This window comes from Ornithodoros turicata, unplaced genomic scaffold (genome assembly GCF_037126465.1).
Source record: "Ornithodoros turicata isolate Travis unplaced genomic scaffold, ASM3712646v1 Chromosome135, whole genome shotgun sequence".
NCBI lineage: Eukaryota > Metazoa > Arthropoda > Arachnida > Ixodida > Argasidae > Ornithodoros > Ornithodoros turicata.
The window spans coordinates 289921-361091 of NW_026999312.1; the positions used below are offsets into that span (position 1 = coordinate 289921).

Below are 71171 nucleotides of genomic sequence, written 5' to 3' on the forward strand. Positions count from 1 at the left end.
CACGGGAGATATTTGCACTGATCCTCGTCAAATAAGATTAAGCGCAAGAAATCGAAATTTATAGAAGGTACTTCTCTGTGTCTTTTCATTCGCGTTCATAACGTGGCGAGACACCGAAGGTGCATCATGCAGCAGGCAAGTGCAAATGCATTCTCAGAACGAGTGTATACATCAATACATATGTGGTTTATGCGTATAGAATAGATTACATTACTTATCTGAATCATTCTGATATTCACACAGCAGCGAAAGCAAAAATAAGAAGAAAGTATTGGTAAAATGCGTAGTTATTCGTTGTCGCTTCAAATACCAAAATAAATTAAATAAAGGAACAGTAAAAATAAGAAGTGAAAATAAGAAGAACGTGCATGGATATGGGTCCGCACTAGGGGTTTATAAATAAAAGTGTTCCAGGAGCACTCAGCAGGCGGTCATCGTACAACGGTGCTCATCTGTTTTTGGCGGTCTCACTATACATATCAACAGCAAAGGATGCCATGTGATTGTGGTCCTGTGTATCTGTGTGTAAAGATGTTTTGAGAGATGACACCAACTTTAGGGAATCTCCGTATTTGACTCCCAATAAACCGTTTGATTTTGATACACTTCCAGACTGTTTCTTTGTCCTTGCCTGCACAGTTACTCTTAGTGCACTGCACTCTGCTACACTTTCGCGCGAGCAAATAGCACATGTTCAGCAACGACATTGCATCTCTTTGTGTGACTATGAACAACGCGAAAAAGTCGTCAAACGCTTGATTTCACGAACGCGTGCTTCCGTAAAATACACGCGCGGATATCACGGTAAAAAAAAAGCTTTTTGTTTGTTTACCTGTAGGCAGTTTTGGTTATTGTTGTTATATACAGTGTCGATTTATTGTGCTTGCATTCTCTGCCTTGCCATAAATCATGTTACCTGTACATAAGCAAAAACCCACAATCACTGACACTTCGTTCTTGCCCACTTATTGTCGAGCGGTCAGAGAGCTCACGAATATTACTATACAAACAAGGCGAAAAAGTCGCCACAACACGTAAAGTAAATTAAATTACACGCGTCGATATCGCGGTTTAAAAAAAGAGAGAGAAATCACAACGACCAGCAGTCTTCACTTCATCAAACCGTACCTCCGTGAATTACAGGAACGGATATCACAGTCAAAGGGGAAAAGTCATCACAAGTCACAGCAATTTTCACACCAGCAGTCATCGCAACGACATCGCATCTCTTTGTGTAACTATGAACAACGCGAAAAAGTCGTCAAACGCTTGATTTCATGAACGCGTGCGAGGGACGGCAGCCGGGGACATATCGTCCGGGGACATTTTGTCCGGATCCCACCGCATTTATGTTCTTTGTTCAATTGTTTTACTATGCGTTAGCATGAATGTTAATTTAAAAGATCCCGTCTCCCAATTTAAAACAAATAATGTGATAGCGCTTGATCGGCTATGATCCGTTTCCTCAGCTGTTCACAACGATACGGAGAAATCGTCCCCGGTGGGAAACTAGTTTAGAACCGGGTCCTAGGTTAGTTTTCAGAATTTAGGTTAGTTTAGGCTTGTTTTTGACAGTCCACCGTCCACAGTCCATCGCATCGTCCTCATCGCATTATAACTGGATATTCCGAAATCCTAAGCTGTTATTTGAAGAAAAGTAATTGATAACAGTACAAACATGAGTAAGAAACATCATAAATAGCATAACAGCACTTGATCTAACGCCGCTTGGTCGAAAGCCGTTTGATCGCAAACCGACGCCGTTTGTTCGAGAGATGTTTCTTCGAAGGGAGTTGGAAGCTCGCAGCGTGTCCTTAGCACCTCTTTTTCTGTAACTTTTGACTCGAACATACGGAGCAGGCAATCAGTGTCCTCTCCTTTTTTGTTTGTTTGTTTTTGCTTCTTTTTTTTCAGCTAAAGAGGGGAGACCACTGGTTATTTTCAGGCCTTTGTTATTCACGAACAGCACAGGCTTTTTACTCTCTCCCATCCGAAAGGAAAATACAATTGAATACAACAATGCGAAATTGTAACGGAACTTGAATCCCCGCTTCACCTCCAGCACCCGGCGATGAAACTCTCCACCCATCATCCTGAAATAAAGTTGTATCCCGCAGAAAATGTCTTCAAGTTGGGAGTACATTGCTGGCGAATGCTAAGCTCTGAATGCTACGAAGGAAATTTCGCCATAGTATAATGTCACGGATGAAAACAGACGAGCGAGACGGCGAATAATCGGCAAACTCTTTATTCTAGCTGCTTAGCTCGCTAGCACAAGAGCGGTAGTTCTTAGACAGAACTAAGATAAACGAATGCTCCGACTGGGAGCTCACAAGCTTTTATACAAAGCGGTGAACATTGTAGCAAACACGCGTCGGTGGAGAGAAGGAAATACAGAAGCCTCTCATGCACGCCTTGGTATTTTTGAAATTTCTCAAACATTTTCATATTTTTTATATTCAACGTGTTGGATAACTAGTGTGCAACACCAGATATCGTGTAGAAATCTGAGCCAGTATGGGGTCATGAACACACCGGTGCAACATGAGCAACAATAAGGCAGATGACATGTCAACAGGTTGCAAACTACTGCTCCATCTTGCACATTCGTCATGCACATCTAGGTATTTTTGAAAATTTTTAAACATTTCCACATCTCTTATATTCAATGTGCTGAACATCTTAGTGTGCGTCCTGCAGACTGTTTGTATCAATATTAGGTAATTTCATCAGAGACGCTGCATGCACAGAGGCAAACCAAATACCTATTTTTTTTTTGTGTGTGAGGGGTGTGTGGAAGAACTTGTTTCGGATAGCATGCACTATGTTAACATTTATTCATCCTATTCATATTCCAAATTTCAAAAATACCTAGATGAGCATGACAAATGTGCAAGATGGAACAGCGGTTTGCAACCTGTTGACATGTCATCTGCCTTATTGTTGCTCATGTTACACCGGTGTGTCCATGACCCATACTGGCTCAGAGTTAAACTTCATATCTGGTGTTGCACACTAGTTGTCCAGCACGTCGAATATAAAAAATATGGAAATGTTTGAGAAATTTCAAAAATACCAAAGTGTGCATGATGTACTGACATGACTGTTGCAACTGCAATAATGGTCATGCTTTCCTTGCAAATGTGTGTGATTGCACATTTTATTTTATTTATTTATTTATTAATACTGTAAGCCAATATGTGGCCCAAACAGGAGTGGCATACATGTTTGACACATACTCAACAATGGACAACAAAACAGAGCTCAGTAAATTGACCCATCAAAACACGATCATACACCATATCTATTAAATCAACACCACAAGGCATTCTATTGAAAACAAAAATAAAATTGCTCCACGTTACTTATAAAATTACCTGACTCGAAAACACTTCCGAGCAATGAATTCCAATCTTCTATCGTTCGAGGAAAGAAACTATATTTAAATGCATTAGTTCTTGCAAAAATTTGTGCTAGCATTTGTTCCCGCTGACTGTGTCGTGTTCTTCTCAACAAGGACGGTTTCAGAGAATTTGGTAAATTTAATGCGACATTTCCCATCAGACCCTTACGAAGAAATAATATCCGACTAATTTTTCGGCGCAGTTCAAGTGTCTGAATGTTGTTTACCTGCATCAGCTTACTAGGTGAGTCAGTTCTTCTGTATTTCCCAAAAATGAATCTTATGGCTCTTCTCTGTACCCTCTCCAGTAGTGTAATATCACTTTTCTGATACGGGTCCCAAACTACTGCTGCATATTCAAGTTTTGATCTAACAAATGTGTTATATGCGAGTAGCTTTGTTTGTGCCGGTGCATATTTAAGTTTCCTTTGTATAAATCCTAATTTCTTCAGGGCTAATGCACAGCTGTCAGAAATGTGATCAGACCACGTTAGTCTACTATTGATTGTCACCCCCAAATATTTATACTTCTGTACTTGGGATATTTCTTGACTCCCAAGCAAATATGGGAACACACTCGGTAACTTTTTTCTTGTAAGTCGCATCAGTACTGTCTTATCCAAATTAATCTTCATTCCCCATTGGCTACACCATTCTAAAACTGCTACCATAGAATTCTGTAATAATAAATGATCAGCATGGCTCGTGACCTCCTTAAAAATCACACAATCATCTGCAAATAGCCTTATTGAAACACCATCTGGAATCACAGTAACAATATCATTGATATAAATGAAGAACAACAAAGGTCCCAATACGCTTCCCTGAAGGACACCGGAACTAACAGCACACATGCCTGAAGGACGATTACTAATTTCTACAAACTGTTGCCTGTCATTGAGGTATGTTTGGATCCATCTCACAACAAATGCAGGGAGCCCTAAGCTTTCCAGACAATATAACAACTTTCCATGTGGGACTTTGTCGAAGGCTTTGCAAAAATCCAAGAACAACACATCTAATTGACCACATTTGTCTAATACACTGGAAAATTGATGTACAACATCCACAAGCTGAGTGACTGACAGTTGACATATTTTTTCTAAAGCCATGCTGATATTTGGACAAAACATTGTGGTCACTTAAGAACTTCTGTATGTAGACAACAAGAACGTGTTCAAGTATTTTGCAACTAGTACTAGTAATTGACACCGGCCGGTAATTGCTGACAAGTAACTGATCACCTTTTTTGTGAATAGGGACTACACGTGCCTTAAGCCAATCACCAGGTAAAACACCTAGTAGATAACAAGTTAAAAATGTGTGTTAAAAAACCAGATATCTGTTCCGCGTAGCGCCTCAGGAATACATTTGGGACCCCATCAGGCCCTGTTGATTTTTTGGGGTTCACATTGAGGAGCATCTCAAGGACACCCTCTCTACTTAGAAAAAGGTCACAACCAGAATTAGAAAGTTGATTCCGTAATTGGTAGCAATCCCTTTCCAAGTAGACACTTTGAAAATAGTTGTTAAATTCGTCAGCAATTAAACCCGCTTCAGTTATAGGTACATCATCTACACTTATTTTTGTCACCTCTTTTTGTGGTTGTTTCAGATAGCGCCAAAATCTCTGCGGATCGTTCTTGATAAATTCTTCAACCCTATGCTTAAAAAAGTTTGTTCTAGCTTCTTTAACTTTCGACACCAAGGAATGTTTTAAGGATATGTATTCTGGCAAGTAAGTTCTAAATTTTTTACGTAGCCGCTTAATTTTACGTTTCATGTGATGCGATGTGATGTGATGTGATGTGAATAATTTCACGGCTAATCCAAGGGTTTACTCTGCGCTTTGGGACTCTTCTTATGGGAACAAAATTTGCAATACAATACCCGACAGTGACACGAAACTGTCTCCACAGGGTCTCAATGTCAGTTGAAAGAGTGTCAAGGTTAAATTCAAGGTAGTTAATTTCCCAATATCATCTGCTTTACTAAAATCCTTCGTCGTGGGAACATCAGAAGCACTCAAAGAATGCTCTTCGTGAAATGTATAGTTATAATTTATTAAGTCATGATCTGAAATACCCTCTTCCACCTTAAGGCGGAATCAACCCAATGTATTCTCTATGGGCATTGCTTTGGAAAGTTCATCTCGAAAACTACTGCAGTAATGGAGCAGTACGCCGAGCTGCTAATACATGGGCAAATTCTGCACGTCCTGACATATTTTTTATCTGAATACAGCAAATAGGCGAATTTAGACGATTTTTTGTTTCTGTGAATGCGAATACATGGAGTCCTATGGGAGCAGCAGAAATTACTTCCTCAGACCTTTCAGCGACGAAATAAACGCCTGAAAAATATGTCAGGATGTGCATCTGTGTCCCCTGATGACAGTACAAGCTAAGTTGCAACGTTAACATTCGTATTATTCAAGATGAACGGGACAAATGTGTGGACATTTGTCGTCTGCTAGCATAGGCTGCATTGTGCTGCCCCCAGTGGGCTTCCGCTCCGGGAGAGGGGATACATCGAGATGGGAGGTGCGAGAGTGAGAGGGAAGGCAAACGGCTACGTGGCTACGTGCACTGCGTGAGGTTGGTGTTTCAGCCTGCCTTGGCGACGGGCCAGAACGGCGCGTGTCTTATCATGGTGAATGACTTTGCCTGCTCTATCCGGCGTCAGCGTCGTGCATCGATGTTCCTCACGCATGGCCTGTTACTGCGACCTCGGCTGCAATCAGTAGGACATAAATTGGCGTAATCGTGGCGTAATGCACGATACAAATAGGTGTTGAAGAGAAGGTACGACTTGTACTTTCTGTATGTCAGTTGCGTGATGTTTTCGGGAGTGCGCTTGTTTTATTACAGTGGTTCACGACCCAGTGTATGCTTCAGCCCAAATATGGAGCCATATATTTTTCAGTATTCATACCTGAATCTGGCATGGTCAAGATGTGCTGACATGTCATGCAACCAACACAAGTCGATGTGTGGGTGATGAGGTGTCGAGGATGTAACTAAGCGGCCGCTACGGGAAGGATCGCCGTGAAATGTGGCTTGAGAACGAGAAGACGTGCCTTGATTTTGAACAAGTGTGTCGGAAAGACGCGTGAATTGTGTACCATTATTATTGTGTAGCATTCCACTCATGAGGACTTTTCGAACGCCGTGTGCGGCTGTGTTATATACAACAGCAGCTTCTGTTCGTCATAAATCAGACCATCTGTTTATGGAATTTTATCGTGCATGTGCTTCTCTTCGTTCCTAAGTCCATTTCTATGTACTCTAGGTCATTCCTAAGTGTCGGTGCGATCTGTACTAGTTGTCAGAGGACAAAATTAAAGCCAATCAAATGGACTGTTCATCTGCATAGACAAGTGTTATTCATTTCTGCTTAGTTGCACCACGTACACACAGGGGAGCGCAAATAACATGCATGCGGGTGACCGTAGGTACAAGAGATACAAAAAAATCCAGCTAAAGTTGTTGACACTGGGCATATAAGACTACGGTTGATCTTGCTTGCGCCTTGCTCGTTATGGATGTCCGTTGGGTTTTTCCGGGTCTAGCTACAGGATTTGTGTGAGACCAACCACACGGCTTCATCCACAGTTATTTGCGTGCTTGCACCGATGGTGCAGCACATCATATTTTCGGCCGTGAACTTATGTTGAATTGTGCGATTATGATACGTGAAATAACAGACGCAGGCAAGTCATGGGGATATTCCTGCCGTCACCCTATCTCCATGGTGTGATTTGCACAACATTTCGATTGGGGGGATGGGTGAGGGCGGATATATTTATTGCAAAAAGAATGAAAGGGAAGCGCCAGCCACGCACAGTCCGATTGCTCCCGCAATGCGCTCACCAACAGGAGCGTATAAAGTTATGCATGCATTAGATTGCATTGCATGCAGACTGAGTCAGACGTGTACAAGGTACTCGAAAATGTATTTAAGTAAATACAATAAATACTAACGTTAGATTGTAATTAAGATAGAGTATAAGTACACGAAAATCGAAGAAATTAAGATAGAGTAAAATACTTCAAATGGTATTTGAAATACAATTAAGATACTATTTATCCTTGAACGCAAAAAGTCACTGGTCAATGCGGCAAGTCGCTGCTATGTGACATGAATCACCTAAACCCCGCGCAATACGCTAGCCGCCGCTGTGTGATAAAACTCGTTTAAAGACAAGTCCCAAAAAGATGACAAAGAGGTACCACATAACTCCACTAAGTATATGTGACCAAAACAAAGCAAACTTCTAGCAGGTCCCTGCCCGGCGAGGTCAGAATTCGGCGTCAGGGCACACATAATTGAACCCTCACCCGCCAAGGATTAGTACACACAGGGCAAGATCTCTAAATGGAGGCTTCTAGGAAGGGCCAATGTCCGGGTCGAGCCCTAGGGACTCAGGAAATTTCCACTGAACAAGCAAGATAATGAAAGACGAGACACAGGAAGTTTGAGAGGGAGATCCAAAATATGTAATTAGGTTATTGAGTACAAAATACCATGAAATCCATTTTAAATAGCGTACAAATACACAAAACAAAATGTATCAAGTAGAGTGCCAAAATACCGCTAATTGTATTTAAAACACAGTATTTTAAGTACAGTACACCAAATACGTATAGGTCTAGACTGACTGTATACACATACGATATCTACACTCGCTGCACGCGAATAACATTATTATGCAGCTTGCCAGGATGATGAAGTTGCCACAGAATTTAAAAAGTTCGTCCAGTTCGCTTATGTCCACTGCTTTATCCCGTAGTTCCATGTGTCTCGTGACTCGTGGATCAACTAGCTCAGGAATCATATATCCTACATAAAAGTTCTTAATGTTAGGCAATATTTTTTGCCAGAACGCAAGGTTCCTCTCGATGGTTACAACTTGCAGGTTCGTCGGCGACCACACTGCGAGTTTGCAGTAGCTCCTCTTCGCAATGTTTAGCTGAGCTTGTATTTGATAGAAGTACTTGTGTGATTCTGGAAGATATAAGCTGCCGTCTTTCGATATTTTTACGCCGATGGAATGGTTGCGAGCGGTTTCTGCGATGGTCATGTAATTCTGTGCTGTTGCAGGGCATTTTATTTCGAGGATTCCGTCGTTGTCGATAAGGCGGTCAGGAGTGGTGCATACGTAAGGTATATCAGGGTCGACGAAAAGGCCACATTTTTTCACTTCAACGTTCGGGTATCTGGCTTGGAATGCTGATGCTGCGTCTTCCTCGTGGTCGATGCCGTACTGACAATCTTTGCTGCGGAACGACTTGGGATACATTATGGCCTTCACTAAAGAGTGCTTGAAGGTTTTTCTATGTGGGCGACATATACTATGTACTGAGGTTGATGGTATCCTCATCTTTCTTTGTGAGTGCCATAGATCAGACTTGTTCTGTTCTAGTGTAGACTTCTGCAGACTGTCAGCTTCCTGGCTGGTCATCTGTATGCCACGCACAAAGTCTTTGGCTTTCTCAATAAAAATTGTCCTGTCCAGATCTGGCTTTTGAGATTGTCCTCCATAGTCCTTGTCCCCAACGGTGCTTGCGAATTTGAGTGTTCTCGATATTGGATCCCTGTCGAACCGCAACGCTCTTTTGCATTTTTGTTCGTTGTGCTTTTGTCTTGATGTTATTAGTTTCTTCAGAGCGGATGATGGACCTTTCGCGACGAACTTGCGCAGATAGAAGTCGTGCCATCTCGCACCTCTCATGTTGTATGCAAGAGCTAGGACGCGACATCTGTTACCGTAACTTTTACCCTTTGCATAGTCAACGCGTTTGCCACCGACTGTACGCGCCACCATGCTCATGTAGGTCTCAGCGGCATTACTTGTTGCGTCGAGGAGCAGCATATCGGATCTGTCTGCGAATACGTCTACTGCTTTCTGGATTTCAGTCATCATGTTGGATCTCAGAAGAAGCCGGATACCAACATAGACAGGAGACATGGCCACGACTATGTCCCTTCCTACCTTTATCGCTGCTCACCAACTGGGACTGCAGCAGACAGGTAGAGAATCCTGGGCTTTCTCTGTAATACGCCACGCAAAGCTACTTGATCGATTTGTACCGCCTAATCCGCATGCTGTAAATGTACACAATGTTATCACCCAAATTGCGAAGAACGAAAAATCAGACACAAGTTGGTCGCTCGGTTTTGCTCAGTTCCGCCATCCCAATTAGCGTCCCTCATTCTGTAAGCAAGTCCAAATGGATTATCACTTCAAGCCATTCGCGAAACTGTCAGCAAATCTACGAAGCGATGACAAACCAGCCGAGACGATCGAAGCAGCTGAGCCACACGCCACATCTCAAACACGCGCCGCCGCTAAACACAATAAAGCATGGACAAATATAGCAGCAAACCATACGTGATTCATAGCTCAAGGTCTGGCCGAAGCCCACGTGCTCTCGACGGCTCCGCCCTTACGAGGAGGAAACCGTCACTTACGTAAAGGAGAGCAAGGAGGGTAAAAAAAAGCAAAGCATAAAAATTTCTCCCGCGCGCCATCTAGTGAAAGAAGAAGACGTCACCAAGCCGGAGCGTTCCCCCTTAACTGTACCCTGAACAAATCCTTCACTGACAAAGAGAAGATCCAAAATTGAATTACCTCGTGTGGGTTCTCTTACCAAGTGAGATAAATTCATCGAAAACATTATATCCAAGATCATATCAATAGCTGATGCTTTACCGTAAGTGCAGTTATTCCAGTTAACAGAAGGTAAATTAAAGTCTCCTGTTACAATGACATTTTTATCACGTAGTTTTAGCAAGTAATCATAAAGTTTACAGAGAAATGTATCATCAGCATCTGGTGGTCGATAAACCGCACAAACGAAAAATATCCTACCCCATATAGACACTTTCAGTAACAAACTTTCATGGTCACTGATCTGTTCCATAACAATAACATCAACTGTACTTTTTGTAATAACCGCTACTCCACCACCACGTGAACCCCTATCACGTCTGTACAAATGATAACCTGGAGGGACAATCTCATCGTCGCTAATATTTACATGCAACCATGTTTCTCTGATAACACAAATATGTGGGTCGTGTAACAACAAAAGTCCCAAGCAGCACAATGTACTGAAAGTCGAGTGCAATGGGGGTGGCCGGGTAGGTGGAAAGCCTTGAACAGACCCGTGAGACTAAAGACCATTGATAAGACACATACCGTCCACCCCCATTGCACTCGACTTTCCCCAAGCAGCACAATGTACTGAAAGTCGAGGGCAATAGGGGTGGACGGGTAGGTGGAAGACCTTGAACAGACTCGTGAAACTAAGGAACATTGATAAGACACATACCGTCCACCCCTATTGCACTCGACTTTCAGTACATTGTGCTGCTTGGGTCAGTACATTGTGCTGCTTGTGTGCTTCAAAAGCTTATCTAATTTGTTGACAATGCTTCTCGCATTTAGCGAGAGTAACCGGAGTTGGTGCGACTTTGACCGCTAGCTTTGAGTATTTGCCAATATCCCTCTTCCTGTTATTCGCTGATTTGACACATCGTCCCATACATACAGCTTATCATCTATGCGAAGTTTGTCGTGCACCAGTGTAACCTTTTTTCCATGCTCGCTATCCCCCTTCGCACTTTCCCAAAGTAACTTACGCTTACGCAGGGTATCTGCACAGTAATCATTCTGAATATATATTCTAGTTCCCTTCAACTTATATCTGCACTTATATCATATCTGCATAACTTATATCATATCTGTATTTGTGTAGTTAAATTATGTTACCAGAGGCAACCCCAAGACCAGTTTTTTTGTTCGATTTTTTTCTGAGTGTGTGTACATCAGTGTTAGGGATTTGAATCTGAGGATTTGATTTAAATCCGGATTTATGCCTGCAGGAAAGAAGGTGGATTTGATTTGGGATTTGATTTGCGGCAATGCTTAGAGCTTGGATATGATTTGAGATTTGACGACAGATTTCTACGGGATTTGGATTCGGATTGAATCACATTCAACCGAAAGGATTGGAATCCCGATTGAATCACGTTTTTCTAAACGGATTCGTGCCCACAGTAAAGGTGGATCCCACCATTTCAAGAAAAGCAAGCTGCACATGCATGAAATCCCCTCCAGGTAGGGAATGCTCTGGAGGTTGAGTGACTGCGGCGACTGTTGGAGGGCTTGTAAATCGGTGTCCGAGGCTGGTACGTTCGCCAAAGCAGTATTGTCGGGCGCGGGAGGGAACGATTTCATGATTCATAACGACGATTTATGATCTCATAACCACCCCGCCTCCGGAAAATCCATAGGATCAACTCAAGTCAGCCTTGCTGAAACACACATCGTCTTCCGACCGCGACCGACTACACCAGCTTCTCTCCGCCGAAGAAATTGGCGAGCGGCGCCCCACGCAGCTACTTCGGCGCATGAAACAGCTCCTCGGAAGCGATGCGCCCGGCAGCAGTGGCGACTTATCTTCCACCGGCGATAGATTTCTCTGGCAGCTATTTCTCCAGCGCCTTCCCCGCCACGTACAGATGGTGTTAGCTACTGCGGCAAACCTCAGCTTGGACGAGTTGGCTGCGCTTGCCGATGCGGTCATGGAGGTAGCGTCTGCCTCTCCACAAGTTGACGTCATTGAGCGACCAGCACTGCTGCCTTCCCCGTCCGACATTCCTCGGCAATCACTGGCTCCGCGAATTGACGAGCATGGTATTACACTGCAGCTCAACCACCTTACCCAACTCGTCGCGGCCCTTGCCACCCGTTCCCGCTCCCCAAGCCCTCGCCGCCAACGTCACCGTTGCCCCAGACCTCGTTCTGGGTTCCGCTCCCCTTGCCACTCGCGATCACCCAGCAACAATACCGACGGGGTTTGCTGGTACCATCGCCGCTTCGGCACAGACGCCTTCCACTGTCTTCAGCCATGTGCCTGGACCACATCCTCGGAAAACTCAGCACACGAACGGCAGTTCGTTTGTGCACTTCCTCGTCCGTGTCCCTGGCTGCGTTCCGTGTATCATCATGCTCGGAAAACTCCCCGGCCCACCACTAGTGGCGGCTGGTGGACACGGCCTCGAAGACATCCGCCTCTTTTACATTGTTGACCGCGTATCTGGGATGCGGTTCCTGATCGACACAGGTGCCGAGGTCAGCGTCATCCCCGCTCCCCGTTCTTACCGCGGATCTCGAGAGCACTGTTTCACCCTCAAAGCCGCCAACGCGTCAATAATCCCAGTCTACAACCAACAGTCACTTACTCTAAACATCGGCCTCCGGCGAGATTTCCGCTGGGTTTTCCTCGAGGCCGACGTTAACCAGGCCATCCTCGGCGCTGACTTTTTGAAGCACTACAAAATCCTTGTTGATGTGTCCCGGAAGCGTCTCATAGACAGCACCACGTCTCTCACTGTCCACGCTCTTCAGCTACCTGCTCCTCCATCGCACCTGTTGTCATTCACTGCCCCCGACTCTTCTCCAGCGTCCATCCTTCAGGGGTACCCTGCTCTTTCTCGCCCAGCTGACTGGACGAAACCGGCGCAGCATGAAGTCGTGCACCATGTGATCACCCAGGGCCCACCTGTTCATTTCCGCCCACGCCGACTCGCACCCGAGAAGTACAAGGTAGTCAAAGCGGAGTTTGATCACATGCTTCAACTCGGCATCATCCGCCCTTCCTCGAGTACATGGGCGTCGCCGCTCCACATGGTGCCGAAGAAGACAGGCGACTGGCGACCATGTGGAGACTATCGTGCTCTCAACCGTGCCACAGTCCCCGATAGATATCCCATTCCTCACATCTTGGATTTTGCAGCGAACACGGAAGGCGCCACCACCTTTTCTAAGATCGATTTGGTACGGGCCTATCATCAGATCCCGATGGCGGAAGAGGACATCGCTCAAAACAGCCATCACAACACCATTCGGTTTGTTCGAGTTCCTGAGAATGCCATTCGGCCTACGTAATTCGGCACAGACCTTCCAAAGATTCATCGATAACATCATTCGAGGCCTTCCCTTCGTCTACGCCTACATCGATGATCTCCTAGTGGCAAGCTCTTCACTCGAGGAGAACGAACAACACCTTCACGCCCTCTTCACCCGTCTTCAAGAGAACGGCATTGTGATTAACGCTGCCAAGAGCGAATTCGGCGTCCAAGAACTAGACTTCCTCGGCCATCGGATCAACAGCCACGGCATACTACCCTTACCTTCTAAAGTTACCGCCATACGAGAGTTTCCACAGCCCTCTTCTCTCACCAAACTCCGACAATTCCTCGGGCTGGTAAATTTCTACCGCCGTTTCGTCCCATCGTGCGCAGCTCTGCTTCACCCTTTGGAGGCCCTGCTCTCCACCTCTAAACGCTGCATCATGGTGGATGCTCCAACGTTGCAGTCGGCGCCATACTCCAACAGCAAGTTTCAGAGTCCTGGCACCCACTTGCATTCTTCTCCCGAAAACTCAAACCTCACGAAACGCGCTACAGCACATTCTGCCGAGAGTTAGTTGTCATCTACCTCGCAATCAAACATTTTCGACATTTTCTTGAAGGCCGCCCATTTACAGTCTTTACGGATCATAAGCCCCTGACGTACGCCTTGTCGTCTTCTGGTTCTGGGTACACCCCCCGTGAAGTCCGGCATCTCTCCTTCATATCAGCAGCGCCGCAAACACTGTTGCTGACGCCCTCAGTCGCCTGAGCTCGCTCACGCAAGCCGAGCGCACTTCCACCCATGAACCACTTTCGCCCGACACCCTGGCTCAGGCACAGCTTGTCGACCCTGAACTGCCGCCTTTTGCGCTTCAACCTCAACATCCTTGAAGATCGAGGACGTCCACCTCGCTGGTACCACGACGGCGGTCGCCTGCGACACGTCCCAGGGCCGCCCCCGTCCTTTTGTCCCCGTTCCCTTCGGCGTGCCGCCTTTGCCATCCAGGCATCCTTGCTACTAAGCGGCTCATTACCCAGCGTTAGGTCTGGCCCCACACGAAGAGGGACATCAAACGCTGGGTCCAGACCTGCCTATACTGCCAGCGGAACAAGGTCCATCGTCACACCCGCCTGGCTCCTTCTGCTTTCCCACTCCCGTCGAGACGCTTCGACCACATACATATAGACCTTGTTGGCCCCGTACCATTGGCCGACGGTTTCCGGTGCATTCTCACCATCGTCGATCGATACACGCGCTGGCCGGAAGCCGTCCCCATCACCGATCCTACCACCCCCACCATCGCCCCAAAGGCTCATCAGTGCGTGGATATCACGCTTCGGGGTACCTTCTGTCATCACCACCGACAGAGGTCCTCAGTTCGAGTAAGCCCTCTTTACCAACCTCATGCGGACTCTTGGTACGAAGCGTTCCCGCACAACTGCCTATCATCCCGCATCCAACGGCCTCGTTGAGCGACTCCATCGGCAGCTGAAGGTTGCCCTCCACGCCGCCCAGCACACCCCCTGGCCAGAAGCTCTGCCCCTCGTTCTGCTGGGCATCCGAACATCCTTCAAGCCCGACCTCGGCTGCACCACTGGAGATCTTGTTTATGGTGCCCCCTGCGCCTTCCCGCTGACCTCCTTGAGGCTTCGCCTACCCTGCCGCTCCTGGCTCCCGCCGACTACTTGTCTCGGCTCCGGCACACCATGGACGCTCTCCGCCCAACCCCGCCCCCCCGTTCCAATCGCGTCTCCAACGCCTTCCAACACCCCGACCTTGACCGGTGCTCGCACGTCTTCGTCCGCTGCGACGGTGTAAAAAAACGGTTGTAGCCACCTTACTCCGGGCCCTGTCCCGTCATACGGAGAACCCCAGCCTACTTCACGCTTCTCGTCAACGGCAGGGAAGACACCGTTTCCCTCCACCGCCTAAAACCTGCCTTCATCGACGCCTCCACCTTGCCGGCCGCCGCATCGCTTGGTCCCTCCGCCCCGCTTCCCACCAATCAGCCTGGAGACCCGTCGCCAGCCCATTCGAGCCCTTCCCGTCCGCATGTAACATGGTCGAAGCGCCTAGTCACCAGTCGTCGCTTTACGGCGACTCCCTAGGAGGGGGGCAGCTGTAGCCGCACCACTACCGCCATCGACAGCGCACCCGGAATCGCGGCGCGCGATATTAAACTGCAGCTCAGCCAGTTCGGCCGGTCTGGCTACCATCCAGAACGGTTGTGTCCGTGATTATTCGAGTTGAGCCGACACCTGTACCTTTCATTGAAGTTTTCTGGCTAAACCATACGCTCCGATTTGGTTATGGATTTGACAAATCCGGATTTAAAAGCGGATTTGATTTGGCATCCGAAATATAAATCCGGATTCAGAATGATTTGATTTGCTAGTAACATTTGAAATCAGGACTTGATTTTGATTTGATTTAGTATTATCAGTAAAGCTAGGACTTGATTTAAATCCGATTTGTTTCCACAAATTAAAAAATCAAAAATTAAAAAATTAAAGAAGAACATAAGAAGGTGCCATGTGCAACCATGAGTCAAGCTCTGACATCTAAACACTGCAAAGAGAGAGGAACTGTTACAGGACCAGAGCAATTGACATGTAATTATACTCACAGTTTTATTTTTCAAAAGAAGAACATAAGAAGGTGCCATGTGCAACCATCAGTCAAGCTCTGACATCAAAACACTGCAAAGAGAGAGGAACTGTTACAGGACCAGAGCAATTGACATGTAATTATACTGACAGTTTTATTTTTCAAAAGAAGAACATAAGAAGGTGCCATGTGCAACCATCAGTCAAGCTCTGACATCAAAACACTGCAAAGAGAGAGGAACTGTTACAGGACCAGGGCAATTGCCCTATTGAAAAATACTTCAGAAAATCTTATAGAAACATAGCATTCCTTCAGAATTTCTTACAGAAGCGTCTTCGTCTCTCAGAATTTCCCACAAAGGATGCAGATTCGAATACCTATCATCACAGGCACACCAATGTGAAAATATCCTGTGGGATAATTCAGGGTCTGGCCTTGTGATCTCTATGAGAAAACAGCGTGATTCAGAAACAGCGTTTATTCCAACTGCCAGCAAGTTCGTTAGTCTGCTTTGAAACGTTGAAGCGCATGGACGCAGCTACGCATCTCATGCAAATATCGCCAGGAATTCAGGATTTTCGTCGCTTTTGAGGTATATAGCACGTGTGTGTGTGTGGTATATAATCGTCCGTACTACGCATTCTCATTCTTTATGCGTCTTTACCCCTGTTCGCACGTATTCTGAGGAATGGAAGGTAGAATGCAGTGAGATGGTTATAGCAACTGTGCTTTGGGCAAACGGTATGTTACATCTTTCTATGCCTATCTCTCACGCACACACATGTTGTTTTAACCGTGCTTTTTAAAATGCTGTTTCTTCTAGGTTAAACTCGGAAGAAGCGGCAGCGAGCGGAAATTAATTGGATTCGTACGTGGTCGTAACCCATTCTCGTCTCGAGAAAGTTGGATGATGCTTTTACGGAAGAAAGCCTACGCGTTCCCAATGTGCGAAACAAAAAGTTGTCATAATCACATGAAGAAATTTCTTGGTCGTCGCATTGGACATTTCAAGTACGTGTACAATGCGTTGGGTCATGCCTTTCTGAACTTATTGGCTGGGCCACAAATGTTCTGCAACATTCCTTACAGTGGCGGCATGCGACTTACTCTCAATACTTCTCAGCAAGTAAGTATGGGATCCTTCAATTATCATACGTGGCAGTGCAACTTTCTTAGGATGTTTCTTGCAGGGTGGCCCATTACACTTTCTCACAGGCTTTCTTGCGGGTCTCGAGGCCTGTAAGAAATCCTGTGAGAAAGCCTCACAGGCCACCCTGTAAGAAGCCCTGTAAGAAAGCTGCATTGCCCCTGCCTGTAAGAAATCCTCCCTGGAATCCTACAGGATCCCTGTAAGAAACTCTGAGAGAAATTTTGTAAGATTTAGTCTCATAACCTCATAGAAATTCCTTCAGCAGTCTGAGAGATTTCTTTTGTAAGATTTTCTGAAGTATTTTTCAATAGGGAATTGACATGTAATTATACTCACAGTTTTATTTTTCAAAAGAAGAACATAAGAAGGTGCCATGTGCAACCATCAGTCAAGCTCTGACATCAAAACACTGCAAAGAGAGAGGAACTGTTACAGGACCAGGGCAATTGCCCTATTGAAAAATACTTCAGAAAATCTCATAGAAACATAGCATTCCTTCAGAATTTCTTACAGAAGCGTCTTCGTCTCTCAGAATTTCCCACAAAGGATGCAGATTCGAATACCTATCATCACAGGCACACCAATGTGAAAATATCCTGTGGGATAATTCAGGGTCTGGCCTTGTGATCTCTATGAGAAAACAGCGTGATTCAGAAACAGCGTTTATTCCAACTGCCAGCAAGTTCGTTAGTCTGCTTTGAAACGTTGAAGCGCATGGACGCAGCTACGCATCTCATGCAAATATCGCCAGGAATTCAGGATTTTCGTCGCTTTTGAGGTATATAGCACGTGTGTGTGTGTGGTATATAATCGTCCGTACTACGCATTCTCATTCTTTATGCGTCTTTACCCCTGTTCGCACGTATTCTGAGGAATGGAAGGTAGAATTCAGTGAGATGGTTATAGCAACTGTGCTTTGGGCAAACGGTATGTTACATCTTTCTATGCCTATCTCTCACGCACACACATGTTGTTTTAACCGTGCTTTTTAAAATGCTGTTTCTTCTAGGTTAAACTCGGAAGAAGCGGCAGCGAGCGGAAATTAATTGGATTCGTACGTGGTCGTAACCCATTCTCGTCTCGAGAAAGTTGGATGATGCTTTTACGGAAGAAAGCCTACGCGTTCCCAATGTGCGAAACAAAAAGTTGTCATAATCACATGAAGAAATTTCTTGGTCGTCGCATTGGACATTTCAAGTACGTGTACAATGCGTTGGGTCATGCCTTTCTGAACTTATTGGCTGGGCCACAAATGTTCTGCAACATTCCTTACAGTGGCGGCATGCGACTTACTCTCAATACTTCTCAGCAAGTAAGTATGGGATCCTTCAATTATCATACGTGGCAGTGCAACTTTCTTAGGATGTTTCTTGCAGGGTGGCCCATTACACTTTCTCACAGGCTTTCTTGCGGGTCTCGAGGCCTGTAAGAAATCCTGTGAGAAAGCCTCACAGGCCACCCTGTAAGAAGCCCTGTAAGAAAGCTGCATTGCCCCTGCCTGTAAGAAATCCTCCCTGGAATCCTACAGGATCCCTGTAAGAAACTCTGAGAGAAATTTTGTAAGATTTAGTCTCATAACCTCATAGAAATTCCTTCAGCAGTCTGAGAGATTTCTTTTGTAAGATTTTCTGAAGTATTTTTCAATAGGGAATTGACATGTAATTATACTCACAGTTTTATTTTTCAAAAGAAGAACATAAGAAGGTGCCATGTGCAACCATCAGTCAAGCTCTGACATCAAAACACTGCAAAGAGAGAGGAACTGTTACAGGACCAGGGCAATTGCCCTATTGAAAAATACTTCAGAAAATCTCATAGAAACATAGCATTCCTTCAGAATTTCTTACAGAAGCGTCTTCGTCTCTCAGAATTTCCCACAAAGGATGCAGATTCGAATACCTATCATCACAGGCACACCAATGTGAAAATATCCTGTGGGATAATTCAGGGTCTGGCCTTGTGATCTCTATGAGAAAACAGCGTGATTCAGAAACAGCGTTTATTCCAACTGCCAGCAAGTTCGTTAGTCTGCTTTGAAACGTTGAAGCGCATGGACGCAGCTACGCATCTCATGCAAATATCGCCAGGAATTCAGGATTTTCGTCGCTTTTGAGGTATATAGCACGTGTGTGTGTGTGGTATATAATCGTCCGTACTACGCATTCTCATTCTTTATGCGTCTTTACCCCTGTTCGCACGTATTCTGAGGAATGGAAGGTAGAATTCAGTGAGATGGTTATAGCAACTGTGCTTTGGGCAAACGGTATGTTACATCTTTCTATGCCTATCTCTCACGCACACACATGTTGTTTTAACCGTGCTTTTTAAAATGCTGTTTCTTCTAGGTTAAACTCGGAAGAAGCGGCAGCGAGCGGAAATTAATTGGATTCGTACGTGGTCGTAACCCATTCTCGTCTCGAGAAAGTTGGATGATGCTTTTACGGAAGAAAGCCTACGCGTTCCCAATGTGCGAAACAAAAAGTTGTCATAATCACATGAAGAAATTTCTTGGTCGTCGCATTGGACATTTCAAGTACGTGTACAATGCGTTGGGTCATGCCTTTCTGAACTTATTGGCTGGGCCACAAATGTTCTGCAACATTCCTTACAGTGGCGGCATGCGACTTACTCTCAATACTTCTCAGCAAGTAAGTATGGGATCCTTCAATTATCATACGTGGCAGTGCAACTTTCTTAGGATGTTTCTTGCAGGGTGGCCCATTACACTTTCTCACAGGCTTTCTTGCGGGTCTCGAGGCCTGTAAGAAATCCTGTGAGAAAGCCTCACAGGCCACCCTGTAAGAAGCCCTGTAAGAAAGCTGCATTGCCCCTGCCTGTAAGAAATCCTCCCTGGAATCCTACAGGATCCCTGTAAGAAACTCTGAGAGAAATTTTGTAAGATTTAGTCTCATAACCTCATAGAAATTCCTTCAGCAGTCTGAGAGATTTCTTTTGTAAGATTTTCTGAAGTATTTTTCAATAGGGAATTGACATGTAATTATACTCACAGTTTTATTTTTCAAAAGAAGAACATAAGAAGGTGCCATGTGCAACCATCAGTCAAGCTCTGACATCTAAACACTGCAAAGAGAGAGGAACTGTTACAGGACCAGAGCAATTTACATGTAATTATACTCACAGTTTTATTTTTCAAAAGAAGAACATAAGAAGGTGCCATGTGCAACCATCAGTCAAGCTCTGACATCAAAACACTGCAAAGAGAGAGGAACTGTTACAGGACCAGGGCAATTGACATGTAATTATACTCACAGTTTTATTTTTCAAAAGAAGAACATAAGAAGGTGCCATGTGCAACCATCAGTCAAGCTCTGACATCTAAACACTGCAAAGAGAGAGGAACTGTTACAGGACCAGAGCAATTGACATGTAATTATACTCACAGTTTTATTTTTCAAAAGAAGAACATAAGAAGGTGCCATGTGCAACCATCAGTCAAGCTCTGACATCAAAACACTGCAAAGAGAGAGGAACTGTTACAGGACCAGGGCAATTGACATGTAATTATACTCACAGTTTTATTTTTCAAAAGAAGAACATAAGAAGGTGCCATGTGCAACCATCAGTCAAGCTCTGACATCTAAACACTGCAAAGAGAGAGGAACTGTTACAGGACCAGAGCAATTGACATGTAATTATACTCACGGTTTTATTTTTAAAAAGAAGAACATAAGAAGGTGCCATGTGCAACCATCAGTCAAGCTCTGACATCAAAACACTGCAAAGAGAGAGGAACTGTTACAGGACCAGAGCAATTGACATGTAATTATACTCACGGTTTTATTTTTCAAAAGAAGAACATAAGAAGGTGCCATGTGCAACCATCAGTCAAGCTCTGACATCAAAACACTGCAAAGAGAGAGGAACTGTTACAGGACCAGGGCAATTGACATGTAATTATACTCACAGTTTTATTTTTCAAAAGAAGAACATAAGAAGGTGCCATGTGCAACCATCAGTCAAGCTCTGACATCTAAACACTGCAAAGAGAGAGGAACTGTTACAGGACCAGAGCAATTGACATGTAATTATACTCACAGTTTTATTTTTCAAAAGAAGAACATAAGAAGGTGCCATGTGCAACCATCAGTCAAGCTCTGACATCAAAACACTGCAAAGAGAGAGGAACTGTTACAGGACCAGAGCAATTGACATGTAATTATACTCACAGTTTTATTTTTCAAAAGAAGAACATAAGAAGGTGCCATGTGCAACCATCAGTCAAGCTCTGACATCTAAACACTGCAAAGAGAGAGGAACTGTTACAGGACCAGAGCAATTGACATGTCATTATACTCATAGTTTTAGTTTTCAAAAGAAGAACATAAGAAGGTGCCATGTGCAACCATCAGTCAAGCTCTGACATCTAAACACTGCAAAGAGAGAGGAACTGTTACAGGACCAGGGCAATTGACATGTAATTATACTCATAGTTTTATTTTTCAAAAGAAGAACATAAGAAGGTGCCATGTGCAACCATCAGTCAAGCTCTGACATCAAAACACTGCAAAGAGAGAGGAACTGTTACAGGACCAGAGCAATTGACATGTAATTATACTCACAGTTTTATTTTTCAAAAGAAGAACATAAGAAGGTGCCATGTGCAACCATCAGTCAAGCTCTGACATCTAAACACTGCAAAGAGAGAGGAACTGTTACAGGACCAGAGCAATTGACATGTCATTACACTCATAGTTTTAGTTTTCAAAAGAAGAACATAAGAAGGTGCCATGTGCAACCATCAGTCAAGCTCTGACATCTAAACACTGCAAAGAGAGAGGAACTGTTACAGGACCAGAGCAATTGACATGTAATTATACTCACAGTTTTATTTTTCAAAAGAAGAACATAAGAAGGTGCCATGTGCAACCATCAGTCAAGCTCTGACATCAAAACACTGCAAAGAGAGAGGAACTGTTACAGGACCAGAGCAATTGACATGTAATTATACTCACAGTTTTATTTTTCAAAAGAAGAACATAAGAAGGTGCCATGTGCAACCATCAGTCAAGCTCTGACATCAAAACACTGCAAAGAGAGAGGAACTGTTACAGGACCAGAGCAATTGACATGTCATTATACTCATAGTTTTAGTTTTCAAAAGAAGAACATAAGAAGGTGCCATGTGCAACCATCAGTCAAGCTCTGACATCAAAACACTGCAAAGAGAGAGGAACTGTTACAGGACCAGGGCAATTGCCCTATTGAAAAATACTTCAGAAAATCTCATAGAAACATAGCATTCCTTCAGAATTTCTTACAGAAGCGTCTTCGTCTCTCAGAATTTCCCACAAAGGATGCAGATTCGAATACCTATCATCACAGGCACACCAATGTGAAAATATCCTGTGGGATAATTCAGGGTCTGGCCTTGTGATCTCTATGAGAAAACAGCGTGATTCAGAAACAGCGTTTATTCCAACTGCCAGCAAGTTCGTTAGTCTGCTTTGAAACGTTGAAGCGCATGGACGCAGCTACGCATCTCATGCAAATATCGCCAGGAATTCAGGATTTTCGTCGCTTTTGAGGTATATAGCACGTGTGTGTGTGTGGTATATAATCGTCCGTACTACGCATTCTCATTCTTTATGCGTCTTTACCCCTGTTCGCACGTATTCTGAGGAATGGAAGGTAGAATTCAGTGAGATGGTTATAGCAACTGTGCTTTGGGCAAACGGTATGTTACATCTTTCTATGCCTATCTCTCACGCACACACATGTTGTTTTAACCGTGCTTTTTAAAATGCTGTTTCTTCTAGGTTAAACTCGGAAGAAGCGGCAGCGAGCGGAAATTAATTGGATTCGTACGTGGTCGTAACCCATTCTCGTCTCGAGAAAGTTGGATGATGCTTTTACGGAAGAAAGCCTACGCGTTCCCAATGTGCGAAACAAAAAGTTGTCATAATCACATGAAGAAATTTCTTGGTCGTCGCATTGGACATTTCAAGTACGTGTACAATGCGTTGGGTCATGCCTTTCTGAACTTATTGGCTGGGCCACAAATGTTCTGCAACATTCCTTACAGTGGCGGCATGCGACTTACTCTCAATACTTCTCAGCAAGTAAGTATGGGATCCTTCAATTATCATACGTGGCAGTGCAACTTTCTTAGGATGTTTCTTGCAGGGTGGCCCATTACACTTTCTCACAGGCTTTCTTGCGGGTCTCGAGGCCTGTAAGAAATCCTGTGAGAAAGCCTCACAGGCCACCCTGTAAGAAGCCCTGTAAGAAAGCTGCATTGCCCCTGCCTGTAAGAAATCCTCCCTGGAATCCTACAGGATCCCTGTAAGAAACTCTGAGAGAAATTTTGTAAGATTTAGTCTCATAACCTCATAGAAATTCCTTCAGCAGTCTGAGAGATTTCTTTTGTAAGATTTTCTGAAGTATTTTTCAATAGGGAATTGACATGTAATTATACTCACAGTTTTATTTTTCAAAAGAAGAACATAAGAAGGTGCCATGTGCAACCATCAGTCAAGCTCTGACATCTAAACACTGCAAAGAGAGAGGAACTGTTACAGGACCAGAGCAATTGACATGTAATTATACTCACAGTTTTATTTTTCAAAAGAAGAACATAAGAAGGTGCCATGTGCAACCATCAGTCAAGCTCTGACATCAAAACACTGCAAAGAGAGAGGAACTGTTACACGACCAGGGCAATTGACATGTAATTATACTCACAGTTTTATTTTTCAAAAGAAGAACATAAGAAGGTGCCATGTGCAACCATCAGTCAAGCTCTGACATCAAAACACTGCAAAGAGAGAGGAACTGTTACAGGACCAGAGCAATTGACATGTAATTATACTGACAGTTTTATTTTTCAAAAGAAGAACATAAGAAGGTGCCATGTGCAACCATCAGTCAAGCTCTGACATCAAAACACTGCAAAGAGAGAGGAACTGTTACAGGACCAGGGCAATTGCCCTATTGAAAAATACTTCAGAAAATCTCATAGAAACATAGCATTCCTTCAGAATTTCTTACAGAAGCGTCTTCGTCTCTCAGAATTTCCCACAAAGGATGCAGATTCGAATACCTATCATCACAGGCACACCAATGTGAAAATATCCTGTGGGATAATTCAGGGTCTGGCCTTGTGATCTCTATGAGAAAACAGCGTGATTCAGAAACAGCGTTTATTCCAACTGCCAGCAAGTTCGTTAGTCTGCTTTGAAACGTTGAAGCGCATGGACGCAGCTACGCATCTCATGCAAATATCGCCAGGAATTCAGGATTTTCGTCGCTTTTGAGGTATATAGCACGTGTGTGTGTGTGGTATATAATCGTCCATACTACGCATTCTCATTCTTTATGCGTCTTTACCCCTGTTCGCACGTATTCTGAGGAATGGAAGGTAGAATGCAGTGAGATGGTTATAGCAACTGTGCTTTGGGCAAACGGTATGTTACATCTTTCTATGCCTATCTCTCACGCACACACATGTTGTTTTAACCGTGCTTTTTAAAATGCTGTTTCTTCTAGGTTAAACTCGGAAGAAGCGGCAGCGAGCGGAAATTAATTGGATTCGTACGTGGTCGTAACCCATTCTCGTCTCGAGAAAGTTGGATGATGCTTTTACGGAAGAAAGCCTACGCGTTCCCAATGTGCGAAACAAAAAGTTGTCATAATCACATGAAGAAATTTCTTGGTCGTCGCATTGGACATTTCAAGTACGTGTACAATGCGTTGGGTCATGCCTTTCTGAACTTATTGGCTGGGCCACAAATGTTCTGCAACATTCCTTACAGTGGCGGCATGCGACTTACTCTCAATACTTCTCAGCAAGTAAGTATGGGATCCTTCAATTATCATACGTGGCAGTGCAACTTTCTTAGGATGTTTCTTGCAGGGTGGCCCATTACACTTTCTCACAGGCTTTCTTGCGGGTCTCGAGGCCTGTAAGAAATCCTGTGAGAAAGCCTCACAGGCCACCCTGTAAGAAGCCCTGTAAGAAAGCTGCATTGCCCCTGCCTGTAAGAAATCCTCCCTGGAATCCTACAGGATCCCTGTAAGAAACTCTGAGAGAAATTTTGTAAGATTTAGTCTCATAACCTCATAGAAATTCCTTCAGCAGTCTGAGAGATTTCTTTTGTAAGATTTTCTGAAGTATTTTTCAATAGGGAATTGACATGTAATTATACTCACAGTTTTATTTTTCAAAAGAAGAACATAAGAAGGTGCCATGTGCAACCATCAGTCAAGCTCTGACATCTAAACACTGCAAAGAGAGAGGAACTGTTACAGGACCAGAGCAATTTACATGTAATTATACTCACAGTTTTATTTTTCAAAAGAAGAACATAAGAAGGTGCCATGTGCAACCATCAGTCAAGCTCTGACATCAAAACACTGCAAAGAGAGAGGAACTGTTACAGGACCAGGGCAATTGAGATGTAATTATACTCACAGTTTTATTTTTCAAAAGAAGAACATAAGAAGGTGCCATGTGCAACCATCAGTCAAGCTCTGACATCTAAACACTGCAAAGAGAGAGGAACTGTTACAGGACCAGAGCAATTGACATGTAATTATACTCACAGTTTTATTTTTCAAAAGAAGAACATAAGAAGGTGCCATGTGCAACCATCAGTCAAGCTCTGACATCAAAACACTGCAAAGAGAGAGGAACTGTTACAGGACCAGGGCAATTGACATGTAATTATACTCACAGTTTTATTTTTCAAAAGAAGAACATAAGAAGGTGCCATGTGCAACCATCAGTCAAGCTCTGACATCTAAACACTGCAAAGAGAGAGGAACTGTTACAGGACCAGAGCAATTGACATGTAATTATACTCACAGTTTTATTTTTAAAAAGAAGAACATAAGAAGGTGCCATGTGCAACCATCAGTCAAGCTCTGACATCAAAACACTGCAAAGAGAGAGGAACTGTTACAGGACCAGAGCAATTGACATGTAATTATACTCACGGTTTTATTTTTCAAAAGAAGAACATAAGAAGGTGCCATGTGCAACCATCAGTCAAGCTCTGACATCAAAACACTGCAAAGAGAGAGGAACTGTTACAGGACCAGGGCAATTGACATGTAATTATACTCACAGTTTTATTTTTCAAAAGAAGAACATAAGAAGGTGCCATGTGCAACCATCAGTCAAGCTCTGACATCTAAACACTGCAAAGAGAGAGGAACTGCTACAGGACCAGAGCAATTGACATGTAATTATACTCATAGTTTTATTTTTCAAAAGAAGAACATAAGAAGGTGCCATGTGCAACCATCAGTCAAGCTCTGACATCAAAACACTGCAAAGAGAGAGGAACTGTTACAGGACCAGAGCAATTGACATGTAATTATACTCACAGTTTTATTTTTCAAAAGAAGAACATAAGAAGGTGCCATGTGCAACCATCAGTCAAGCTCTGACATCAAAACACTGCAAAGAGAGAGGAACTGTTACAGGACCAGAGCAATTGACATGTCATTATACTCATAGTTTTAGTTTTCAAAAGAAGAACATAAGAAGGTGCCATGTGCAACCATCAGTCAAGCTCTGACATCTAAACACTGCAAAGAGAGAGGAACTGTTACAGGACCAGAGCAATTGACATGTAATTATACTCACAGTTTTATTTTTCAAAAGAAGAACATAAGAAGGTGCCATGTGCAACCATCAGTCAAGCTCTGACATCAAAACACTGCAAAGAGAGAGGAACTGTTACATGACCAGGGCAATTGACATGTAATTATACTCACAGTTTTATTTTTCAAAAGAAGAACATAAGAAGGTGCCATGTGCAACCACCAGTCAAGCTCTGACATCTAAACACTGCAAAGAGAGAGGAACTGTTACAGGACCAGAGCAATTGACATGTAATTATACTCACAGTTTTATTTTTCAAAAGAAGAACATAAGAAGGTGCCATGTGCAACCATCAGTCAAGCTCTGACATCAAAACACTGCAAAGAGAGAGGAACTGTTACAGGACCAGAGCAATTGACATGTCATTATACTCATAGTTTTAGTTTTCAAAAGTAGAACATAAGAAGGTGCCATGTGCAACCATCAGTCAAGCTCTGACATCTAAACACTGCAAAGAGAGAGGAACTGTTACAGGACCAGAGCAATTGACATGTAATTATACTCACAGTTTTATTTTTAAAAAGAAGAACATAAGAAGGTGCCATGTGCAACCATCAGTCAAGCTCTGACATCAAAACACTGCAAAGAGAGAGGAACTGTTACAGGACCAGAGCAATTGACATGTAATTATACTCACAGTTTTATTTTTCAAAAGAAGAACATAAGAAGGTGCCATGTGCAACCATCAGTCAAGCTCTGACATCAAAACACTGCAAAGAGAGAGGAACTGTTACAGGACCAGGGCAATTGACATGTAATTATACTCACAGTTTTATTTTTCAAAAGAAGAACATAAGAAGGTGCCATGTGCAACCATCAGTCAAGCTCTGACATCTAAACACTGCAAAGAGAGAGGAACTGTTACAGGACCAGAGCAATTGACATGTAATTATACTCACAGTTTTATTTTTCAAAAGAAGAACATAAGAAGGTGCCATGTGCAACCATCAGTCAAGCTCTGACATCAAAACACTGCAAAGAGAGAGGAACTGTTACAGGACCAGAGCAATTGACATGTAATTATACTCACAGTTTTATTTTTCAAAAGAAGAACATAAGAAGGTGCCATGTGCAACCATCAGTCAAGCTCTGACATCTAAACACTGCAAAGAGAGAGGAACTGTTACAGGATCAGAGCAATTGACATGTAATTATACTCACAGTTTTATTTTTCAAAAGAAGAACATAAGAAGGTGCCATGTGCAACCATCAGTCAAGCTCTGACATCAAAACACTGCAAAGAGAGAGGAACTGTTACAGGACCAGGGCAATTGACATGTAATTATACTCACAGTTTTATTTTTCAAAAGAAGAACATAAGAAGGTGCCATGTGCAACCATCAGTCAAGCTCTGACATCTAAACACTGCAAAGAGAGAGGAACTGTTACAGGACCAGAGCAATTGACATGTAATTATACTCACAGTTTTATTTTTAAAAAGAAGAACATAAGAAGGTGCCATGTGCAACCATCAGTCAAGCTCTGACATCAAAACACTTCAAAGAGAGAGGAACTGTTACAGGACCAGAGCAATTGACATGTAATTATACTCACAGTTTTATTTTTCAAAAGAAGGACATAAGAAGGTGCCATGTGCAACCATCAGTCAAGCTCTGACATCAAAACACTGCAAAGAGAGAGGAACTGTTACAGGACCAGGGCAATTGACATGTAATTATACTCACAGTTTTATTTTTCAAAAGAAGAACATAAGAAGGTGCCATGTGCAACCATCAGTCAAGCTCTGACATCTAAACACTGCAAAGAGAGAGGAACTGTTACAGGACCAGAGCAATTGACATGTAATTATACTCACAGTTTTATTTTTCAAAAGAAGAACATAAGAAGGTGCCATGTGCAACCATCAGTCAAGCTCTGACATCAAAACACTGCAAAGAGAGAGGAACTGTTACAGGACCAGAGCAATTGACATGTAATTATACTCACAGTTTTATTTTTCAAAAGAAGAACATAAGAAGGTGCCATGTGCAACCATCAGTCAAGCTCTGACATCTAAACACTGCAAAGAGAGAGGAACTGTTACAGGACCAGAGCAATTGACATGTCATTACACTCATAGTTTTAGTTTTCAAAAGAAGAACATAAGAAGGTGCCATGTGCAACCATCAGTCAAGCTCTGACATCTAAACACTGCAAAGAGAGAGGAACTGTTACAGGACCAGAGCAATTGACATGTAATTATACTCACAGTTTTATTTTTCAAAAGAAGAACATAAGAAGGTGCCATGTGCAACCATCAGTCAAGCTCTGACATCAAAACACTGCAAAGAGAGAGGAACTGTTACAGGACCAGAGCAATTGACATGTAATTATACTCACAGTTTTATTTTTCAAAAGAAGAACATAAGAAGGTGCCATGTGCAACCATCAGTCAAGCTCTGACATCAAAACACTGCAAAGAGAGAGGAACTGTTACAGGACCAGAGCAATTGACATGTCATTATACTCATAGTTTTAGTTTTCAAAAGAAGAACATAAGAAGGTGCCATGTGCAACCATCAGTCAAGCTCTGACATCAAAACACTGCAAAGAGAGAGGAACTGTTACAGGACCAGGGCAATTGCCCTATTGAAAAATACTTCAGAAAATCTCATAGAAACATAGCATTCCTTCAGAATTTCTTACAGAAGCGTCTTCGTCTCTCAGAATTTCCCACAAAGGATGCAGATTCGAATACCTATCATCACAGGCACACCAATGTGAAAATATCCTGTGGGATAATTCAGGGTCTGGCCTTGTGATCTCTATGAGAAAACAGCGTGATTCAGAAACAGCGTTTATTCCAACTGCCAGCAAGTTCGTTAGTCTGCTTTGAAACGTTGAAGCGCATGGACGCAGCTACGCATCTCATGCAAATATCGCCAGGAATTCAGGATTTTCGTCGCTTTTGAGGTATATAGCACGTGTGTGTGTGTGGTATATAATCGTCCGTACTACGCATTCTCATTCTTTATGCGTCTTTACCCCTGTTCGCACGTATTCTGAGGAATGGAAGGTAGAATTCAGTGAGATGGTTATAGCAACTGTGCTTTGGGCAAACGGTATGTTACATCTTTCTATGCCTATCTCTCACGCACACACATGTTGTTTTAACCGTGCTTTTTAAAATGCTGTTTCTTCTAGGTTAAACTCGGAAGAAGCGGCAGCGAGCGGAAATTAATTGGATTCGTACGTGGTCGTAACCCATTCTCGTCTCGAGAAAGTTGGATGATGCTTTTACGGAAGAAAGCCTACGCGTTCCCAATGTGCGAAACAAAAAGTTGTCATAATCACATGAAGAAATTTCTTGGTCGTCGCATTGGACATTTCAAGTACGTGTACAATGCGTTGGGTCATGCCTTTCTGAACTTATTGGCTGGGCCACAAATGTTCTGCAACATTCCTTACAGTGGCGGCATGCGACTTACTCTCAATACTTCTCAGCAAGTAAGTATGGGATCCTTCAATTATCATACGTGGCAGTGCAACTTTCTTAGGATGTTTCTTGCAGGGTGGCCCATTACACTTTCTCACAGGCTTTCTTGCGGGTCTCGAGGCCTGTAAGAAATCCTGTGAGAAAGCCTCACAGGCCACCCTGTAAGAAGCCCTGTAAGAAAGCTGCATTGCCCCTGCCTGTAAGAAATCCTCCCTGGAATCCTACAGGATCCCTGTAAGAAACTCTGAGAGAAATTTTGTAAGATTTAGTCTCATAACCTCATAGAAATTCCTTCAGCAGTCTGAGAGATTTCTTTTGTAAGATTTTCTGAAGTATTTTTCAATAGGGAATTGACATGTAATTATACTCACAGTTTTATTTTTCAAAAGAAGAACATAAGAAGGTGCCATGTGCAACCATCAGTCAAGCTCTGACATCTAAACACTGCAAAGAGAGAGGAACTGTTACAGGACCAGAGCAATTGACATGTAATTATACTCACAGTTTTATTTTTCAAAAGAAGAACATAAGAAGGTGCCATGTGCAACCATCAGTCAAGCTCTGACATCAAAACACTGCAAAGAGAGAGGAACTGTTACAGGACCAGGGCAATTGACATGTAATTATACTCACAGTTTTATTTTTCAAAAGAAGAACATAAGAAGGTGCCATGTGCAACCATCAGTCAAGCTCTGACATCAAAACACTGCAAAGAGAGAGGAACTGTTACAGGACCAGAGCAATTGACATGTAATTATACTGACAGTTTTATTTTTCAAAAGAAGAACATAAGAAGGTGCCATGTGCAACCATCAGTCAAGCTCTGACATCAAAACACTGCAAAGAGAGAGGAACTGTTACAGGACCAGGGCAATTGCCCTATTGAAAAATACTTCAGAAAATCTCATAGAAACATAGCATTCCTTCAGAATTTCTTACAGAAGCGTCTTCGTCTCTCAGAATTTCCCACAAAGGATGCAGATTCGAATACCTATCATCACAGGCACACCAATGTGAAAATATCCTGTGGGATAATTCAGGGTCTGGCCTTGTGATCTCTATGAGAAAACAGCGTGATTCAGAAACAGCGTTTATTCCAACTGCCAGCAAGTTCGTTAGTCTGCTTTGAAACGTTGAAGCGCATGGACGCAGCTACGCATCTCATGCAAATATCGCCAGGAATTCAGGATTTTCGTCGCTTTTGAGGTATATAGCACGTGTGTGTGTGTGGTATATAATCGTCCATACTACGCATTCTCATTCTTTATGCGTCTTTACCCCTGTTCGCACGTATTCTGAGGAATGGAAGGTAGAATGCAGTGAGATGGTTATAGCAACTGTGCTTTGGGCAAACGGTATGTTACATCTTTCTATGCCTATCTCTCACGCACACACATGTTGTTTTAACCGTGCTTTTTAAAATGCTGTTTCTTCTAGGTTAAACTCGGAAGAAGCGGCAGCGAGCGGAAATTAATTGGATTCGTACGTGGTCGTAACCCATTCTCGTCTCGAGAAAGTTGGATGATGCTTTTACGGAAGAAAGCCTACGCGTTCCCAATGTGCGAAACAAAAAGTTGTCATAATCACATGAAGAAATTTCTTGGTCGTCGCATTGGACATTTCAAGTACGTGTACAATGCGTTGGGTCATGCCTTTCTGAACTTATTGGCTGGGCCACAAATGTTCTGCAACATTCCTTACAGTGGCGGCATGCGACTTACTCTCAATACTTCTCAGCAAGTAAGTATGGGATCCTTCAATTATCATACGTGGCAGTGCAACTTTCTTAGGATGTTTCTTGCAGGGTGGCCCATTACACTTTCTCACAGGCTTTCTTGCGGGTCTCGAGGCCTGTAAGAAATCCTGTGAGAAAGCCTCACAGGCCACCCTGTAAGAAGCCCTGTAAGAAAGCTGCATTGCCCCTGCCTGTAAGAAATCCTCCCTGGAATCCTACAGGATCCCTGTAAGAAACTCTGAGAGAAATTTTGTAAGATTTAGTCTCATAACCTCATAGAAATTCCTTCAGCAGTCTGAGAGATTTCTTTTGTAAGATTTTCTGAAGTATTTTTCAATAGGGAATTGACATGTAATTATACTCACAGTTTTATTTTTCAAAAGAAGAACATAAGAAGGTGCCATGTGCAACCATCAGTCAAGCTCTGACATCTAAACACTGCAAAGAGAGAGGAACTGTTACAGGACCAGAGCAATTTACATGTAATTATACTCACAGTTTTATTTTTCAAAAGAAGAACATAAGAAGGTGCCATGTGCAACCATCAGTCAAGCTCTGACATCAAAACACTGCAAAGAGAGAGGAACTGTTACAGGACCAGGGCAATTGAGATGTAATTATACTCACAGTTTTATTTTTCAAAAGAAGAACATAAGAAGGTGCCATGTGCAACCATCAGTCAAGCTCTGACATCTAAACACTGCAAAGAGAGAGGAACTGTTACAGGACCAGAGCAATTGACATGTAATTATACTCACAGTTTTATTTTTCAAAAGAAGAACATAAGAAGGTGCCATGTGCAACCATCAGTCAAGCTCTGACATCAAAACACTGCAAAGAGAGAGGAACTGTTACAGGACCAGGGCAATTGACATGTAATTATACTCACAGTTTTATTTTTCAAAAGAAGAACATAAGAAGGTGCCATGTGCAACCATCAGTCAAGCTCTGACATCTAAACACTGCAAAGAGAGAGGAACTGTTACAGGACCAGAGCAATTGACATGTAATTATACTCACAGTTTTATTTTTAAAAAGAAGAACATAAGAAGGTGCCATGTGCAACCATCAGTCAAGCTCTGACATCAAAACACTGCAAAGAGAGAGGAACTGTTACAGGACCAGAGCAATTGACATGTAATTATACTCACGGTTTTATTTTTCAAAAGAAGAACATAAGAAGGTGCCATGTGCAACCATCAGTCAAGCTCTGACATCAAAACACTGCAAAGAGAGAGGAACTGTTACAGGACCAGGGCAATTGACATGTAATTATACTCACAGTTTTATTTTTCAAAAGAAGAACATAAGAAGGTGCCATGTGCAACCATCAGTCAAGCTCTGACATCTAAACACTGCAAAGAGAGAGGAACTGCTACAGGACCAGAGCAATTGACATGTAATTATACTCATAGTTTTATTTTTCAAAAGAAGAACATAAGAAGGTGCCATGTGCAACCATCAGTCAAGCTCTGACATCAAAACACTGCAAAGAGAGAGGAACTGTTACAGGACCAGAGCAATTGACATGTAATTATACTCACAGTTTTATTTTTCAAAAGAAGAACATAAGAAGGTGCCATGTGCAACCATCAGTCAAGCTCTGACATCAAAACACTGCAAAGAGAGAGGAACTGTTACAGGACCAGAGCAATTGACATGTCATTATACTCATAGTTTTAGTTTTCAAAAGAAGAACATAAGAAGGTGCCATGTGCAACCATCAGTCAAGCTCTGACATCTAAACACTGCAAAGAGAGAGGAACTGTTACAGGACCAGAGCAATTGACATGTAATTATACTCACAGTTTTATTTTTCAAAAGAAGAACATAAGAAGGTGCCATGTGCAACCATCAGTCAAGCTCTGACATCAAAACACTGCAAAGAGAGAGGAACTGTTACAGGACCAGGGCAATTGACATGTAATTATACTCACAGTTTTATTTTTCAAAAGAAGAACATAAGAAGGTGCCATGTGCAACCACCAGTCAAGCTCTGACATCTAAACACTGCAAAGAGAGAGGAACTGTTACAGGACCAGAGCAATTGACATGTAATTATACTCACAGTTTTATTTTTCAAAAGAAGAACATAAGAAGGTGCCATGTGCAACCATCAGTCAAGCTCTGACATCAAAACACTGCAAAGAGAGAGGAACTGTTACAGGACCAGAGCAATTGACATGTCATTATACTCATAGTTTTAGTTTTCAAAAGTAGAACATAAGAAGGTGCCATGTGCAACCATCAGTCAAGCTCTGACATCAAAACACTGCAAAGAGAGAGGAACTGTTACAGGACCAGAGCAATTGACATGTAATTATACTCACAGTTTTATTTTTAAAAAGAAGAACATAAGAAGGTGCCATGTGCAACCATCAGTCAAGCTCTGACATCAAAACACTGCAAAGAGAGAGGAACTGTTACAGGACCAGAGCAATTGACATGTAATTATACTCACAGTTTTATTTTTCAAAAGAAGAACATAAGAAGGTGCCATGTGCAACCATCAGTCAAGCTCTGACATCAAAACACTGCAAAGAGAGAGGAACTGTTACAGGACCAGGGCAATTGACATGTAATTATACTCACAGTTTTATTTTTCAAAAGAAGAACATAAGAAGGTGCCATGTGCAACCATCAGTCAAGCTCTGACATCTAAACACTGCAAAGAGAGAGGAACTGTTACAGGACCAGAGCAATTGACATGTAATTATACTCACAGTTTTATTTTTCAAAAGAAGAACATAAGAAGGTGCCATGTGCAACCATCAGTCAAGCTCTGACATCAAAACACTGCAAAGAGAGAGGAACTGTTACAGGACCAGAGCAATTGACATGTAATTATACTCACAGTTTTATTTTTCAAAAGAAGAACATAAGAAGGTGCCATGTGCAACCATCAGTCAAGCTCTGACATCTAAACACTGCAAAGAGAGAGGAACTGTTACAGGATCAGAGCAATTGACATGTAATTATACTCACAGTTTTATTTTTCAAAAGAAGAACATAAGAAGGTGCCATGTGCAACCATCAGTCAAGCTCTGACATCAAAACACTGCAAAGAGAGAGGAACTGTTACAGGACCAGGGCAATTGACATGTAATTATACTCACAGTTTTATTTTTCAAAAGAAGAACATAAGAAGGTGCCATGTGCAACCATCAGTCAAGCTCTGACATCTAAACACTGCAAAGAGAGAGGAACTGTTACAGGACCAGAGCAATTGACATGTAATTATACTCACAGTTTTATTTTTAAAAAGAAGAACATAAGAAGGTGCCATGTGCAACCATCAGTCAAGCTCTGACATCAAAACACTTCAAAGAGAGAGGAACTGTTACAGGACCAGAGCAATTGACATGTAATTATACTCACAGTTTTATTTTTCAAAAGAAGGACATAAGAAGGTGCCATGTGCAACCATCAGTCAAGCTCTGACATCAAAACACTGCAAAGAGAGAGGAACTGTTACAGGACCAGGGCAATTGACATGTAATTATACTCACAGTTTTATTTTTCAAAAGAAGAACATAAGAAGGTGCCATGTGCAACCATCAGTCAAGCTCTGACATCTAAACACTGCAAAGAGAGAGGAACTGTTACAGGACCAGAGCAATTGACATGTAATTATACTCACAGTTTTATTTTTCAAAAGAAGAACATAAGAAGGTGCCATGTGCAACCATCAGTCAAGCTCTGACATCAAAACACTGCAAAGAGAGAGGAACTGTTACAGGACCAGAGCAATTGACATGTAATTATACTCACAGTTTTATTTTTCAAAAGAAGAACATAAGAAGGTGCCATGTGCAACCATCAGTCAAGCTCTGACATCAAAACACTGCAAAGAGAGAGGAACTGTTACAGGACCAGAGCAATTGACATGTCATTATACTCATAGTTTTAGTTTTCAAAAGAAGAACATAAGAAGGTGCCATGTGCAACCATCAGTCAAGAGTAGTATAGTTTAATACGGCTTAATAACGGTGCCCGTATAAGAACCATGCGGCATAAGAACCGTGCGCTATAACGACATCCTTTTTCTAATCCAAGATGGCCGATTCTAAGCCAACACAATCCAGTTCTAAGCCAACACAATCCACTTGTAATCCAAGCACGAGCCAAATCCAAAGCTATCTGATTGGCAGCCATTAGCCCCGCCCACTTCACGTTGATTGGCCACCGCGCCCCCAACTGATCTTTGAATGGCTGACCGTAGATCCGCTCCTTTATGCTAATTAGTTGGCTTGGCTCCGCCCAGTTCACACTGAGCGGCCCGTGCTAAGCCTTGACTGATCATTGATTGGTTGACTGTAGCTCCGCCCCCTTATGCTAATTACTCGGCTCTGCCCCCACTTCACACGCTGATTGGTGCACGCGTATCGCTGACCACAGCTCCGCCCCTTTATGCTAATTAACCGGCTCCGCTGATTGGTCCATTCTAAGCCTACTGATCACTCTCCCAGCCCCCCCTCTGATTGGCCGCCGCCGCCGCCCGCCGGACGCCCCGCTGCGGCCTCAAACTTACCCGGGCTAGCGGGTGGCCGCCGCCAGATGGTGCGCGGGTCGCTCGCCGGCGGCTTCAGATGGTTCTAACCTATCTCAGATAGATCTATGAGATCGAACAGACAGGGAAAAAAATACCTTTCAACGTTTATTGAGTACATGTTTGAGAAAAAGCATGGCGGTCTTGGAGAGATTGATTCCTTTGATGCTGGGCGTGGTTCCACGGAAGTGACGGATCATGTAGACGTCTCCGGGACAGCGGCTGAGAAAAATTTCGTCCTCAGTGAGCTGGCACATCCGCGTGCACTGGATATCTTCGTAGCTGTCGCTCACGTCCAGCGAGTGAAGGCACGTACGCAACGATCCAGTAGCGTTCCTATTCAGGTTAATACCGGATCGCATAGGTACCACGTGCCACTCTCTGATGGCCAAGATGTCGCCAGGGCATTCGTGCGCGTACGTGTGCTTATCCTTCTCCAGCTTGATGCTCGCAGTGCAGTTGCCGGCGTCCAGCGCCAGTGCGCACGAGACGAGCGAGAAGAGAACGAGGTACCACATCCTTCCAGTGACGCAGGTCAAATGATGCTACTCCTACTCATCCTCTGCATTATCTGTGCGGCGGAGGAAAGAATGCCGTGTGAAATCCCGCTATCTACGTCATCCACTCGAGCTTACCATATTCGCAGCTTCCGTACGGGTAGGAGTCCACGTCATTATAGAGGTACCGTTTGTCGTCGTACGCCATTAGACTTCTTTTCACATTTCTGATGGTGTACATGCACTGTTTCTTTCCCACTATTGACACCTGTTCGTGCGATACGCTGTCGTGCTTGAATAAGTGTATCGCGGTACGTATCATGGAGGAGGTGTTTGCACACAATGTTCTTTTTGACCCCTTTAGCTCTTGCAATCTGTTTTCCTCCGGCTAATTTGATAGAATACATTTTAGCTTTCAGGCATATTACTTCCTCAATGGGTATGCTACCCGTTTCACTTTTGAACGCGCCAAGTCTACCGCGATTCCTCTCGCTGTACAGTGGATGATCACGATCGAAGGAAGACAAGTCTAAATGCTCGTCGGCGATCGCACGTAACTGATCTTCGTAGTCCTTGCAGAATAGACCGAGGATCAGAGAATCCGTGTCAAAGTAGCAGGTAATCACCGGACAAGTGAGCTTACTCAGCAGGGTTTCATAGTAGAACGAGTACATGGTTAACTTACTCAGTTCTAAAATCGTGAAGCCAATCTGCAGGGGGAAATCGCATCGCACTTTTCTTTTGCGCATTTCGTACATGACGCAATCGGGGGACAAAATTTCCATTCGCGCGCATTCCGCCCGACTCCCGAGGCGACTCGCTGTCTCCTCATCGAAGGCTACTCGAATGTCTCGCATATTAAATTTATTTAGCAACGTACGCCCGAAGACCGCATTATTTGAGATTTTATAGAAATTTTTCTCGAACGTCGTGCTCGAGGCGACGCGTCTGGCAACATTGTCCTCGATGTAGGGACGCAGGAATGGTGCCTGACGAAATTTTAGAATTCGGTGAATTTTCGTCACCCCCATGCCCAATCTACAATAGAGCGCGAGCAGCGCGTAATGAACGACGTACCCGACCTTGTCCTTGCACGTGAGCAGCAGCTTTTTGCTGTTCGCCGGTTGATACATTAACTCTTCGAGGAGCCCCCGCTGGAATGGTGAGAGCCATTCCTTCGGAACGACCGCCTTCTCGGGAGCCAGGGTGAAGTACCGCGTCAGCGCATGGATAGATTTTGGATACTCCAAATCGCACACGTACACGTATCCCACATCCGAATCCGTGGGATGACGCATAAAATCCACGGAGCTAAAATCCTCGACCCATTCGAAATCGCCGACGGGGAGGTGCTTTATCATACTGAAGCCGTAAAGATTGTTGCAATCTATGTACGATATGTACACCTCCTCTTTATCGGGATCGTAGCCACTGCACAACGGGTTGTTAGCCCGTAAATGACGCCTGCTCGCCTGACAGAGTCCGCCTCTAACACCCGATTCGATGGTCCGGTACATGTCCTCGTCGATGATCAGCTCCAATTTTGCCCGCGTGTAATTTAGAGCGCATTGCCACGAATAGGATGCCAGCGAAACGCAATGAAGCAATTCCAATCCGCGCGCGTCGTAGCACAGGCGCCGGAAGTGCTGCATTACGTCAGCATGTAACAGGGCATCCGTTTTCAGGTACAATGCATTATAATTCCTCAGATTCGAGCATCCAAAACGTTCAAATACGTGCAGCGCGTACTGATAGTCTTCGTCGCTTATATCCTCCCCCGTCAGATCGTTTCGGAAGGCGGATTTTGCCGGCAGAGCCAATTCGTCGTAGACCGCGAACGAGCTAACGTGGCTGTACGGGAATACACCTTTACGAAGCAAAATTTCGTAGTCGTCTCCAAATACCTGCTTCAGGCATTGGAACGCCTCTGCGCCCCCCATGGATTTGACGGTTTCCACGAGCTCTCCCAGCGACGAATTTAGGTACTGCATGGTATCTCTGAATAGGAAGGTGCCAATTTCGAACGATCGAATTTTTTCCATGGAACTGGCCACGATGAAGGGAGCTCGCTTCCACTCGAGAAGGTGAAATTCCCGCAGTAGTCCGGCCAAATCGTAGGCCAGATTGTGCACCATGTTGGGCAGTTTTTCCCGCGTCGTGCACGCCAAGTTACAGGGGTTGCACAGCGTCGCGATGTAATTTGTCTCGCCGGCAGTACAACGCTTGGAATGGTCGTGGTGCCGAAGTGGGTGGCAGCTCTGTGCCGCGCACGTTGCTCGTCATTCAGCACCATTTCGGCTGGGCAAGCGTTCAGGGCTATCATCTCATCTCGCATTTCCATCAGAGCTCTGACGCACTGCCTCGCGGAATCTTCACCGTCCTGATGCGCATCACCTTCGAGTCGTGGGTGCGCACGAGCACTGCACAGAAGCTCGAGGTGACGTGACGCTGCATGCCAACACCACCGGGCGTGAGTACGCTCTCCGTGTCCAACGCGACGACGTAGTTATACTGCTGCTTGTACTGAATTTTAGTAAATTCTACAAAGTTTTTGCCCGGTTCGCAAAATTCCAATATGATTTCGTTTACGTCCGCGCACAGGCGACGATGTTTCGCCATGCTCTCTTCCTTCAGGAAAGAGCGCGTGCAGCGCTCGCACACGAAACGCCTCTTGTCTCTCATCAGTAACCGCTCGAGAGACTTGATTCCGAAAAAATGTTCATCTACAGCCAATAAGTGAATTTTCTTTTCATACTCGAGTTTTGGAGGTCGCGACACGTGCACTCCCTGATCGACGTACTCGTATACATACACGGATATCTGGTTTTTGTCTTCAAATTCGTCCAGATCAGAGTAGGAAACGGGGAAGCGACTAGGCCACCAGTACTCCGCGGCATAGTTTTCACATTTTTTCCACGAATTCCTTTCCTGCGGGTGCAGGAGGGCGAGCGTATTGTATTTAAAACACTCACCCTCCTTATGTGCTGGTAAATGAATATTCGTCAGCACGTTCCTGCGTTTAGCCAAATGATCGGGAAGTGCCCCATTGCATCCGAATTTTTTAGTTTTCACCGCAGAAATGCATATTTGAACGTTTTGGACGTCGGTGGACACGAACCCGCTCCCTTCCCGCTGATAATTTTCGACGCGTCCCGTGGACTCCTGAATCGCGTCCATCAGGGTATTCGCGACGGCTCCGTCGCTGTGGACTTCGCGAGCAAACGCCATAAAGTGGGCTATGTGCGCGGTTATCTCCCCCCGAGTTTCCTTCACCATTAAGACGTCGGAACAAATGCAAAACCTAAAGGGTATTCTTTGCGCTCTCAATATGGCGAGCATATCGTGAAAGTGACTCATTAAATATTGTCGCAAATCCTCTACCCCCTGATCGTGAACAGATGCCAATAGCGTGAATCTTTTGACGATACCTCTAAATGCGGCGTCAGTCTGGAAGAAGGGCAGGAAGGATGTATCCACGTCGGGGTGCGATCGCATCACGTGAGCAGGCAGTGTAGGAGGTGCGCCGTCCCGAGAATCGTCGTCGTCGTCGTCCGATTCATCCTCGATATCGTGAGGATCAAAAAAGCAGAACACACACCGAGGCACTGAAAATAAACGCGCATCAGTAAGAAACGTGCAACAAGTAAAGGAGGGAATAACTTACTTGTGAAGCGAGTGAAAGCAGACTGTTCCCCCCCTGAGGCGATCGCGCGGCTTATAAACCGGCATCCACGCTGCATGCGCCAACACGTCGGGGCTCGCTTGTTTCCACGCAATCGTAAATCATGTGGCACCTCGAGGATGAGGCCGCGTTGGGGCCATCTGTTTAATATCAGAACGCGCGCGGCCGCAATGGTGAGCATTCACCATCGAAGAAAATGTTGCGTCAAGGTAATGTAAATAGGTCTTCTCCGAGAAATTGGGTCACCTTGAGTCGGTTGCATGTTCCAACACGTTGGGGTCGCCTGTTTTATATCAAAATGCGCTTCATGGTCAAAATGAGTTTATACTATAGAACGGTGAGCTTTGTTTTATTCTCGGGGAAGTTGCGTCAAGGTAATGTAACGAGAAATTGGGTCACCTTGAGACAAGCCCCAACACGACGGTGCCATCTGTTTAATATCAAAAACGCACTTCCACCCATCGTGGCGGGCCCTAGTGAAAAAAAAAATGTTGCGTCAAGGTGATGTAACGAGAAACTGGGTCACCACGTAAATCATGTTTTCCGAGGCCACGCGTATTAAAACCAAAAGCAAACTGTTGTGCTTGATGAGACAAGTCTATCTGAAGGAAAATATCCCTATGAGCCAACCAGCTCATTGCCGAAACAAGCGCCAAAAACAAAAGGGTTCGCTTATGCAGTTTCCAAATGTCCTTCGCGCGCGCATCATATATCACATGCTGTTCCCGTGTGATTGTGTAAACAGAATCGCACCACCCTTGCGCTCCTCCGGAAGTGCTTTATATAAAAGTCGCGATATATACAACTCATTTGAGGTCTGTGAAGCCGTCGGTCGACTCCTCGTGAAGCGCACAACGAGAAAGGTATGTTTCACTATTGTCTTCAAGATGAGGAAAGTTAGGTAATAGTCGTCCTCATTTTCAGTTCATTTGGCGTGCGTAGAAACTTGCACTGAGAGATATGTCATCTATTGTCGAGAAGCTGGATAAACTAAAGAAACCCAGTGATGGAGACATTCAGAAAATGAGCATTGTTCCAAACAACGAAAAGCTCGACGTGTTGGACTTACGCAAAGTGGACACTATCTATGGGGAGTCCGTGTACGTGGAACTCCTGATGGACAACGATAAACGCGTGAAGGTGTACCTACCCAGTCGTTTTAGGCGACTCACGGATGAAGATTTGCAAGAAATGCGAGAATTACCAGATCTGAAACTAGAGAAGAAGGAGAGATTCAGGGATGGTAAAAGAGCGCCCGACATCATCTTTACTCACGCGAAGAAGAAGTGACCGCGACGAAAGTCCGCGTCCCATATGTAATCAGCGGGAAAAATAAAAATACATGTATTTCTGATTTTAAATGTTGCGTTGTTGTGATGGATTAGGAAGATAGGCTGATATGATGGGAAGCTCTATTGATAGAATGATATGATAGGGAGCTATAGCGCGTATTCATTGACTAAGCAAGTGTAGTTTGTGGGGAGCTATAGAGAATAAAGGACGCCAGGCGTTTTTAAGCGACAAACAACTTTTCTAGCAGCTTTATTGATTTTAGGTCATTAGCGGCGAGATTATCGGAAAACAGGGATACAATGCTCTTCAGTGATTTCCCTTTCGCCAACAATGTCGCCGCGATACAACAGTACACACCACACATTGGAGAATACAGGCTTTGGATACAGACATCATTATATTCGTCGACGGCGAGGCGTTCCAACTCGGGTTCGATGGGCGGCAATCCGAAGGAATCAAAGTAGATGAGGTCATCCTTCATTTTCGCGTACAGAATCCAGTGCTCCCCAGCCTGCTGTCGCCGATCGGTGTTCACCACGATCATACCCGGTCTATCCAGTGCGGGCAGACGGTCGTCTCGAGCGTATACACCGCGGAAGAGTGCCGAAGTGTAGTCGTTGTACTTCAGGAGTCTCTCGATATCTTGCTCGAACATTGCTAATCCAGTGTGACGTTCCTGTTCTTATCGATGGACATAATTCGCACACTCTCGGACAGTATCAATACGGTTGTGGGTTCGGCTAAGGCACGTCGGAACTTGAGTTGCAGACGAACGTTTCCACGCCTGATCGGTGACAGGTGGACGGAGGATTGATCCGGATCCAGGTCGTAGTACAGTAGGAACTTGTTTCCAACGTAGTGGTCGTATTCGTAGGAGACGTACTTCTCACACAGCTGCTCCAGGAGGTTGAAGTAGCTTCGGTGGTTCAGGTTATTGCTGAAGTCGAACGTGTCTATTCGCTGCGTCCCGTTCACGGTGAGCGTCGCCGACTCAATGTCGCAGTTCACGAATCGGTACGGGTCCCGATTGAATGCTCCCTGGTAGGCTAGGGTGGGCACGAATGCGACCACCACCTTAGACGGTATCTTCTCAGGAAATAAATCTTCCAGGCATGCATCCAGGTTGCCAACTGGTAGCGAACGAATACGCGATTCACTTCCGGCCAGTGTGTAGAGAGCCTTGCGCTTCTGCAATTCCGTTTCGTGTCCGAGGAATAGGCTGGGAGACGCGGTGATTTTCTTTATGTACAAGGTGGCACTCATGATTTCCACTTTATGCGCGTGCTGCTCCTGGTCGGTCTTCATAATGCGGAACGCGTCGGAGCCTTGATAAAAAACAAGCCTAATTTCCACTCCCGATATGAGTAGCTTAGGCTGCAGGAAAATGTCCGAGTTGATCTTGGAAACCAGGTCGATGGTCTTGCCGCCGCGTGTGAGGTTGTATCGTTCGGCCGGTCCACGAGCGCGAATGTTGTTTTCCGTTTGACGCGCTTCTTCTTGCGTGTACAGACCTGCTTTATGCACGGTATTTTGCTCCGTGGTGCTGGCGTGAAGCAAAATATCCAAGTAGCTTCTATAGCTATACAAATCATTATTCGTAATCATGGTCTGATTCAAGAAGACGGCTACGTTCTTGAAAAGCGAGCTGGCGAACGCGTTGACGGGGTAGACCTCCTCGTAGGTCGTCCGATCGCCAGCCTGTGTTTCCGGTAGCGAACCATCGTCACGTACGATGCGGACTTTCGTCACTATGTACGCGGAGTTCAAATCGAGATAGTGGTGCCCCAAATTCGAAAGGTGGAACTCTATGACGGAGGATATGTCAGCGACCGGGTAGAATACCTCATATTCCCCCTTCAGTATATGCCACTGCGTTCCCGGCACGGAAAATAACTGTGTTTCCGACTTATCCAACAGAGGAGTGTCGGGATGTACGACGTTAATCGTGTCCATCTCGCAACTAAATTGTGGCCGCGCAACCAGCGTGATTTATGCCGTCGAAGACGTCCGGTTTTCTCCTCTTTCTTCGCACGCCCGCCCCTCCGAGGTCGCGGAGAATTTCACGGCCCGTATCTTTCGCCGATCTCTTAAGCGCACTTCGGAAAGAGTCTCCCTCCGACAGATTTTTGGCCACGCGCTTAGCGGCCGCAACAGCCGTCTTTTTTAAGTAGGGTGATACGCGTTTAAAGAGTGGAATAGCGAAACGCCCGAGCTGAGAAAAGAAATTGCCTCCCCTCTGGTACAGGTGCGACCTGTATACCGTTGGAACGCCAAATCCGTAGATTGGTACCGCTTTAGTGTACATGCTTAAAGTGCAGCGTCAGCGTCGATCTACCGCGATTTTGTAGCGGTAGCTTGCGACCGGTGTCGTCGCGTATAGAGACGGTGATTGAGGAAATTTCGCGCTGCACTAACTTAAAATACTGAACGGGTAGAAAGCTGAAACTCAGTTGTTCTTTCGTTCTATCGTATACGAATGGAATTAATTTCAGTATCGGATGCCGACCGTTTCCCACTACGGAGGGCGTGACGAGATCCGTGTATATCATAATACAGTTAATGGGAAGATCTATGGTCACTTCGTCGACGCCCGTATCGTTTTCCGTAAATACGGTTTTCGCGCCGAAACCCAGTAGGTACGCAAAGTAATCGGATAATGTAAGCGACACGTTTTCCCGCAAGCTCAACGAACACTTCCTCGCCCACGCATCGTACGTGAGGGAAGCCTCCGGCTGCAGACGCTCATGGATGGCGCTCACGAGAGCTTCGGGTGTTTCGTAGTAATTCGGTGGAAGTGAAATGCGCCGACTTTCCGTCTCTTGAGTGTTTATGTGGACGCGGTACGTCTTCACTATGGGATTACATGTGATGCGCTTTCGGGATCCTTCAACGTGGATGTGCTTCACCTGAATGAGGTCCAGGAACTCGGTCGACAAGTTGAAATTCGTCGGGAGAGAAAGCGAGTAAGTGTTGTCTTTGTATTCCACCCGTGATTCTGTATCGTTCGTCGCTCTGAAGAATTCGTTGAATGTGTCGGTAATGAGCGATCGGGGTTCTAAAATTAGATCGTTATTGATCACTATCACCCGGCGAACTCGCATCATAACGGCTCTTTCCTCCGCGAGCGGTAACACGTTTGGGACGGCGCGTACTTTACCGCCCTCCCGGTGATCTCCATCGATGTCGACGATTCCAAAGGCGAGATGCAGCGGTCTGTCGATTAATTTCACCAAGCGCACGCGCGACGGTAGCTTAAACACGTAGTGATCTTCCTCGTAAGTCCACTCTATCCCATATTCGGGGAATATTTTATTCAATAGCGTGTCCGTGTCTTCGAACGTGAGCTGTTTTGTTTGCCACTTCTCCGTTGATAGCGTTATCAGGTTATCAGGCGCTTGGTTCACGTTCAGGAAGCTGTTGGGAATGGAAAATCCCTCTAGACCGACGACGTACGAATCATCCAGGTGTAGTGGCTTATCTAACGCGATCGTGAAGTCATTCAGCGTGTTGGACGGGTACAGGTCCATGCTGGCGTTCGAGAGCAGATACACGTAAAATTCATTTTCTGACATCGCTGGCGGGCACCCAAGAATCGTGATCTTTGGCGTATCCGAACCAACGAACCAAGTAGTGCAATACCCCGTTAATTTTCTTCTTTCTAATCACCGCGGATATGAGTCGCTTATCGTACGAGGAAAGATGGTGGACGGGCTGCAGCTCCTGCTCGTAGAATGATCCCAGTATTTCTTTTCTCGTCGAATCTTTCACGTACACTACGGGCTGATCGGTCTTTCTCGTTCGCGACACCTCGAACACTTCGGCCGTCCACCTTTGATCGTAGCCTTTGGCGAACACACCGCGATCTAACGCGAGCCTCACCTGGTCCCCTGATTTATACTTGCTCTCGCGCGGGGTCGTCTTACGATTCAATCTGTTGAACAGAGCTACTTCATTTCCGGCGTTCACGTTTTTCGGCTTTTCGCCCGTGACGGAGTGTACCGAGTCGTTATAGTCGGCCACTATCTTCGGCAGCGCGTTGATATAATTAAACTTCCCCGTACTAGTGAAATGCCTGGCTATTCTTTCCCTAATTGTTCTCTGCACGCGTTCACAGGAGGCCGCTTTCATTCCGCTTTGTGTGCTATAGTGATTTAGTAGCGACTGAAAGTACTGACGAACGGGGGAACCCCAAAATTCGCTCCCGCGATCAGTGAGCAAATTCTTCGGAATTCCGTGACGGAAAACTCGTTGGAAGGCTTTCTTTACGTCTTGCGGGCGCTTTGTGCGAATGGGGACCATGTACAGGTACCTCGATAGCGTATCTATGACCGTTAGGATGTACCTGAAGCCCTTGTTAAATTTCTGATATTTGCGCATATCCAGAAGGTCTGCCTGATATAAATCCCGCACGTGAGTTGCGATGATGGAGCGCCGCTTAAATTTTTTCTTCACTGGCTTGTGAAGGGTGTAAGCATCTTCTTTTTTCAGCTGTTCCACGGCTTCTGCGCGCGTGAGCTTGTGATACCGTCGGTACCGATCCACTCCACCTAACCCTTTCTCCTTGATCTTTCTATAGGGCCCCATATTTGCTCCAGCGAGCAATGCGGTGTATTTTCAGAGCGCTTATAATTTTCGATACTTTTTTGTACCAGCGGGGTTTCTTGATGAGCGCGCTACGACGTCCTAAGTAGCTCACGAGAGCCACAATGTTTGAGCGATTGATTCGCTTCCCTCTATATACTAGCACATTATCCGCCTGCCAGGTGAAAACTTTCTTCAATTCTTTTAGCACAGATTTCGCGCGTGCTTTATCAACGCCGGAGGGTAGAAGATTAAAATCGAATGGATTGGGTTCCGGTTCGGGCTCCGAATGGACAGGTTCCAGAGGAGAAGGAGGAGGAGGATGATAGTGAGCTCGCTTCAGCAAGTAATAGAGGGCTTCCAGTATTTTGCCCACTTTTACATCGTCCGAATCGTTAGATTTCAGAACTTCACCTATTTCTATTCTATGAGCCATGACCGATGGCTTTGGATATCGCTCGCCCGGCGACTCCCGCCACGAGACTTGATAGCCCTGAGAGGAGCAGTGGAAGTATGGGAATGAGACCACCTCGTTGTCCCCTAATATATTTCTTCAACTGCCGGGGGCACTTATGAAGTGACTTGTAGGCGAGGAAGCGGAGGATTTTTTTGTGTTTCTTCAGGTTTTTATGAAGTTCCGTCGAAAGTGGGATATTTCCGCGTAGAGTATTCAGACAGATTTCCGAAAGGATTCGAATGTCGTCGCAGCTGAGCTCTTTAAGTAACTCTGCGCGGTGCGTCGGTTTGCTGGCGGCCAATACTTTGAGGAGCGTGAGATGTCTTCTAAGATCGGCCGTCATTTCGCGGGCGTAAACAGGAACTGCCGGTCGTGCGGTAAAATACCCGTTCGCAGGCTACGAGAGGGAGGTGTTTGCGCGTGCAGATCCACAACTAAATAACCGTGCGCCTTCTCCGTCGCCTGGTTATATGCGTCGAGAAAATAGGAGAGCCCCTGTTTCCCGAATACCTGACGTCCGAAGGTTTCGATCTGTTGTACGGACCGCGCGTTCCGGAACAATACGATATAACTGGCGTTCAGCGATATCGTTCGAAAAGCGGCATTGTGATAGAACAAGGCTTGTGTGATCAGGATCACGGACGCATTCTTATGGTGGCTACCACGTACAAACAGCGACTCTACCTCCGATAGAACCCCCTTTTCCGTGATTTGATCGTCAATAACTATGAGAGTGGGATATCGCTCATCCCAATCTGCGGGTATCCTGTCCATAAACTCCACACCGTCGAAATCCTTTTCCCAGCCGGCTGCATACTTTCGTACGTAGAGTATCTTCTGCGGTGGAATGCTAAATAATTCGGGGTGTCTCATTATATTCTGCGTGAGCACCGTCTTCCCACACATGGACGCGCCGGAGATGAGAATTCGAGCAGGGTGCTGGAACTGCATGCGCATCGTGGAATAACTCGAGCAGACTGTGTACCGAGGTGTGATGCATCTTTATTTCCATCCATAGCTCCTAGAGCGATTGATGATCGTCTCCAGGACTCTTATTTCTTCCTGACATAGTTCCTGAAGCTCGCGCAGTGATTGCTCCCTGTAAGCCGACAGGTACTCGTCCAAGATTTCGCGTATGATTTCCCGCAACTTGCTTGCGGTGATACGGGAGCGCAATATGTGGCAGCACATCTCGACGAAGTTCTCTCGCTCGTGTGACGCCTCGAAGCGGAACCGCGCGGAGTTGATGCACCTGAGTCGCGCCATCTGGTGGCACGAGGTAAGTTTGGTTGTATGAGATAGAGACATTGGGTTAGAACCATCTGAAGCCGCCGGCGAGCGACCCGCGCACCATCTGGCGGCGGCCACCCGCTAGCCCGGGTAAGTTTGAGGCCGCAGCGGGACGTCCGGCGGGCGGCGGCGGCGGCGGCCAATCAGAGGGGGGGCTGGGAGAGTGATCAGTAGGCTTAGAATGGACCAATCAGCGGAGCCGGTTAATTAGCATAAAGGGGCGGAGCTGTGGTCAGCGATACGCGTGCACCAATCAGCGTGTGAAGTGGGGGCAGAGCCGAGTAATTAGCATAAGGGGGGCGGAGCTACAGTCAACCAATCAATGATCAGTCAAGGCTTAGCACGGGCCGCTCAGTGTGAACTGGGCGGAGCCAAGCCAACTAATTAGCATAAAGGAGCGGATCTACGGTCAGCCATTCAAAGATCAGTTGGGGGCGCGGTGGCCAATCAACGTGAAGTGGGCGGGGCTAATGGCGGCCAATCAGATGGCTTTGGATTTGGCTCGTGCTTGGATTACAAGTGGATTGTGTTGGCTTAGAACTGGATTGTGTTGGCTTAGAATCGGCCATCTTGGATTAGAAAAAGGATGTCGTTATAGCGCACGGTTCTTATGCCGCATGGTTCTTATACGGGCACCGTTATTAAGCCGTATTAATCAATACTACTGTCAAGCTCTGACATCTAAACACTGCAAAGAGAGAGGAACTGTTACAGGACCAGAGCAATTGACATGTAATTATACTCACAGTTTTATTTTTCAAAAGAAGAACATCAGAAGGTGCCATGTGCAACCATCAGTCAAGCTCTGACATCAAAACACTGCAAAGAGAGAGGAACTGTTACAGGACCAGAGCAATTGACATGTAATTATACTCACAGTTTTATTTTTCAAAAGAAGAACATAAGAAGGTGCCATGTGCAACCATCAGTCAAGCTCTGACATCAAAACACTGCAAAGAGAGAGGAACTGTTACAGGACCAGGGCAATTGACATGTAATTATACTCACAGTTTTATTTTTCAAAAGAAGAACATAAGAAGGTGCCATGTGCAACCATCAGTCAAGCTCTGACATCTAAACACTGCAAAGAGAGAGGAACTGTTACAGGACCAGAGCAATTGACATGTAATTATACTCACAGTTTTATTTTTAAAAAGAAGAACAAAAGAAGGTGCCATGTGCAACCATCAGTCAAGCTCTGACATCAAAACACTGCAAAGGGAGAGGAACTGTTACAGGAGCAGAGCAATTGACATGTAATTATACTCACAGTTTTATTTTTCAAAAGAAGAACAAAAGAAGGTGCCATGTGCAACCATCAGTCAAGCTCTGACATCTAAACACTGCAAAGAGAGAGGAACTGTTACAGGACCAGAGCAATTGACATGTAATTATACTCACAGTTTTATTTTTCAAAAGAAGAACATAAGAAGGTGCCATGTGCAACCATCAGTCAAGCTCTGACATCAAAACACTGCAAAGAGAGAGGAACTGTTACAGGACCAGAGCAATTGACATGTAATTATACTCACAGTTTTATTTTTCAAAAGAAGAACATAAGAAGGTGCCATGTGCAACCATCAGTCAAGCTCTGACATCTAAACACTGCAAAGAGAGAGGAACTGTTACAGGACCAGAGCAATTGACATGTAATTATACTCACAGTTTTATTTTTCAAAAGAAGAACATAAGAAGGTGCCATGTTCAACCATCAGTCAAGCTCTGACATCAAAACACTGCAAAGAGAGAGGAACTGTTACAGGACCAGGGCAATTGACATGTAATTATACTCACAGTTTTATTTTTCAAAAGAAGAACATAAGAAGGTGCCATGTGCAACCATCAGTCAAGCTCTGACATCTAAACACTGCAAAGAGAGAGGAATTGTTACAGGACCAGAGCAATTGACATGTAATTATACTCACAGTTTTATTTTTAAAAAGAAGAACATAAGAAGGTGCCATGTGCAACCATCAGTCAAGCTCTGACATCAAAACACTGCAAAGAGAGAGGAACTGTTACAGGACCAGAGCAATTGACATGTAATTATACTCACAGTTTTATTTTTCAAAAGAAGAACATAAGAAGGTGCCATGTGCAACCATCAGTCAAGCTCTGACATCAAAACACTGCAAAGAAAGAGGAACTGTTACAGGACCAGGGCAATTGACATGTAATTATACTCACAGTTTTATTTTTCAAAAGAAGAACATAAGAAGGTGCCATGTGCAACCATCAGTCAAGCTCTGACATCTAAACACTGCAAAGAGAGAGGAACTGTTACAGGACCAGAGCAATTGACATGTAATTATACTCACAGTTTTATTTTTCAAAAGAAGAACATAAGAAGGTGCCATGTGCAACCATCTGTCAAGCTCTGACATCAAAACACTGCAAAGAGAGAGGAACTGTTACAGGACCAGAGCAATTGACATGTAATTATACTCACAGTTTTATTTTTCAAAAGAAGAACATAAGAAGGTGCCATGTGCAACCATCAGTCAAGCTCTGACATCAAAACACTGCAAAGAGAGAGGAACTATTACAGGACCAGAGCAATTGACATGTCATTATACTCATAGTTTTAGTTTTCAAAAGAAGAACATAAGAAGGTGCCATGTGCAACCATCAGTCAAGCTCTGACATCTAAACACTGCAAAGAGAGAGGAACTGTTACAGGACCAGAGCAATTGACATGTAATTATACTCACAGTTTTATTTTTCAAAAGAAGAACATCAGAAGGTGCCATGTGCAACCATCAGTCAAGCTCTGACATCAAAACACTGCAAAGAGAGAGGAACTGTTACAGGACCAGAGCAATTGACATGTAATTATACTCACAGTTTTATTTTTCAAAAGAACGTAAGAAGGTGCCATGTGCAACCATCAGTCAAGCTCTGACATCAAAACACTGCAAAGAGAGAGGAACTGTTACAGGAAGCAGGGCAATTGCCATGCAAATATGCTCACCGTTTTTGTTTTGTTTCGTTTGTCAAATGAACATCATAACAAGGAACCCATGACTTGTTGACGTAAGGTCGGCTGTAGTAGTTCACGTACATCTTGGAACCCTATACGTTCCATTCGAAGGTTGAAAGCTTGTCTACTAGACGGAGCACGCTTTTGTGCCCTAGAGCCTCTATCGGGATTTATGCCAAGAAATGTCCTGCAAAGCAAAAGCAAAGGGAGTGTAGAAAACAAACGCAGTCTTTGTGAGAACTTGCGACATACCGTTGGAGGAATTCAGCAAATGCTTGGCTCTCCTCAGCATATACCAGGTTAAGAACATAGTGCAGTGAGAACCAGACACCAACTGCAGTTATAAAATGCGGCACGTGGTCAACTGTGTGGTCTACAGTTATCATGAAGGAGTTGGCCCATGGCGAATCACCTGTAACACCATAGTACACCTTAAGAGGGCATACCAGCTCTCCGTCCCAATGTATTTCCTATGGAACAGTTTTTATGCTTTCTCTCGGTAACGGCCGCGCAGATTTTGACGCGGGTGTTTTCATCATAAAGAGGAAGACGAGATGAAGAGCATTACGCTACCAGATTTCTTATATACGTCGTATGTATTTTACGGCGACGTAACGAATGCGAAAAAAATACACAATTTTTCTCCTCCCTCTTTGAAAAGGTTTTATTAAACTTCTATAGCCACTTCGAAAAAAACTTTCCATTTACTTTCTCTGGAATTGTTTCAGGAATCGATAGACATCAAATTTATATGTATACCACTTATAGTTTTTATAGAAAAGCATGAAACGTGAGTAAGCAAAATCGCCCACTCAAAGCCCCGTGAACGGCGTCATTCTGTGTTGCCATCTGGTGACGCGACAGCAAAACCGCGCGGATCGTATCCTTCCGCCGAGCAAGCGTGCGCGTGCGCACCTGACCGTCCTGTTGGCTCCTCTGTCCTTTTTTTCTTTTTTCGGACCGCTGACTTAGGGCATGACCTTGGAGACCAGAACAAAAGCTTACTTAGCTGCTCGTAAAGGGATTATCGTCTGAGCCAGCATTGTCGCCAACAACCAGAGACCAACAACCGTCTTCTTTTTTCGGTGCGCGTAGAGAGAATTGAGATGAGTTTATTAGCTTCACATGAAACATCAATTTGCCCGATTTTGACGTTTCGGGTTTGTGCTTACTCAGTCAACTGTCTCATAAGGCTAACGAGAATCTGTCGTATTTACGATTAGTGGAAGGCCGACTTTACAAACATTCCAGTAACGTTCAACAGGACTGCCCTGTAATGTTCGTAATGTTGAAACAACGATCAAGCAAATTACACAAAGATAAATGTTCCTCAGGATAACTGCATTTAGAACTGCAACTCTCTTTGTTCTTCTCTTTTTCTTTTATTGATCGATTTATTTTTATTTTTATCTTATTATTATTTTTTTTTTTTTGTCGTCAACGCTTCACGTGAACCAATAAGAAAAATCGATCAAGCGACTGCTGCACAATTATTTCCGCCCACGCAATGGGCAACCGTCGTTTCCGGAACCCAAATTCACGTTCGCGAAAAAAAGGAAAACCAACGACAATGCTCGAGTGCTTCGAACGATGATATGCCGTGTTTAAAAGTCCGACATCACTATTTACCACACAAAGTCAACAAATTCCGATGAAAAAATGGCTAGGAAGCAAGCGAGCTGCTGAAGATGATGCATGATGTCAAACCCCGAGACTAGGGAACACGAAGGGACAGACACAAACAGCTGTTTTTGAGACTTCGTGTTTGTGTCTGTCCCTTCGTGTTCCCTAGTCTCGGGGTTTTACATCATGCATCAAATTTCGCTATCTGTCCAAGTCATTTTAGCGAACGAGATCCACATTTTTGGCTCATAGGCTTAGCGGGGCGGACGCGACGGAACAGCACTTTAGGTAGTTAATTAATTATTAGGTTAGTAAAAGTTCGGTGTTTGCATTTTCATGTTCATGTTGTTTATTTTTCAACGGGGACTTCGATTACGTTATTTTGAGATACGGCCAATTTTTCCATACCGGTTCCCTGGATTTTCCATCTTTCGACACTTCTTGCTGGTTGCGCGTTGGATGACCCAAAACCTGTACCCGTCGTTCTTTGCACCGCAAACAAAGGGAAGCCTTCTGAGGAAGATAAGGAACTCCGGGTCACTGGGGATTCTCAACTGAACTAGTGACTCTACGCTGAACCAGCTGAACGAAAGGTCTGGTGTAATGTGAAGTACCCTGCGAAAACCAAGGAGTGTCTAACAATATAGTACCGGGTAATAATCAGTTCATTATGAGACGTAATTTGTGCTCCGAGACCTCCTCGCGTACATAAAGACGGAATTCAAAGAGTTTTAGGAGCTTCCTTCTTCTCCTTTTTCCATTTCTTTTTTTTTAAATAGCTGTTGCTAAATGCAATGCATTTATTTAGGCTGACTGAGTGTAAGTATTGAGCCTATCAAAAGGCCGAAAATCATAACGTCGAACTGTCAGAAGGCCGACAATAAGAAGGCTGAGAATGGAAAGGCCAAAGAGACACGGGGTGAGCACTCCAGTGAATGACCACTGAATGGGATGGTTTTGATTATGAAAAAGTTTTATGGCAATTGTATTAGAAATCAAATAACTGGAATGCATATCATTTGGTGCTCGCAAATAGATTAGCCAGCGAAGATGAAAAACAATAATCTACAACTTGTTTACTACGAAAAGAAAGTGTGTGGTGGGTAAAGTGCGGATAATGGTGCACTCAAAGCCCCTGAAATATAGATGCAAGTAAGAACTGAAATCTAGATAGCCAATGAAGCACATCAGAGCCGACCGAGTGTTATCGTTCGCTTTGCGGATTTGTTGAAATTGGGAGACATAGGGTTCTTTTTTTCTTTTTTTCACGTGTTAATGAATAATTAAATCTACATTCCATTCAACGAACAACATAACATGGATATATAGTTCGCTGCATTAGTTCGCTAGCGATATCGTTCGCTGGATGCTAGTATTTCTCTACTGTCGATCAGACACAGGTTATACAGTTGTCCTTACATCTTTTTCTGTGCCGATGTTTGTGGGTTATAAAAGCTCTACGGCCACTTATTCAGTTGTTTCACTGCCCCTACAACTCCGCTTCTGCTGAAAGTACGGTACATCAGCATAGAAAGTATTAGAGAACAACTACAACATCATTGTCTGACCACCAACAACAACAAAAAAGAACTATATATGAAAATACTAGTATTCCGGTCCGGTTGAGTTGGGAACTAAGTCCGACGATACCCACGTTCAGCGAGCGTGAAGTCAGAGCCTCAGGATAGTGGGCATATGCGTTTCATTTCATTGGTACGAATACAGAAGGTCATTGCGCTCAGTAGTCTGTAGCACTCCCCTTTATAAAAGAACGCGGCTACCATTTTTCCAACATACGTAGAAGGCAGCAGAACCTTGGAAAATCACCAGTGATGAATCCCATCGTGGCATAGTCAAGATTTATTTGTTGACGGAGAATCGCTTTCTAATCTTACCGCGTACTCAGCAAACTTTGCGAGAGAGGAACAGTAATTTAAACAAGTAATGTGATAGCGGCTATGATCCGTTTCCTCAGCTGTTCACAACGGCGCTCCTGTAATTTCCGGGATACGGAGAAATCATCCCCGAAGAAATCGTCCCCGGTGGGAACTTTCATTCAATATTATTACTTCTACGGCTATATGTAGACCATATTGCCCAGTTGCATCCAATATTATTTTGTCGACGGATATATGTAAACAATATTAGCAATTTTCAGCCAATATTCCTTGGTTGACGGCTATATGTAGACCATATTGCGCACTTTGATCCAATATTATTTGTTTTACGGCTATACGAGTATGTAGGTAATATTGCCCAGTTGCATCGAGTATTACGTATTTGGTCGACGGCAATATGTAGACCATATTACCAGTTTTCAGCAAATATTCGTTGGTCGGTGGCTATATGTAGACCATATTCCCCGTTTTCATCCAATATTGTTCGGTCGCTGGCAATAGGTAGACCATATTTCCAACTTTCATGGAATATTGTTTGACCGACGGCTATATGTAAACAATATTGCCAGTTTGCGGCCAATATTCCTTGGCTGACGGCTATATGTAGATTATATTGCTCATTTTCATCCAATATTGTTCGTTCACCGGCGGTAATTTAAAAAATCCCGTCTCCCAATTTAAACAAATAATGTGATAGCGCTTGATCGGCTATGATGCGTTTCCTCAGCTGTTCACAACGGCGCTCCTGTAATTTCCGGGATACGGAGAAATCGTCCCCGGTAGGAACCTAGTTTAGAACAGGGTCCTAGGTTAGTTTTTAGAGGTTAGGTTAGTTTAGGCTTGTTTTTGACAGTCCATCGCATCGTCCTCATCACATTATAACCGAAATTATATTCCGAAATCCTAAGCTGTTATTTGAAGAAAAGTAATTGATAACAGTACAAACATGAGTAAGAAACATCATAAACAGCATAACAGCATTTGATCGAACGCCGTTTGGTCGAAAGCCGTTTGATCGCAAGCCGGTTGATCGACGCCGTTTCTTCGAAAGATGTTTCTTCGAAGGGAGTTGGAAGCTCGCAGCGTGTCCTTAGCACCTCTTTTTCTGTAACTTTTGACTCGAACATACGGAGCAGGCAATCAGTGTTCTCTCCTCTTTTGTTTGTTTGTTTTTTGCTTCTTTTTTTTTTTTCAGCTAAAGACCCCACTGGTTATTTGCAGACCTTTTGCAGACCTTTTGCAGGCCGTGTTGGTGCTTTCTTACTTATGTCCAGTCCGGCCGTGCTGCCAGGAGGTTTTGCCTGGGTTTCCCCCGACGATCACATGCCGGTACGGTTTCCTTGGAAGTCGGCCTAGGACGCGCGCTGTTGCGTTGGTCGTGACGAACGGCCCGCCCTCAGCGAGGCCAACTACGTACGGCAAGCAGAATATGACACACACGACCAGCAGCTTTTTTTACCTAATGCGCTTTTACCTTTTTTACCTCTATATTATTTCGTGAATATTTTGAGATTTGGGGATTTCAACTTGTGGACCAACCTCGTAATTTAGAACCTGACCTAATTTATTCTCTCACAACAGCAACTCTGTCCGTAACTTGTGAACATATCAAATCATAAAACATCATAATTTGACGGACTCTCACGAAAATCATCATCTCTGTTTTTCATCATCTCATCATGTGTTTGTGTAAGAGTACTGGGGTAGCCAGTTCGACGTCGTCGAAACTCACATCCCCATTTTTTTTATCACATCACATCACATCATGAAAACAAACAAACAAAAACACTGCGAGGATACGCCGCGAAATGTGTGTTATGGAGTGGCTGATTCCAGAACTACATCGATGCCATATTAGTTCACGACCGACATATCCTGATGCCGCTTATCCATCGAGCATTTACATCCAAAAGATCACCAAGTCCACCGTGCGGTTACATCCAACGTGTCGGTACATCCATACCGTGCCGTTATAGCCAACGAGCCGTTGCATCCAATGCGCCGTTACGTCCACTGATGGATGTAACGGCGCGTTGGATGTAACGTCTCGTTGGCCGTAGCGTCCCCAGTCCGGTTAGAGCCGGGTCCTAGGTTAGGTAGTTTCCAGGGTAGGTTAGTTTAGGCTTGTTTTTGACAGTTCACCGTCCACACTCCATCGCATCGTCCTCATCACATTATAGCTGGATATTCCGAAATCCTAAGCTGTTTGGAGAAGGATCGAAGACGCTTGGTCGAAAGCCGTTCGATCAACAGCCGGTTGATCGACGCCGTTTGTTCGAAAGATGTTTTTTCGAAGGGAGTTCGAAGGTCGCAGCGTGTCCTTAGCACCTCTTTTTCTGTAACTTTTGACTCAAGCATATGGGTGTAGGAAAGAATGTCCCCGGAAAAGTCCCCAAGAAAAATGTTCGCGAAAAAAATGTCAACATTCCCAGCCCCTCAGGTAAGATTATAGCGCAAAACCGACTTTTTGATCATAAGGTATTTAAAATTCAACTACATACCTACAACTGTGGGTGGAATAGAGTGAATAAAGTGCCGTGCAACAAACTGCCGTCTAAATACCATGCGATCCTGACCTCAACGCCCTTATTTTGTTTCTTTCGAGAGCTCCCGGTAGCCTCTCCACAGGGGACATTTTTCCCGGGGACATTCTTTCCGGGGACGTTTTTTCCGGGGACTTTTTTTCCGGCTCCCCAAGCATATGGAGCATGAGGCAATCAGAGTCCTCTCCTTTTTTGTTTGTTTGTTTGTTTCTTGCTTCTTTTTTTTTTCAGCTAAAGAGGGGAGACCACTGGTTATCTGCAGACCTTTGTCATTCACGAACATCACAGCCGTTTCGGGTTTGTGCTTACTCAGTCAACTGCCTCATACGGCTAACGAGAATCTCTCGTATTTACGGTTAGTGGAAGGCCGACTTCACAAACATTCCAGTAACGTTCAACAGGACTGCCCTGTAATGTTCGTAATGTTGAAACAGCCAGCAAGCGGATTACACACAGATAAATGTTTCTTAGGATAACGGCACTTAGAACTGCAGCTTTATTTGTTGTTTCTCTTTCTTTTATTGATCGATTCATTTTTATTTTTATCTTTATTATTTTATTTATTTATTTTCATGAACTCTCCACGTGAACCAATAAGAAAAATCGATCAAGCGACCGCTGCTAATTTCCGCCCACGCAATGAGCAACAGTCTTTTCCGGGGCTGTACGCCGAAATAAATCTTTTAAAAGAAAACATTAAAAAATCCACGCTTAAAATTACACCCTTCGAAATCCATTTTCTGAAATAAACCGTTTAAAAATACACGTCCTCAAAATAAACGCTGTTAAAATAAATCATGGTTAGGCTTAGGAAGGTAATGCTCCGTATCATAGTAGTGATAGCCGTATGGGCGACACGATGTTCTTTTCGACGAAACATGCTATTATGATGTTTCTTACTCATGTTTGTATTGCTATCAATTACATAACAACTTAGGATTTCGAAATATCCAGCTTAAAAGCGTGTCTTCCCATTTCGCCTATTCCCATTTTGCCTAATGCTTCTTAGCAGATTATCTCGCAATCCCTTAGCAGGTTCACCGACCTCGAACTGCAGGGGTCCCATTTGGCCTAATGTATGCTGCAGACAGTCCCACTTCGCCTACTAATCCGTGTTACGTAAGAAAGAAGGCGGTCCTCTGGCATGCTGCCAAAAGTCAATTTCGGATCTTCATATAACTTTACATGCAACCTTATTGGTTTCACTGAAGCATGAGGTCTGTATTTATAATTCATATTACACTAGGGTTTCTTCCCTCATCTGTTGGTTCACAAATATAGACTGTGCAAGAGTGAAAACATTAATTAATTAATTAAAAGGGCAGCTTTGTTTTCTGCACTTCAAAATTCTTCCAAATTTGCAGCTCTACTCAATATGCATTAGATGTCCCACGGCATCGAGGTACAACATCACGTCCCGTTCGCCATTCTGAATTATTGACTGCTCAATGACATTCTTAAGTAGCATCACAACTTTTTATTAATTCCAACGCCCTACGCCGGCTTTTTCAACTGACCCTAAGTGATTTGAGAGAAATTCACAGCACACCCTGGAGGAGACTAGAATTTGTACGACACCGACCAGAAAAGGAATTCCTGCCGGAAAATATTTCCGTGTATAACTCCCACCGTTAGATAATGCGCAGGCCCTCTTCAGAGCACCTTTTTACCGAATAACGCGCGCGTTATACACCGGAAAATACGCTAGTTAGGTTGAACGTGGGTTAAGGCGTCTCGCTCGGTGGTGTCGTGCTAACTGGGAGGCGGTGGGTTCGAATCCTACCACCGGTTGTGCTGTCTGAGGTTTTCCCTGGGTTTTCCGAAGACTTTCGAGACGAATACCGGCACAGTTCCCCCCTGAAGTCTGCCCAAGACGCATATTAACCCCATATCCCCCCACTCCTTCCTGCTGTCCTCTCGATCTGTTCTCATCTGTACGTCGCTCATAGCCACCTCTCATCTCCACATAGCCACATCTCGCTCATAGCCACCTCGCCGTCGCTCATATAGCTTCGCGATGCTAACACGAAAGAAAAAAAAAGAGTTAGATTAAACACGACTATAGTGACACCAGTTTCCATATTTAACATCGCTCAGGTGACACTGAACATGGCTCGAAGCCTTGTTCTATTCGTCATGCTGTCCATCAGGAGTCACTATGTAAAATGTTTGTAAAATGTTTTTGTTATATTTGTACATTATATTTACACCTTATATTTGCAAATGTAAAGGGTCTTTGTTTCGGACGACGTAAGGTAGTTGTCCGACGAGCACATTCATTTCTTGCACACGTCGTCATCGGGTCGGAGCGTGTAAGTAACGCCCACTTGCCGACAGTCCCGTTTTGCCTAATGAGATTGCGCGGCAGTCCCATTTCGCCTAACGGCTGTTACCCCTCCCGCCTCTTTAATCCGATAATCCGGGTTAGGCAAAATGGGAATAGGCGAAATGGGATGTAACCCTTAAAAGTGATGACGACGATGCGCGTATGAATACAGGACACGCACACTTGATCATACCTGGGTAGTAATAGCACTACTGTAATAAAATTACAGTAATTAATTACTTTTTCTGGTAATTTGTAATGTAACGCATTACTTTTGACATTAGGTAACTTGTAATGTAATTTAATTACATTTGGGCTGTAATTTTAATGACATTACTCATTACTTTTTACAAAATAATCGAGTGTGTGTTCTGTGTTGGCACTTGGCAGAAAGAGAGTTGGGGGACTGGTAAATGAAAAGAATTCCAACGGCACTATGAACGGTGACGCACTCAATCGGCACGTGGAACGTCAATGGACCATTTCCATATTCGCGTCGCCCCTGGCGACGGAATGTCGAACGTCGTGTCTTTCCCCTCAATAATGGTGACACTTTTCGGACTGGCACGTTGTGTTGGAAAGCATAAGAAAGAGAAGATTGGAAGAAGAATGCGGAAAGAGGTGAAAGCGCATTGTACTCATTACCAGACCTGAAACGCCCGCGTAACCTTGAAACCGATTATCTCCCCACAATGAACGCCAGCAGGTGGGTCCATAGCGATGCTTTCCGCTCAAAGATGGCGGACACAGCGGCTGGGCATGCGCAGACGCGTTGTCGGAAAAGGCCCTTCTACGAGCCAGTTGCCTTAGGGGCACTCACAAACAAACGTTGTTAGGTCAACGGTTTGTAGCCCTGGAGAATCATTGTTTGCGGGCCCCATCCTCCTGACAATCTTCCTGTTGTCGTGATACATTGTGTCTCCTTCGTCTCTAGATTGTGGAACGATACGTCATACGTGGCACACTAGCATGACATGTAGAAGAGACAAATAGAAGAGTACAAGCTAACTGTTGATACATTGTAAGCACACATTTTTTTTCCTCGAATTTCGGGGAAGGCAAGTCTCGTCAACTTGTGTGTCCCTTGTGCCTTCCACAAACTCAGGAACATGTATGCCAATAATGGTAAAGTAATGACTTTGTAATGTCATTACTTTTTCGTAGTAATTGTAATGTAATTTTATTACGTTTCAATTGCATTCGCACTGGTAAAAGAAAGGCCAAGAAAGCGCGCACGCACACGAAAAAGAGAAACGCTAAATCAGAAAACATACCAAAGAATGGCCAAACTCTCCTGATAGTCGGCTCTATGTTAGACTATATTACACCGATGTCGCGCGTTACTTGCACTGCTAAAACAGAACTTCACCGAATAATACGCTCCCGGGCATCCGTCATTCCGAATGATATCAACCCCCGCCCCCCTACTAAGTTGGCAAAACTTGTCACGGATCACATACAGACAGACAACCTACTTCCGGTGTACCGAAATCCTCGTTCACAGTTATAGCCCTGGCTAGCCCCAAGCGCGAGGAGGGTACTATTTTCCGCGGCGGACGTAGAGCCGTCGGCTGTCCACCAATCAGGGACCATGGATGTTAAAAGATTTATTTCGAAGCGTTTATTCTTCAAAGTTTATTTTTCGGAGTTTATTTCGACAGCGTGGATTTTCTCATGATTTATATTGAAGAGTTTATTTTGCAAATTTGATATTTAAGAGATTTATTTTTGAACGTTTTATTTTTACATGATTTATTTCGGCGTCATCCCTTTTCGGGAACCCAAATTCACGTTCGCGAAGCAAGGAAAACCAACGACAACCAACGACAGCGACGGGGGAGGGGGGATATATTTATTAGACCAAAAGGAAAAAAAAAACGGGCTAAAGGTCAATCAAACGGGACGTCGGCTTGCTATTCCAAAAATACATAAATAAATAAATAAAATTAAGAAATAGTAGATAAATGAAACGGACGCGACGGAACAGCACGTTAGTTAGTTGATTATTAGGTTAGTAAAAGTTCGGTGTTTGCATTTTCATGTTCAGGTTAGTCTTAGTGGGCTTTGGCATTTTCCGCGCAGAAATAACCAGATAACATTTATTTACAGTACCGTATTTTCCTGTGTATAACGCGCACTCGTGTATTACGCGCACCCCTAAAAATGAGCCGAATTTGAAAAAAACTTCCATGTATAACGCGCACCGGTGCATAACGCGCGCCGCAATGTTGCTACAAGCTTCTGTACTGCCACCAGTATACAGAATAAAGCAAGGCGGTGTATAATATATGCATACGCAGAAATAGCCAGATAACATTTATTTACAGTAGTTTATTTTTCAACGGGGACTTCGATCACGTTATTTTGAGATACGGCCAATTTTTCGAGACCGGTTCCCTGGATTTTCCATCTTTCGACAATCCTTGCTAGTTGCACGTTGGATGACCCAAAACCTGTACCCGTCTGTCTTTGCACGGCGCACAAAGGGGGACCTTCTAAGGAAGATAAGAAAAAGCTACGGGTCACTGGGGATTCTCCGCTGAACTAGTGTCTACGCTGAACGAAAGGTCTGGTGTAATGTGAAGTACCCTGTGAAAACCAAGGAGTGTCTAAAAATATAGTACTGAAGTTTCCGGGTAATAATCAGAGCGTTATGAGACCGAAATCGTCGCGCGTCGAGTTCCTTTCATTTTATCATGTACATTTATACATAAAGATGGAGTTGAAGGAATTATTCCGAAATCCTAAGCTGTTTGGAGAAGGCGTTTGATCGAAGACCGCTTGGTCGCAAGCCGTTCGGTCGCAAGCCGGTTGATCGACGCCGTCTGTTCGAAAGACGTTTTTTCGCTCGCAGCGTGTCCTTAGCACCTCTTTTTCTGTAACTTTTGATTCGAACATACGGAGCCAATCAGTGTCTTCTCCTTTTTTGTTTGTTTCTTGCTTTTGCAGCTAAAGAGGGGAGACCACTGGTCATTTGCAGAAAGGTTTTATTGGTCATTCACGAATAGTATAGCCTTCTGGCTTTTTACTCTCTCCCACCCGAAAGGAAATAAAATTGAATAAAATTGAATTGAATTGAATAGAACAATGCGGAAGTATCCCGCGTAGCTGTAGGACACATACCGAAGAAAATGTCTTCAAGTTGGGAGCAGCCAATACTCTGTGCTTCTTCTGGGCACCCTTTTCATTGCTGGGATCCGAAATGGGATAGTGATATGTGCACGGAAGGCACTCCAAGTATAAATGCTAAGAAGGAAATTTCGACATAGTATAAAATACAGGTATTGTATTAACAGACATATAAAACTTTTGATCAATCTTGTTTATAGTATGCATCTGCTCCAAACGAAGCAATAAAAAACTCAATCAAACGACCGCTGCCGTTTCGATCAAACGGTGTTCGATCAAATGACTTTCAACCAAATGTCCCGTGTTCGATCAAACGGCTTTCGTTCTTGCGTAGACGATTTCTCCGGGGGCATTTTTCTCTGGGGACGGTTCTTCCTGGGGACATTTTTTCCGGGGATGAAAATCTGGCATCTCTGGCGAGCTTTGATTATATGAAACGACTTCTCCGTGATTATTCCTTCATTTGGCAACTAGCGCTCATATTCATCTCTGGAAACCCCAATTTTGTAATTGCATCTGTGTTGCCCTTCAAGAATAGTAAATTTCCTAAAATACGCATAAATTTGGCTCACATGGTGTCCAGTTCTTCAGCTTTTCCACGACCGAATTTCACGTTTTCAAGTTTATAAAAAAGTGATATTAAACGGTAGGAACAACTCATTTATTTACACATGGTAAACAAGACTTTCGTGCACGATACTGCAATTCTTCAGGTTACAAAAATATATAAACATGGTACAGGCACATATATACAGTTGAAGGGGGAGTTCTGGCATGAGACATGCTTCTCATGCCAGAACTCCCCTTCAACTGTATATATGTGCCCTGTACCATGTTTATATATTTTTGTAACCTGAAGAAGTGCAGTCTCGTGCACGAAAGTCTTGTTTACCATGTGTAAATAAATAAGTCGTTCCTACAGTTTAATATCACTTTTTGATTTACTCACCACCGGCAACTTGACATCGCCTATTTTTTCTGCCTTCGTATCTTTTTTCAAGTTTAGATTGAATTAACTGAGACCTCAGCATCCAACACAACGAAATCTGGAGTAAAAATTTACGCTTCAGAAATTGTTCTAAAAAAAGAAAAGAAGGCATATATTATCCTGTCCCACATAATAAGGAGGCCGAACTGTACTTTTTTGCCACACTCAAACAAGAACCTGTTATGTTGTCAGGTGACCATAGTTATTATTTTTCTACAATGTGTCCTTTTATTTTTTGTCGAATCGTTCCTCTTGGCGTTCAGGAAAAAAAAAAAGAAAGACTGTGTTGGGAATATCGTGACTCCCGCTGCAAGGCCTTGCCGCTCGACCTTCCCATATCTTTGTTGGTTAGTTTCCGTGTGTCGAAGGCCTGTACGGCTGGCCAGAGGGCGCGAGTGCGCATTGCTTTCAGAGACGCCTGTGGCAGTTTTGTGCAACTCTGCTAAGTATACGGTGTGCTGTTTGCCATAGCCACACAGTACTTCGTACGGCTGGGATATGCTTCGGCTCTCTTACTCGTTCTCTGAAGTGCGCGGGATTGACGTTTTTTTCTAGTTTTTTTTTCTCTAGTGAACATGTGGATAGTGAATGGCGAACTTGCGAGTAGAGCACCTGAGAAGTAGTTTTGGGGGGTGGGGTGGGGTGAGAATTTTGTTAGGAGTAGCAGAACAAATCGGGAGAAGAGTTCAATTTCTCCTTGTTTTTTTTTCTTACAGACAAACAAACAAACAAAACGTTTTTTTTTTTTCTCTCCAGCAAATGTCAAGAAAGGGACGCTACTCGTCAAGCAATACGCAACATAGGAAGGGTTTTGTAATGTGAATGTGCAGGATGCAGCGGGATTAGCGGCATGATAGCAGTCTTGCCCCGCTGGTAGTTTTATAGGCTTAGCGCCGTATAGGCAATAGGAAATGTTAAAAGAGCCGCGGTTTTTCCTTTTTTCGAATTATCCACGGCAAATTAAACAAAAGCAAGGCTATGAGATGAAATTCTAGAGCATTATTCATCCTCTGATATGCAATTTGGCTCTGAGTGTCCCGCATAATTCATTTTATCAGCACTACAAACCCGGGAGTTTATCTTGGCGGACCCTGTATATGTCACAAGTCAGTATGTTCTCAATGTTTTATTTCACGTCTCTCGGCACCCCACTTCCATGGAAGTTTAGCAGGCCTTGGTAACATTTGCAGAGCAGTAGGACATTTAACATAGCTACGATTTTATGATCGGTGCCTGGAGGTTGACAAGGGCCCCACACACTTTCATTACGTTACCCATGTGGGGAATTAGGGCAAGCCGTACGCCGTTGTTCAAGACATTATACAGTTTCAACCTCTGAATTACACGCTCTACCTGGATTCTTACTTGTGCTATGACAAGTGTAGAGTTCATGTCCTCTACAGAAAGCTGACCTCCCCCAGTGTTGAATGGTGGCATCAGGAGAACAGCTCCCTGTTCCCCCATTATAGTTTTTATCGCGGGGAAACCCTTGTCGCTCATTACCAGGCAGAACATGTGTGAAAAAACCAGACTGCCTTGTTATGAGGGAATCTGAGTGCCGTCCCCCATAGGGCTCAGAAACAAACGCAATCATGCCATTGGGAATGATAACAACAAGCCACTTAAGAGTGTATCCCCCCTTATAGTGAGAATAAAGGTACTAATGTTGTTCCTACGAACGCTTGTGGCACGAACGGCAGTGATTAAGCGAAAAACTTGAACCAACACGTGCGACTGTAGCCGAAGCGAATACGAGTGTACTTAGCAGAGTTGCGAGACTGGCCCACCAGGGGAGAAAAGCAGCGCTGCCGTCGCCCCCGAAACTCCAGCCGAACATGCCTGCCCTTCACCTCCTTTGTACGGTTTTGCAAACTCGTACACCAGAAGAAAGGGAGTCCCCTGTCACTGGGGTTGTCGACTGACATCATTTTTCTGAGCGGGTATAAGGTGAAAGAAAAAGAAGGAAGAACATGGAGGAAAGGAGCCTTTCAAATATGTTACTGAAGTTTTCGGGTAATAATAAGAAGTCTGTTCTACGACGGAAATTTTGAAAATTATTTTGCACAAACGCCTTGTAAATGAATTCAGATATTTGATAATGCTTACTTACCAGAAATATACATATCAACATGTCATTTTTGCATGAATACAGAATCAAGGTACATTGCATGTTGTACAGATGTACAGAACCAATGTACATTGCATGTTGTAAAAACATTTTTGGGACCCCTCATATAGGACCCCGGTTAGCGAATGCTGCCCTGTTGTGCATTTCTCACACACAAAATATGGACTTTGTCGCAGGCAATGCTATGTACCTCGTATCTTTAATGAGCTCCCCTTCGACAGTTTTTCTTTGGAATCGAAGTACAAACTAAAAAAAGCGCTACGGCAACTTTATCATAGGTATTATGTAGTACCTTTATATGTTCATGTACTGTCAAACTGTATGCCGCTGACTGCTTCAGGCCCAGTGCCACAAGCTTTTCCGCTTAGACGGGCCTGTTTTATTATATTTGTAGTTTGCTTTCTTGAGTAAAGTTATTATTATTATTATTATTATTTATTATTATTATTATTATTATGTAAGCAAGTGCAGAAAAAAAGGAATACCGTTTCGAGTAGGTTTTCCAGACTGGCATTGTAAGCGCTGTGTGTAGGCAATGTTTATAGCCTAATTTACAGCCGCTGGTAGATCAGCCTCCGAGATACCTATCCGATCACACTTGTACGTCGGCATACAGTAAGTATGCACTAGTAAAACAATACGAAGAGCAACTAAAAATTCCATAATCAGTCAGTACAGGCGGTAGTGACTTGTGAAAACAATAATTGTAGCATGAATATATAAGAACGAAAAAATAAAAATAAAGACCACTGTAGACAGACCACGCACACGTAGTTTTCGCCGTATTTGTGATTACGGCGATTACGGTAACACACCGTCGTCAGATACTGTTAAACGCCCGTAGAAATCACAGTATTTTTTTACAGTGCATAAGGTGCTTACAATATATCTTACAGCACTGTAGTGTGCTCAATTGCTTATAGTGCAGTATTACTAACCGCTAATTAAATTTAAACTATATACTATGTGAGAATGATATACTGGGCCCGCTTGCACGAAACAATCCTAAGTAAGCGCATTCTTTTCACTTGCACTGGACTGCACTAGCTTGGACTCCACGCAAGACGGGTTTTCGGGAGCTGCACTTTCCAGCTGAAAGGAACTTTATTAGTAATGCCTTTCTTTTCAACAGGAAAGTGCAGCACGCAAATAACCCAGTTCAGATCTGGTGCAGGAGGTGCAAGCGAAAAGAATGCACCTAATGTAACACTTGGCAAGTGTTGCACTAACGCGGGTTGCGGTTAAGTGGCTTGCACGAACGCTTCGACGACCGCCATTATGGCGATTTCGGGTGATGCACCTGGTAATCCGAGCGAGAGCGCCCAGGTCCAGTGCACGCTCTACACGAGAGTCGCTCTGGGGCAGTCATCACCCGAATTTGTCGGACGCTCTTCGACGAGGGTCGCTGCGCTCGCTAGCATTGTGCGTTCGTCGTGTTCGTGAACTTCCGGCAGCGTCGTTGGCGTCGTCGCGCACTTTCACCGGATCACAAGCATAGCTTGCGAGAAGCAGGTCACATCATCCTCTTTGTCATTCACATTATCGGTGTCAATTGAACTTTCATCGCTACTACTTTCGTAAAGATCCATGCCGTCAATGGTGAACGCGACAAAGAGACAGATGACAAGAGCAGACAGCCGCAGGAGCAATACGTAGCAGACGACACTCGCGAGGCGCATATATGCGCATGCTCGCCGTCGAGAGCGGAAGAAGAGAGTTGAGGGCGGTTTTGGCTCGGCCTCTCGCAGCAAGAGCCAAAAAAGTGCTCTTGGGGCGAGCAAACTGCTCCGTAGTGCATCATCCGAACACGCGGCTCTTGCTCGGACCGCACCACCCGAATTTACCGCTCGGGTTCGGGGCAGAAAAGCAGTAGCAGTTTTCGGAGACTCTCATTGGTAGAAAGAGAACTTCCGGAGTTCATCCCAGGCAGGGATGGGCAGTACCCATATTTTGTATTATAGTACTAATACATAATACTTCCTAGAAATCGGTATTATAATACTAATACGTAATACTTTGATTCTGAGGTATTATAATACATAATACTAATACTTCTGTGTATTACACGAGTAATACTAGTAATACAGGGTGTGTGCAGAAAAACATGACCCGCATTTTGGCACATAGCTTGTTGCCTACCTAACTAACGAACTTCCGGTGGCGCACGATGGCGCATTTATGCGTGCGAAATCTGTAGAAAAATTGTGGAAGCCATACCCAGCTTAAAAAAATAAACGGAACAACGAAAACGTCGGCTTCCGTGCATCAGAATAGGGCAACATGGTGGGCAACAGGGTGTATGTGAAAGGGCAACATGGTGCACGTAGGAGAGTTGTGTTCAAGTACCGCTAAGGGAGCTATCGGTGCATAAATCGAAACGATGTCCCACATGGATGCTCATCGGCAGTGCCCCTAGCGGTGCCTGCACATAACTCTTATGAGACTGAAATACACTACCATGCAGTGTCATGACCGCCCTATTCTAATGCATGGAAGCCCATGTTTTCGCGCTTTGTTTATTTTTTGACATTGAGTATGGCTTCCAGGATTTTTTTGTAGCTTTCGCACGCATAAATACGCCGTCGTGCGCCACCGGAAGTTCCTCGGCTAAGTAGACAACGAGTTACATGTAAAAATGCGGGTCATGTTTTTCTGCACACACCCTGTACATTGCTACGTAACTTGGGGAGAAAGAAAGGAATAGAAATCAGAAATCTGTATAATTTGCGCATTACTTGTCGAGCCAGTCATTCTCCAGTGACGCGTTATTTCAGATGCTTACATGTTTAGCATATTCTCAAAGGGTAGTCCTCTATAGGGCATGCCTTTTCCAAATATGATGAGATAGCGCTGGTCAATTCGATCACAGTGAACAGCTTGCTCTCAGTGTGGAAGAGTCTTCATTTCGTCCACCCTGGACGATAAGATGTGGGCCGTTCAAAAGTGTGTAACTGTCCATAGTGCAACCCCGTACAGGGGTGCCTGGACTGGACGCACTCTTTCATACCACAAAGGGCTTGCAATGCGATGACTAATCTTTACGGACGCTGAAATGGAAGGAATGCGAGGAAGCCCCTCTGGCACTGAGGTCACTCCCTTTGGGATAGCAAAGGAGGACCTTGTTGGTGTCCAGATGTTTGTGGGACACGAAAAATTACTCATAAAGTGCACTGGTGACACCTAGGAGGTCTTACATATGACCTCTGGGAAGGTATTACACCTTCAAAAGTATTATAATACATGTAATACTTCGATTTTGTGTATTATAATACAGATACAAATACATTTCAAAAATGAGTATTATAATACATAATACAAATACTCAAAAGTATTACAGTAATAGTATTATAATACAAAGTATTACTATTACTGCCCACCCCTGATCCCAGGAAGTCGTGCGTCACGGCATGTTTGGATTCTGGGAAGTCGTCTGCTTCTGCCGTCGCACGTAAACAGTTTGTAGAACCAAAATAAGGTATTGTACTGTCATTGTAGCTGCAAGAACGAGTTAGGTCACTTGTTGCGTGCTTTTGTTAAATAAAATAAAGCCTGTGGCCCAAAGTATGTCTCGAATTGCTCGATGATTGGGAACTTATCGCCAACGGCACTGCCGGTGAGAGGCACTTCGCGTGCGGCGATCATTTTGAGAGATGTTGCTAACGAAAAGCACAACACGTACGGCACCCACAGCATAAATAAATGAGACGTTGTTAGTATTGCATTGCGAGGAAAATGCGTACTGTATTGCGAAATACAGTTGGGGCCAACGACGAATCTTCGATACACGGTTCATAGCGGCCGACATGTTAGTCCTAAGCTTTAGTGCGGTACACGGGGCAACTTTTCCCAGCAACTCGAAGCAACTCAAACCAACGTCTTTTGAGCAATTTCGAGTCCGCGTTCACACGCAGCAACTCTGTAGCTCCGCCCACAAGCAACCTTATGGCGACCGGACAATGTGGGTTCGAATCGAACTGGTGGAATCTTTTCTTTAGCTGCTGTTTATCAAATTTCAGTCAGTTTTATTACTCCAATAGATCATTATTGCCGTCCATAAGTGGCAACTGATATGTTTCCGTGAAGTTCGTAAAAAAAGAAAAAGTTATCTTTAGCTGCACCTCCAGGGTTTGAACCTATGAACCCACGAACGAAATCCACAACGCCATCGGGAGTCACGTGGCAATGCTTCCCTCTCTGATTGGCCGATGCACGAGCAACTTCTCAAGTTTTCGGTCCGGGAGCGATTCGCAGGAACTCGGAGCAACTCGAGTTGCTGGAGGTTGCCGGCTGACAGCAACTCCAAAGTTGCTCATAGTTGCTGCAAAAAGTTGCCCCGTGTGAACGCTGCCTTAGGACCCTTGGCCAGCGTCCTAAACCACCTAAACTGCGCGGAGCGAGCGCCACCACTTTAGTGTTGTAAAAGTTTCGTGCAAGCCACATACGGATCCGGCACTATATACACTAAGTGGGGAACTCGTTAACTATTACACTAAGTTTGTTTCCTGCAAGCCGGCCCAGAAGTGAATAAATACATAATGCGAATAGGGACAACTTTCCTCCGCTCTGGTCTGAACATATGCACATCACCGTTAATATACGCTGTTATATACGCGCTGTTAATATACGCGCTCGAGTCGCAAAAGCGTTATTAGGCCATTAAAAGAATTAACGTATCCAAGTCTAATATATACACGACGGGATGCACACGGCTGTTTGTGAACGGACTGCTTCGCGAAAGCGCCTTTGTAACGCAAAGTGTAGCAACACGGGAAGAATAATGTGGCGTAATTGATCGTGCACATGACATGCCATCTGCCTTATTGTTGCTCATGTTACACCGGTGTGTCCATGACCCATACTGGCTCAGATTTAGACTCGATATCTGGTGTTGCACACTAGTTGTCCAGCACGTTGAATATAAAAGATGTGGAGATGTTTAAGAAATTTCAAAAATACCTAGATGAGCATGACAAATGTGGAACATGGAACAGCGATTTGCAACTTGTTGACATGCCATCTGCCTTATTGTTGCTCATGTTACACCGGTGTGTCCATGACCCATACTGGCTCAGATTTAGACTCGATATCTGGTGTTGCACACTAGTTGTCCAGCACGTTGAATATAAAAGATGTGGAGATGTTTAAGAAATTTCAAAAATACCTAGATGAGCATGACAAATGTGGAACATGGAACAGCGATTTGCAACTTGTTGACATGCCATCTGCCTTATTGTTGCTCATGTTACACCGGTGTGTCCATGACCCATACTGGCTCAGATTTAGACTCGATATCTGGTGTTGCACACTAGTTGTCCAGCACGTT

The 71171-nt window shown here is 44.3% G+C and overlaps 1 protein-coding gene and 11 long non-coding RNA genes across 12 annotated transcripts; 7 read left to right on the plus strand and 5 right to left on the minus strand.

The window, feature by feature from the left end:
- Positions 1-16261: 16261 nt before the first annotated feature.
- Positions 16262-17106, plus strand: LOC135372256 (uncharacterized). Its single transcript, XR_010415919.1, has 3 exons — positions 16262-16676; positions 16759-16946; positions 17025-17106. It is a non-coding gene; the product is annotated as an uncharacterized LOC135372256 (long non-coding RNA).
- Positions 17107-17545: 439 nt separating this feature from the next.
- On the plus strand, positions 17546-18442 carry LOC135372260 (uncharacterized). The gene is made up of 3 exons (XR_010415923.1): positions 17546-18012; positions 18095-18282; positions 18361-18442. It is a non-coding gene; the product is annotated as an uncharacterized LOC135372260 (long non-coding RNA).
- Positions 18443-18881: 439 nt separating this feature from the next.
- LOC135372261 (uncharacterized) lies at positions 18882-19778 on the plus strand. The gene is made up of 3 exons (XR_010415924.1): positions 18882-19348; positions 19431-19618; positions 19697-19778. It is a non-coding gene; the product is annotated as an uncharacterized LOC135372261 (long non-coding RNA).
- A 2535-nt stretch (positions 19779-22313) lies between these two features.
- LOC135372258 (uncharacterized) lies at positions 22314-23210 on the plus strand. Its single transcript, XR_010415921.1, has 3 exons — positions 22314-22780; positions 22863-23050; positions 23129-23210. It is a non-coding gene; the product is annotated as an uncharacterized LOC135372258 (long non-coding RNA).
- A 1198-nt stretch (positions 23211-24408) lies between these two features.
- Positions 24409-24939, plus strand: LOC135372265 (uncharacterized). The gene is made up of 3 exons (XR_010415927.1): positions 24409-24509; positions 24592-24779; positions 24858-24939. It is a non-coding gene; the product is annotated as an uncharacterized LOC135372265 (long non-coding RNA).
- An 839-nt stretch (positions 24940-25778) lies between these two features.
- On the minus strand, positions 25779-26107 carry LOC135372262 (uncharacterized). The gene is made up of 3 exons (XR_010415925.1): positions 26041-26107; positions 25910-25982; positions 25779-25851 (listed from the first exon to the last, which is right to left on the minus strand). It is a non-coding gene; the product is annotated as an uncharacterized LOC135372262 (long non-coding RNA).
- A 1898-nt stretch (positions 26108-28005) lies between these two features.
- On the minus strand, positions 28006-28334 carry LOC135372252 (uncharacterized). Its single transcript, XR_010415916.1, has 3 exons — positions 28268-28334; positions 28137-28209; positions 28006-28078 (listed from the first exon to the last, which is right to left on the minus strand). It is a non-coding gene; the product is annotated as an uncharacterized LOC135372252 (long non-coding RNA).
- Positions 28335-29308: 974 nt separating this feature from the next.
- On the plus strand, positions 29309-30205 carry LOC135372259 (uncharacterized). The gene is made up of 3 exons (XR_010415922.1): positions 29309-29775; positions 29858-30045; positions 30124-30205. It is a non-coding gene; the product is annotated as an uncharacterized LOC135372259 (long non-coding RNA).
- A 1198-nt stretch (positions 30206-31403) lies between these two features.
- LOC135372263 (uncharacterized) lies at positions 31404-31934 on the plus strand. The gene is made up of 3 exons (XR_010415926.1): positions 31404-31504; positions 31587-31774; positions 31853-31934. It is a non-coding gene; the product is annotated as an uncharacterized LOC135372263 (long non-coding RNA).
- Positions 31935-32773: 839 nt separating this feature from the next.
- LOC135372257 (uncharacterized) lies at positions 32774-33102 on the minus strand. Its single transcript, XR_010415920.1, has 3 exons — positions 33036-33102; positions 32905-32977; positions 32774-32846 (listed from the first exon to the last, which is right to left on the minus strand). It is a non-coding gene; the product is annotated as an uncharacterized LOC135372257 (long non-coding RNA).
- A 1898-nt stretch (positions 33103-35000) lies between these two features.
- On the minus strand, positions 35001-35329 carry LOC135372254 (uncharacterized). Its single transcript, XR_010415918.1, has 3 exons — positions 35263-35329; positions 35132-35204; positions 35001-35073 (listed from the first exon to the last, which is right to left on the minus strand). It is a non-coding gene; the product is annotated as an uncharacterized LOC135372254 (long non-coding RNA).
- Positions 35330-37188: 1859 nt separating this feature from the next.
- Positions 37189-40683, minus strand: LOC135372270 (uncharacterized). The gene is made up of 3 exons (XM_064605923.1): positions 40595-40683; positions 37246-40535; positions 37189-37198 (listed from the first exon to the last, which is right to left on the minus strand). The coding sequence occupies exons 2-3, from the start codon at positions 39063-39065 to the stop codon at positions 37189-37191; spliced, it is 1830 nt and encodes a 609-aa protein (XP_064461993.1). The 5' UTR covers positions 39066-40535; positions 40595-40683.
- Positions 40684-71171: the final 30488 nt, after the last annotated feature.

What these genes read in the sequence shown, in the direction of transcription:
- LOC135372270 (XM_064605923.1), bottom strand. Translation starts at nt 39,065, where the DNA reads ATGGTGCACAATCTGGCCTACGATTTGGCCGGACTACTGCGGGAATTT.